Source organism: Lissotriton vulgaris, chromosome 12, assembly GCF_964263255.1.
Source record: "Lissotriton vulgaris chromosome 12, aLisVul1.2, whole genome shotgun sequence".
NCBI classification, from domain to species: Eukaryota; Metazoa; Chordata; class Amphibia; order Caudata; family Salamandridae; genus Lissotriton; species Lissotriton vulgaris.
In genome coordinates this window covers 82,815,715-82,876,662 of record NC_141700.1, presented here as the reverse complement: position 1 = coordinate 82,876,662, position 60,948 = coordinate 82,815,715, and the positions used below count along the sequence as shown (strand labels likewise).

Here is a 60,948-nt window from a genome sequence, read left to right as displayed (position 1 = left end):
CATTAAGACATTTTGGAAGTCAATCCTCTTCCCCCCCCCCCCCTACTTTTCCCTCCTCCCCATTGCTTAAATCACATAGTGGGTGCAGTTGACAAATTCCATGCCATATGACACTGAGATTGTTGCATATGTACCAGCCGGGACGGGCCCTACTCAACCCCACCCGGCCGTTGTCGGCCCTGTGTATCTTTTTCTAGGGTCGCTCTTCATCTCAGCAGGCATGTATATCCTTTTTAATTTATGTAGGTAATTTATCCGGTGGTGTTAATAATTCGGTGAGCATCGCTGCCCATACCCTAGTATCCTCTTCCAGCTTCTCATTCCTGTGTGTTAATTTCATATGGCATCCCTCAGCAGTTATCCATTCAGCCAGTTTTCCACTTTCGGGCCCCTGAGGGATAGCCCCCTATCACATTTTTATGTTTAGCCAGTAGCAATCCTAGGATTAGAAATTTCCTGCGTGGCCTCAAGGAGTTTTGCAGTTGTCTGTATGATCAGCGCCTGAACATACCACTCGATGCATCTTTTACAAGCAGCTTGGAGTTTGCTAATAGTTACCATCAGCCCATGAGAGACCTTAATCATGGCATGCTTTGCGACTGCAGAACTAGCTGCAAAGCATTTGTGCATCGAATTGCGATTCGCAAACTCAGGATTCGTGCACGGCCATCCAATTGTCCCTCTGCCAATAACCATGGTTCCCAATGCAAATTAAGACTGCATATGCCAAGTCAGTGAAACTTGTTTGATTTCACATTCAGGATAAACAAAAACTTGCCATCCATTGGAATGTGATGTCCATTGCTACAGTGGGATGGTGCCGGCATTCCAACTGAAAACAGTGACTTGATCGAGAGGGACGCATCCTGCAGCGATGAAGAGCAGTTGGAAAGTCCTGCTTTAAGTGCATGTGTGGAATGGAATCCATATTGTTGCCACCCACCTTAATACGCAAAACAAAGGTGCCGCTTACCTGGCATTTAGAAATTCACAAACAATATTTCTCTAAAAAATGATGGAAATGAGTTCAGGATGCCACGGTACTCCTATTGAAAATGGAACTGTTAGTGAAGACCATCCGCTCATTGGTGGGGGACCCTTAGAGTTTTCCTTTCATGGTGGAAAATGTCTACTTTGCTCTTCAGATCCAGTGTGCAGTCAGACGATTGGCTATCTAGGCCTAGAAAACTCTGAACCTTGTGGGTAAAAAATTTGCGTAAGATTGGGGATCTCTTCTTAAGCTGGTCAGACTCCGACAGAATTGTGCTGAAGTTCCCATGAGGCATAGGGTCAAGACTGATTTGCATATGGTCAGCAGGGGCGGTCTTGGGCATGTGCAAGCTGTGCACCTGCACAGGGCCAGCAAACCTCAGGGGCCAACACGCCAATATATGTCCTTAATATCATAATCCTCTAAGGATCGATACATATTTGTGTGGCGGCCCCTCGCAGGGATTTGGCGGCCTCCGCTCTGTTCCACTTCCAAAACCTTGACCCCCCCCACTCTTCACTGGTCTCTGCTCTGCCCGAACCCCCCTCTTCCAGGGCCCCCTTCCTACGCTCCCTGCCCAGGGCCGCCATGAGCCTAGAGCCTCCCTTGAGGTCCGGTCTAAACTGGGGTGGCATGGTGAGCAAAAGAAAGATTGGTGGATTTTACCGAGATCTCTTGACTGGGTGTGAATGTTTTGATTTGTTCTGCATTCCGTCCATCAATTCTGTGTCTTTTGCTTTATCGCCCTAAGTGCACCAGGTATGCCCAGACGTGGGTCCTGGGCTCACTGTGCCACTGGAATCAAGCTACCCTGCCTGAAACCGGTCCCAGGATGCTTGTTACCGGTCCAGGGAGGACATGGCTTGGCAGTTCGGGCTGGACTGTTCCCATGAGGCACAGGGTCAAGACTGATTTGCATTTGGCCAGGTCTAAACTGGGGTGGCGGAGTGAGCTAAAGAATGATCAATTTAACCCAGATCTCTTGCCTGGGGGTGAATGTTTTGATTTGTTCTGCATTCCGTCCATCAATTGTGTGTCTTTTACAGATGACTGGGGATATATTTCAGGCTCAAGATGACTAGATCCCTACCACTCTTCAGGCTTCCCAGCAGAACGGTTGATACCATTTAATCTTGACAATGATTCTACCTTGAACATCAAAGTATGCCGGATGTGACGCTTTAGTACTTTTTTTTTTCTCTGCTCTGTAAATTCCAAATTTGCATCCTACTTTCTTGGTCCCTCTCCAAACCAAAGCTCCCTTTATTTTGATTTATTTTTTGAAGCATTTTGTTTTATATAAACACAGCTGTACTAACAAAGCAGTAAGTGTCAAGTAGCCTGAAATAAAGTTGCCGTTTGTTTCAATTCTAGTGTAGCTGACACTGAGGCAACCAAAACCTGATAAACCTTGTCTCCTTCATACATTGTAGCGTGGTTTAGAAAAACAAGGATTATAGCAGACGACTATATAAGCACCGAGGGGCGGAAAAGAAGGTAAGGGGATAGGTAAGCACACTTCCTCAGTAATTCCCTAGTGAGTGGGGTTTGTATACAAATATGGCTGCCACATCCCTTGACTAGGGCTGAATCATTCACTCGTAAGAGGTCAACGAGTTGATCATTGTCCTTTGGTGTTCACATGTTCAGACCAGTTTGTCATCTTCACTTTGGGGCTAGTCCCCCTACCCAGGGGCGGCTCTAAGCTCATGGTGGCCCTGGGCAGGGAGCGTAGGTAGAGGCCCCGGCGGGGCCCCTGCACCATTTCTTAAGATCCTCAAGGGCCCCAGCCAGTGCCCGTGTACGGTATGCGACGTTTATAACAAAAGCGTTACAACGCTGTACCATTACCACGCAGTCATAACAACGAAAGTTGTTACAACGAATTGCGCTGGGTGGCGCTCAAGGATAGTAAATCATTTAATTTACTATCCCAAAACCTTCCCTACTATCCAAGGGGACTGGTGTTGAAATAGTAAATTAAATTTTTTTAATTTGCGCCCCCCCAACGCAAGTCGTTGTAACGACTTGCGTTGTTACAACCGCGTTGTAATGGAACGCGTTGTAAAAGTGTGCGTGGTAATGACGTACATCCCCCCCGTGTACCATTTATAAGTGCCTCAGGCCTGGCGTGGTGGCCCCTGTGGTTTGGTGGCCCTGTGCAGGTGCACAGCTTGCACATGCCTAAGGCCGCCTTGCTTCTATTAGTTGATTCTCCAATCTTGAGTTGACCTTTCGAACCACATGCTTATACCGGTCACCCCAACATGCTTAGTCTGCCAGTGTCATTCTGGATGTCGCTTGTGTCCCATCTGACCATCGGCATCTTTAAGCCGTGCAATGGTTGGGTGGGGCTAGTTGAAAGGGAGGTGGGGCCACCTTCTGGAAACAATAAGGTTAAGACACATGCCGCAGAGATCTGTTTATCCAGCTAGTTTCCGGGTAGAGGTGTAGCAGTTCACTATGGTAGCTAACGTGCCTGCTCAGATGTTTTTAGACATGAACAAAGTGGGCAATTGCCTGGGGTCCCACCTTCCAAGGGTCCCCCTATAAAAGTGAACTTTTTCTCTATTTGAAAGATCTCAATTCTATGTTTCTCTCTTTAAACCTCTCTCTCTCTCTGTCCCTACCTCCTCTACCCTGACTTGTCTCTCGACAGTGTCATTTTAAGGATTTTTTGGGGCCCAGGGAAAGCCCCTTTTCAACTGTTGTGTGAGACTGTTAAAGGTTAGTATTGCTTGGCATCACGAAGGGAATGAAGTATCAGGAAAGCCGTAACAAAATTTAAATTTGTTCCATACAGGGCCCCCCTTAAGATGTCTTGCCGGGGGCCCCAAATACCTTAAAATGATGCTGCACTTGCAGAAGAGACGTGTGTGTTCTCTAGTAACTGGTTAGAAGATCATAAACTAGTGTGGATGGTTGATGTGCTTGTTTCAGACTGCAATGGGTAAGTCACAGTTGTATTTTATATGCAGGATAGCTCGATGGGTTAACACTTCTGTTGCAGAGGTCTTTTTGTCACCTACCATTCATGAGGTACCGTCCCAGTGTTTTCCTTCTGTGACGAGCACTATTCCCATCAATGAGCTGCATGTAGATTGCGAGGCATAATTTGTTTTTTAAATTTGAGTTCTAACCAATTATAAGGATATTAGTGGAATTACACATACTGACACATCTTGCATGGTGTGATAACTTCTAACACGCCGAGTGACAAAAGTACAAGTTGAAGTGACTCTGCCTGGATGTTTGATCGTGTTCAACAATCCTTGCCGGGTCTGAGATCTATCTGGATATTCCAGAACTACCGTTTCCTTCGAACAGTAGACTGGTTCTAATTGTGGGAGACCATAGAACTACACTAGATGTGGACTTCAGTTATGCCATACAGCTTTTGACCCCCCCCCCCTCTTTTTAAGTGATATTCACTCCTTCCTCCCTTAGTCCAACATTACTGAATTGATCCCATGAAGCGCACCACACTGGGGCTGCTTTTCATTGGTGTGCCCTTCAACGAGGTAAGGGTCCACAATGCCTACTAGAACAAGTCCTGAAGAAGGCTCCTGAGGATGTAGCCGCTCAGCGCCGAAACTTGGTGACTTGGAGGAAGGTTGCGTGAACGGTCTGCTCCTTTTTAACCTTCTGTGGTGAACACTATCTTAAGATAAGTTTTGCTAAAAAAGAGCCCTCGGATGCATCCTTTGTAGCTAAAGTGATTGCCCCAAAAGTCAGACATATCGTCTAGAATATGTTGTATGCAACACATCAGCATTTCATCTATATAGCATTGGTGACTGGCACAACCATAGGGTTAACATGGAAAGACTCAAAGACGTTACAGTGATTAATTGAAATTAATTGTGTGCGCTTATAGCGCTGGAATCACTCCCGAAGGGGTACCTCCGCGCTTCGACCGCTGCGAAACCCTTCCTGGCTTCCCTGAGAGATGGTCCCTTAATGGGTATTTCCAGGGTGCGACCAGGCATCCCCGGCGGTCTGGTGGGGCCGTTAGTGAAGATGAGGCAAGCTAGTGCCCAGAGTTGCCGAGTGTGATCGCTGATCAGAGTGGGCACCGAGGCGAGAGAATTATCGAGTCCGTTGACCCTGGTCCAGAAACCTGCAGCGTCGGGAATCGAACCCTGGTCCCGGGCCGTCCTCTGCTCTCGGGTCTGCCGCCTCTAACCAGTGAGCCACACTACTTCACTTATGATTGGGGAATAACCACTAATTCAACTAACAGTGGTCGTGGGTCTTCCTTGTTTTGAACATTGACGACCCTCCAGAGATGGAGTAGGCTGCATACATATGGCGGGTACTTTTATGGAAACGCTCTGGTTTTTGGGAAGTATTTTGAAGGACATTGCCTCAATGTCTTAATAACATCTTGATTCTTCCTGTGGGAAGTTTCCAAAACAGGTTTAATGTATAAGAAGCACAATCTTCTCACAAGGAACTCTGATTGCTGTCTGAGCAATTAAATCGGGGGATTTGCAATAAAAATGGGAGCACATTTTGCATAATATCTGGGAGTCACGCTTAAAAAAATTAAATAAAATCTGGATTTCATAAATGTAGTGTGCAAACTTGAACACACCCAATCTTTCGAAGGAACCAAGATAAGACCTGTGTACCCACAAACCCGCTGATGAGAAGTGGTCTGATATTGCTCGGGGGCCAAGCAGGTGTGCAATGCAGAAGCAGCATTTAGCAGAAACCTGTTACATCTGAAGAAAGTCAAATACTGATGCCCCCACCCCACCACCACCACCATATATGGTGCCAAGAAGGCCCAGAAAGGGTCAGGGTGCTTTACAACAGCAGATGAATGCAAACATAAAATATCTAATATCTTTAGGAAACTAAATCAATTCAGACAGAAGTAAGTGTGAAATATTTACTTTAAGAAAGTGTACTATTATTTGGGATATGCAGTCTCCCCTCTGAAGGAATGATGATGCCAACCTGTCCGGTTGAACCCCAAAGTTACTAAATTAACCAGAACTGAAACCTCTGGTAGTTACAGCACAGAGCAGACTGGCTTAACTTCGGGCAATGTGTAAAGTATTTATGCTGTATCAAACCAGTAATAAAATCCCAAACCGAATAAACTTAAAAAAAACAAAATTACACCATAATAATAAAAATATAATAAGTCGGATGTCAATTTTAAAGATTTAAGTGGAAGTAGTGCTAAATGCTAATGAGTCTGAGAGTGCAGACTAGGGGCTTCAGCATATTTTCAGGACCGCTATGATGAAGCGTGGGTCGCATACACCAAGCAGGTTCTTTGCGTGCAAAGAATTTACCTTCTGACCGTTTATTTTTTTATGGTGCTGCTGTTGAGATAGTAAAATGCAGCAGTTATCAAGGTTCAATGGGCCGTGGTGCCACTCCACCTGCGACACCAATGGTCGCTTCGCTGCTGCGTGTCGGCTCACATTCTGAAGCGATTCATGTTGCATGCAACATCTCGCATGCCTAGAAAACTGGAGCAGCTCGCTTTCCAGACCCCTCATAGTCTAACGACAAATTCTAGATTGCTTTGTGGCTTGTAACAACTTAAATTCAGGACTCCCCAGAGGCTTGCAGCAAGGCATATTACAGATAGCCCACAGGTCTAAAACAGCACACAATCCAGGAAGTTCGGAACTCTCTTGCAACATACTGTTGGACCCGGCCTCGTGGCGTGGTCCTCACTGATCTCCGCAACCCCAGAACTACGGGTGGAACTGATTCCCCTCCACCCAGAACTGTACATGACACCCCTACACCGGACCTGAGATGATCTCCAGACCGTGTGCCTGCACCCGTGCACTTGACCATCAGACGCCATGTTTGGCCACCCCAGCCGGCCAGCCGCCTTCTTCCCTTTCGGCAGCACCTGGCCGCTACAGCTAGGCGTGCGCGTACGGCGCGCCCAGACCGGCCCGGGGGGTGAACGACTCACCAAGTACCCGAAACCAAGACTTCCATCACACCTCCGGCCCCCTTCCGAGGAACTGGTTCCCCTCACACCTCTGAACTATCCCTGGGGGCTGGTTTCGATCGCACCTTTGGCCTCCTAGCGAGCTGGCTCCAGACCTTGATGGGCCTCTGGGATCCCCTGGACGCACGGTCCAAAGCATCAAAGAACCAGCCGCCCAGACAATTGGCCGCCTGGCCCGCGGACCACAGGGCTCCTGCCTCTAAGAGTCCGGACATCAAAGGGCTCCTGGACTATAAGACAGCCTGCCTCCCATCTAGCCGGCTGTTGTATCCTGGACAAGAAAGCCCTGCTGATCTGATCACGGCTGACCTTGAGGAGAACAGACTCTGACCCACCGAGCCCTGCTGACGTCGTTGCGACTCATCCTCGAAGCTACGGAACTGAACCACTGAGCCCTGCTGACGCTGTCGCGGCTCCCTCTCGAAGAGTAAGACCTGAAACCATCGGAGCCCTGCTGACCTCGTCGCGGCCCACTCTCGAGAACGAAAGACTCTTGCTACCATCCTGAGCCCTGCGGACGCTGTCGCGGCTTCCCCCTGCCTACGAGTACTGCGGAGTACTCCCGATCAAGCCCTGCTGACCTAGTCACGGCTTAAAGAACCCTCTGGTCCGGCTGGACCATCGACGCTACCCTCACGACAATCTTGAACCGAAGTGAGTAGGACAGCAAGTATCATCGCCAGCCCCCGTACCCCCCAGTTTGAGGATTGAGAACTGTGCGCAGGGTACGCGGTGTACCGACTGGCCCTCTAAGACTGTCTTGCTTCCCCGTTCCCTCGTTCACGAGACTTTCGAGATCCCTCGATTGCTGTGTATTGCTACCTATTTTACTTTGATAAAGTTCATACTTGATAAAGATTAACGGTGTGGTGTCCGTTCGTAAGTGTGGTGTGTCGACAGTGTGTACGATCAGTCCTCCCCGGCGAGGACCTTCCCTCGATAAGACTCGGCAGGAATTGTGGGAGAGGAGGGTCTCTGGTGGTTAAGAGAGCAGTCTTGACCGCCTTCCAACTTTGGTGGCAGCGACGCGATACGAACCTACGTCTAGAGATCGTACCACTGACACACTACCTGAACCCACACGCAGCAAGCGCACTAGAAAGAAAGAGCAATCATGTCGTCCACAGAATCCGGTGAGAAAACGACATTCGATAAAGACCTATTGGAAGACTACACCCATAGAGAGCTAAAGCAGTTCTGCAAAGAACTAAGTATCGCGAGTACCGGACTAAGTACTAAGGAGGATTTCCAAAAAGCGCTAACGGCTTGGGTAGAGTCCGGAGCATCCCTTCCCCTGCCTGAAGACAACGGGGGAGGGAGACCAGAGACCAAACCCAGTACACCGACCGGTGGAAGAAACCAGCAACCAACCCGGAGCCCAGCAACCGGGAGGGATCAGTTGTCAGAAGAGATGGCCGACCGAGAACGTGACCGAAGCCATGAACTAGAACTGGTGCGCCTCAAATTGGAGGGAGAACTCAAACTGGCAGAGAAAAAGCTGGCAGTCGAACAATTACTGCTCCAGGGGGAGCTGGAAGAGAAGAAGCTCCAAAGGGAGCATGAAGGCTGGAAACTCCAGCTCGAGCACGAGCGCAGCCTCAAAGAACTAGAGTTGAAACCCAGAGCAGAGGCCCCCGTACCACCGGGACTCGGAGAGCCGGTGATCCCCCGAGAAACGAAGTTACACATCCCCAAAGACGTTGTGAAGGAGTTTTACAAAGGAGACGACATCCAGCAGTGGTTCAAGGCCTACGTGGTCGCCATGTCTGCCCACCGGGTCCCCGAGAAGGACTGGGGGGCCGGCCTGTGGAGCCGCTTCCTCAGCGAGGGAAGAGACACCCTGCTGGACCTACCGACCGCACACATGAACGCCTACCCCCACATGAAAGACGCTCTCCTATTCCGCTACGGCCTAACACCAGAAATGTATCGCCAGCGGTTTAGGGAGTGCAAGAAGATTCCTGGCACCACATGGGTGGACTATGTGAACTACTACACCCGGGCCTTAGATGGGTGGATCAAGGGCAGCAATGTGACCACCTTCGAAGGCCTGGTCGACCTAGTCGCTTACGAGCACCTGTCCGCGAATTGCTTTGTAGAACTGAGGCAGCATCTCCTGGACAGCAAGCTTGCTAATCCACGAAAACTGGCTGTTGAAGCCGATCGCTGGGTGGCCACCCGAGTCCAGAAGGGGCCCGGGCAGACCCCCCAAGGAACGACCAAGGATCTTCCCGCCAGAGGGGTGGGGGAGGTCGAGGTAAACAGCAAGGATCTCAGTCAGGGCCCCAGCGTAGCCCCCCCCTCCCCCCCCCCAGTAACCAGACCCCCTGTTCTCCCCCCTCGACGAGAGCAGCCCCGAGCGTAGGTCCCCCAGGGCTCCGCCCCAGCACAGCGTGCTTTAAGTGTCAGCAACCCGGGCACTATGCCGGTGATCCCCCCATGTCCCAGAAATCCACTCCCACTGGCTCCCCCACCAGACAGATATCCTCGGTAGCCCTAGAAGAGGAAGAAAGAGAAGAGCAGGGGGAGTGGGAGCCCGAAGCCATGGTCCTAGCCTCCCTGGGGGATAGCGAGATGGTCCCGGGAGATTACCTGCACGACAACACAGAAAAGTATCGTCAGACAGTTAAGGTTAATGGGCGCAGCATAGGAGCCAGCATCACGGCCGTCAGATACACGCTAGTCCCTGAGTCCCTGATCATCCCTCACGCCTTTTGCAGAGTGATAGCAGCTGACAATTCCGTCTGCACCTGCAGGATAGCACAGGTTCCGTTTGAGTGGGAGGGAGTCTCGGGCGACCTACGAGTAGCGGTCCGCACGGACATGCCCGTGGACTGCCTCCTGGGAAATTACCTAGAGAGCTCAAAGTGGAAAGCTGTAGAAAGGAGGACCCATCTAGAGATGTTGGGTCTGCCCCACTGGGCCTGTGTGAGCACCCGAGCCATGACCGCCAGAAGGACCAACCACGGGAACGAAGAGTACGAGTTCCCCAGTGCAGCCCCTGAGGCCCCGGAGGGAGGCGAGGGCCCCACGGTCCTCGACCAGCCCTCCAACGAAGACAGCGAATCTGACGAAGGTCCCCTCAGACCCGTCGTCAATCCGGTCCCCACCCTAGCAGATATCCCCGAGTTGGCCCAGTGGCGCCAAGAAGGAGGACCATCCCGAGAAGAGTTCTGCCAGGAGCAGACCTCCTGCCCTGCCCTTGAGGGGCTCCGGCAACAGGCCGCGGCCCAGGCCGCCAGAGACCAGTCCGGCTCCCACTACCTTTACTGGGAAAACGGCCTACTCTACAGCGAACAGAAGACCGCCGAACTAGGGTCAGCCCGAGTGCTGGTGGTACCCCAACGTTTCCGCTGCATCCTCCTCAACCTGGCCCACGATGTGCCCCTGGCGGGACACTTGGGCCAAGATAAAACCTACCAACGACTAGTGACCCATTTCTACTGGTACCGCATGCGGGCCGATGTGGAACACCACTGTAGGTCCTGCCCCACGTGTCAGGCTAGCGGCAAAAGCGGAGGTAAACGCAAGGCTCCCCTCCAGCCCTTCCCAGTTGTCAGTACCCCCTTTGAGAGGGTGGGAATCGACATTGTCGGACCCCTGGACCCCCGGACCTCCCTGGGTCACAGGTTCATTCTTGTCTTGGTAGATCACGCCACTCGATACCCCGAAGCCATCCCCCTCCGGACAGTGACGGCCCCAGTCGTGGGCCGGGCCCTCATGGGGATCTTCTCCCGGGTGGGATTCCCGCGGGAAGTGGTGAGCGACCGAGGCACAAACTTTATTTCCCGGTACATGAAGTCCCTTTGGCAACAGTGTGGGGTGTCGTACAGGTTCACCACCCCATACCATCCCCAGGGTAACTGCCTGGTTGAGCGGTTCAACCGTACCCTGAAAGGAAAGATCATGGGTCTCGAGGAGGCCTTGCGACGCAAGTGGGACGTCCTCCTGCCCTGCCTCCTGTTCGCATACCGAGAAGTTCCCCAGAAATCCTTGGGGTTCACCCCTTTCGAGCTGCTCTATGGGCACCCCGTCCGGGGTCCCCTCATTCTGGTCAAGGAAGGCTGGGAGACAGCCCCCCGAGCACATTCTCCTACGTCCTGGCCCTCCGGAACCAGACGCGGAGATTTTGCGAACTGGCCGAGGCTAACCTGGAGGCCAGCCAACAGGAAATGAAACGCTGGTACGACCAGAATGCCACTCTGGTCGAGTTTCAGCCCGGCCAACAGGTTTGGGTCATGTCCCCAGTGGAACCTTGTGCCCTTCAGGACAAGTGGACTGGACCCTTTAAGGTGATAGAGCGCAAGAGCCAGGTCACCTACCTCGTCGATACGAAATCGGCCAGGAATGCCCTGAAGGTTCTCCACGTGATCCGGCTCAAACCCCACTTTGTGCGTTCTGAGTTAGGATTACTCTTTGCCACTGACGACGGAGAGGAAGAGGAAACGGACCCTCTACCGGATCTGCTGTGTGCGAAGGACCAAGATGGCTCCGTAGAGGGAGTGAGTCTCTCCTCCTCCCTCACCCCCGTGCAGCGTGAAGAATGTCACCAGTTGTTGTGACAGTTCTCAGACCTCTTCTCCCTCACCCCCGGCGTCACCCGTTGGTGCGTCCAGGACATGGACATCAGGGACAGCCCTCCGGTACGGCACAGAGCCTACCGAGTCCCTGACCGAGTTAGAGCCTGCATCAAGGCCGAAGTTGACAAGATGTTGGGCCTGGGAGTAGTAGAAGCCTCCGACAGCCCATGGGCTAGCCCCGTGGTCCTGGTTCCGAAGGTGGCCGCCCCGTTCCTGAGCTGAGGTTCTGCGTAGACTACCGCGGACTCAACGCAGTCACCCGAACCGACGCACACCCCATCCCCCGAGCTGACGAACTCATTGACCGCCTAGGGTCGGCTCAGTACCTTCGATCTCACCAGTGGCTACTGGCAGATCGGCCTCACGGAGAGGGCCCGAGAAAGGTCTGCTTTCTCCACTCCGGATGGCCACTTCCACTTCCGCGTAATGCCCTTCGGCATGAAAAACGCCCCCGCCACCTTCCAGAGACTGGTCAACCAGGTCCTGGCAGGGTTGGAAAGTAAGTTTCAGCGCAGCCTATCTCGACGACATTGCAGTGTTCAGTGCCCACTGGCCCGAGCACTTGCAACACCTCTGGGAGGTGTTGGACGCCCTGCGCCGCGCCGGGCTCACCATTAAAGCTAGCAAGTGCCAGATAGGACAAAGCTCCGTGGTATACCTCGGGCACCAGGTCGGAAGCGGCCTTGTAGCCCCCCTCCAACACAAGATAGACGCTATCAATGCCTGGGAGACCACCACGACCCAGACCGAGGTGCGGGCCTTCCTAGGACTCACAGGGTACTACCGTAGATTTATCAAGGGTTACGGGAGTATTGTAGGCCCCCTCACTGAGTTGACAGCCAAGGCAAACCTCAAGAAGGTTAGTTGGACCCCCGCCTGCCAGAAGGCGTTTGAGGAATTGAAACAGGCCATGTGCACCGCTCCAGTACTACAGGCCCCTGATTACTCCAGAGAGTTCGTGGTCCAGTCCGACGCCTCCGAACATGGCGTCGGAGCTGTGCTCTCCCAGGTGGACGACCAGGGGATTGATCACCCAGTAGCCTTTATCAGCCCGAGGCTACTACCCAGGGAGCAGAGATGGAGCACCATCGAGCGAGAGGCCTTCGCAGTAGTCTGGGCCTTGAAGAAGCTGAGGCCCTACCTGTTCGGTACCCACTTCCTGGTCCAGACCGATCACCGGCCTCTCCAGTGGCTCATGCATATGAGAGGAGAGAACCCTAAACTGCTACGCTGGTCCATCTCCCTCCAAGGGATGGATTTTACTGTGGAACACAGGCCTGGTGCCGACCACGCCAACGCCCTGTTCCGCTACTTCCGCCTCAACGAAGAAAACCCCCAAGAGAATGGGTAGTTCTCCTCGTCTTTCAGCTGGAGGGGACGCATGTTGGACCCGGCCTCGTGGCGTGGTCCTCACTGATCTCCGCAACCCCAGAACTATGGGTGGAACTGATTCCCCTCCACCCAGAACTGTACATGACACCCCTACACCGGACCTGAGACGATCTCCAGACAGTGTGCCTGCACCCGTGCACGTGACCATCAGACGCCATGTTTGGCCACCCCAGCCGGCCGGCCGCCTTCTTCCCTTTCGGCAGCCCCTGGCCACTCCTGGCTACAGCTAGGCATGCGCGTCCGGCGCGCCCAGACCCGCCCGGGGGATGAACGACTCACCAAGTACCCGAAACCAAGACTTCCATCACACCTCCGGCCCCCTTCCGAGGAACTGGTTCCCCTCACACCTCTGAACTATCCCTGGGGGCTGGTTTTGATCGCACCTTTGGCCTCCTAGCAAGCTGGCTCCAGACCTTGATGGGCGTCTGGGATCCCCTGGACGCACGGTCCAAAGCATCAAAGAACCAGCCGCCCAGACAATCGGCCGCCTGGCCCTCGGACCACCGGCCTCCTGCCTCTGAGAGTTCGGACATGAAAGGGCTCCTGGACTATAAGACAGCCTGCCTCCCATCTAGCCGGCAGTTGTATCCTGGACAAGAAAGCCCTGCTGATCTGATCGTGGCTGACCTTGAGGAGAACAGACTCTGACCCACCGAGCCCTGCTGACGTCGTCGCGGCTCATCCTCGAAGCTACGGAACTGAACCACCGAGCCCTGCTGACGCTGTCGCGGCTCCCTCTCGAAGAGTAAGACCTGAACCATCGGAGCCCTGCTGACCTCGTCGCGGCCCACTCTCGAGAACGAAAAACTCTTGCTACCATCCTGAGCCCTGCGGACGCTGTCGCGGCTCCCCCTGCCTACGAGTACTGCGGAGTACTCCCGATCAAGCCCTGCTGACCTCGTCGCGGCTTAAAGAACCCTCTGGTCCGGCTGGACCATCGACGCTACTCTCGCGACAATCTTGAACTGAAGTGAGTAGGACAGCAAGTATCCTCGCCAGCCCCTGTACCCCCCAGTTTGAGGATTGAGAACTGTGCGCAGGGTACGCGGCGTACCGACTGGCCCACTTCCCCGTTCCCTCGTTCACGAGACTTTCGAGATCCCTCGATCGCTGTGTATTCCTACCTGTTTTACTTTGATAAAGTTCATACTTGATAAAGATTCACGGTGTGGTGTCCGTTCGTAAGTGTGGTGTGTCGACAGTGTGTACGATTAGTCCTCCCCTGCGAGGACCTTCCCTCGATAAGACTCGGCAGGAATTGTGGGAGAGGAGGGTCTCGGGTGGTTAAGAGCGCTGTCTTGGCCCCTCGGGTCACCGCCTTCCAACACATACATTATAGACAGCCTTGAGACCTGCAGCCTTCCGGTGAGACCAGAGACCAACGGTAACGCACACTCAAGAAAATTCTTATTTCTTCCCACCAGCATGCGCAGAAGGTCACCCCACCCCTCATCACCAGCAAGTTAGACTCTGGTAACTTATGCTTGGCTGGAATCCACGCTCAACTGACCAGAAGACTCTAAAGCATGCAAAATACAACAACCAGGCTCACGCCTCAACCAGATCACCGCGCACGTCAAAGAGCTCCATTGTCTCCCAATCCACAAACAAGAACTCTTCAAACTCAAGCACACACATGAAGCCTTATACAACACTGGCCGCATGTTCCTCAACAATGGTATAAACTTCTGCAAACCTACTAGATGACTCCACTCGGACTGAATCTTACCCGCACACACCCTGCATATACTGAACTAGATCTGGTAAGCGTACCTTATCCTACCTCGCTCCCAAAGCCTGAAATGACCTTCACGTCATGGTTGTCTCCACATTTCATGAATTGTGCAAGAAACTAAAGACCGGGTTCGGTCCATACAGCTCCTACTTCGGTGCCTGGATATCCTCTTGCGTGAGTTGTGTGCTGTACAAACACACATAACATCTGAAAGAAGAGGCTGTACAAACAGTTGACGTGTTATTCAAGATGGAGTCGCGCAACAGTTAGAGATGAATCTAATGTGTAGGCGAAATTAACTGTAATTTACAATTCTTGATTATTATATTGGCTGGACAATACTTTGTCTTTGATAAAGGCACTGTCTCCTTATTTGGACTTCGTGGGATCATTTTCAATGTACTAAAGAGAATGACGTTATTCTCCCTGTCTCAACATTTATTTATTTTTTGCATCTGACCGGTGAATGCATTTGATGTAGTGGCATAGCATAGAGGCCCTGTCTTCATGAGTACAATGAAAAGGAAATATTCTATAAGATGGCAGGAATATAGATTGGGAGTCAAATTTGTAATGACATCTTCTCATTATTTGTCACCATGGTCCAGCCCGTCTAGGCAGCAGTGGCAGTTGTGGTAACAGTAACTATTAAAGCACAGCTGGCAGTTAACACCATGTAATGCATGATGCCTTCAGTCAGTCACTTTTTATGCTGGGATTTGTAGTCTGGTTTTCCCTTGTGAACGTTGGCTTCTAACACTCAGTGTTCACAGTACTGTTGGCTAAAAAAGCCAAGACTGACCTAAAGTGTCACACTTGATATATGGCCACAGGGGCTGCCATGGGAGTTGTACACAAACTATCATTGGATTGAGAAATGTCTGATATATATATATCGGCGTAGTCTTCCCAATTTAGTCCATCCAAAATACCTCCAATTCCCTGTGGATACCTAATTCCCCCAAGACATATCACTCTCTCACATCCTCTTATGCCACTCATGTGTCGGTATGCCTTTCGAGATGCAGCCGTCCCGTCTAACTTTTTTCAGCTACTCCTGGAATATGTTCGCTGGTACCCTCCTTACCTCATCTTGCTTTGGGGTACGGGCATGGTTCAGAGAGAGCAGAATGAGTCAGTCAGAGGAGAGTCTGGCACTTCTAAGAGTCTAGCTAGAGGGGTGGGGGGGGGGGTATAAGAGCATTGGGCCTTGCATCGTAGTCTCTTAGTCAAGTCGCCAAAGATTTTTCCCCATTGGTCGAATGGACCTTTGTTAGCTGACATGAAGCATTGAAAGGGAGGAGACGTTAACAATACACTCTAACTTGTGAAGCCAGTGTGACTCCACAATAAGAACCAGGAATCTCTGAATATAGTTAAAGGGTTTTATTTTTTCGATTTCCAATCAATCCAGTATCTATGCAAGCCAAAAGTAAGTTCAATAAATGTAGCAATACAATAGGTAAGGTAAAATATCTCAGTAGGTTAAAGCACAATAGAATGAAGTATCGAATTGCGATAACCACAAATCTATAGATACAGATTAAAGCAAACGTGTTCCACAAAGAGACTTACCTTCTCTTTTCTAAATATAGGGTCATACATCAATGGTCTCTAATTCTGGAGCATAGAAGTTGTCCGCATGATGAAACTTCACTAGAAGTCTTGGAAAAAGAACATAAGCGTTTAGCTTAAAGCTTCACACTTGCAAGAATAGGACAAGCAGAGAGGTCTATACTAACCCTGGGAGAAGCAATACGCTATGCTCGCGTAGTTTGCGCAACATCGCACTATGCCAACTGCACGTAGCACATTGCGAACAGGTGTAGCGTAGTGCCGCGGTCATTTTTTGCTTGCTCGCGGCCCTCTTGTCATGTTGGTGACCGCGAGCAAGCAAAATGACATCCCGGCGAGACTTTTTCCTCGTTCGCGATCAGCAACATCAAGTTGCCGATCGCGATCGTGGAAAATAAACCTCCCGGCGAGATTCTCAATGCGGGGAGGTCAGGTTTCTCATTGCGAGTGGTCGCGTATGCTCGTGACCGCTCGCGATGAGAAACTACCAGTCTGCGTTGAGAAAGCTGCTGCTCGAGTAAAAATCAACTCGAGCGGCAGAAAACTACAGCTCGCACTGTGCAAGATGCCGTTTTCAATGATTGTACAGTGCCGGATGTTTGTCCGCACTGTGCAATCATTGAAAACGGCATCTTGCACAGTGCGAATATGCTACTACGCAGTTCGTGTAGTGCTCTTTGCACAGCTACGCGTAGCGCTACTTCGCGAACTACGCCCACCCTTAGTCTATACCCCTTGAAGTCTAAAAGGAATCTCGGGTGACTCTAACTGGGCGAATACCAATTTAAAAGTAATGGGAGATTCAGAAACCTCCTTATCTCCTTTCACACCACCAGGAGCCAATCAAGTCACTACTTGTATGCATCTGCAGCATCCCTTCAGTGCCTCAGCGGATTGAACTGAGACTCTGGTTCTCAACCTTGAACATCTTGCCATCCCGGTACATGATGAACAGAAGGCCTTTTTGACCATTATTTCTCCACATACACTACCAAGTTTTCCCTCCAGGCCTCACTATCATCAGTCTAATACAGACAATAAGCCTTCCTCTAACTAATGAAAATCATGATAATAAACCTGCAAAGAAAACATGCTGCCAAAGGAAAATGCATTTCAATTAAGGCCTGATGTTAGGCTAACTTCAGTTAAGCGTATGGGATCCACTTCGAATACATTGTTATGCATGTGCATCTTAAGGAATAAATATATAAAACATGAGTAAAAGAATACATGTTTACATATGCAACTACAACTTGAAGTGTAAGTGTAAAACGCAAATAGAGAATAAATGCGAGCATCTTTCAAAGGAACATTAGTGGGCACATGTATATATCTTTAGTCACTACAGTGAATACATTTCATTGACCCGTTTAAATGTTGTCACACACATTATTAACGTTAAGGCACATGTGAATATATTGTTAAATGGTGGTACATAAATTGCATTTCTGTGACGTGTGAGAGTGGAGTCTAAATTGTGCTGCTCCAGGGGTGTAGGAGGTGTTTTCACCATTGAGAACGAGTTGTCCACCATCACCCAAGCAGATCCAGCACAGCGACCACATCACCTTCCCTTGACCGAATATGGATTGGGCCTGAGGGGAGGCCTGCTCCGCTGCCGCCTGCTCGGTCAGGGCCATTGTGGCACCGAGGACGGTGCGGAGATCACGGAGCCCACTGGGAGGGCCGTGGACACAGGGACCTCACCCTGGCACCAACCGAGCTGTCACGCCACCATCGGATATTTAAAGAGGGAGGAATCTGCATGCTTGGAATGGGAGATTTGGAAATTCTGATTGACGCAGCGAGGACGCGGCCTGCTGAGAAGCAGGGGAGGGTGACCAGCAGCAGCCAGAGTTGGAGTTTCAACCAGTAGCGTAGCAAGGATGTCATGCAAGGGACTGTCACTTTCATCCTTGTAAAGTTTGTAAAATACAGCAATTATCTGGGTTCAATGGGCCCTTCGGAGTTCTGGGGCGTGGTGCCACTGTCCCAGCTGCACCAATAGCAGCTACACCCTGGATTGCCCTGAAGATCCACAGCCAATCATTTGGAACCCCCTGAAAGATTCCAGCACCCTAAATGGTAGGCCTAGTTGGCCTGTAGTATGGTTGACAAAGATGCTGTGATGATGGACGTGCAGATGGGCTGTAGTATGAAGCCTTTCCAACCTTGAGAGCAAGGAAGGCGAGTGCACATGCTGCACTGCCCTCTGGCATCTTTGGGTTTGTGGCCCCTTAGGGAAGCCCATGGAGGTCCAGTGTATTTAGTTCATTTGTCTTATTTGTCACAGCAGCAAGTGCTTGTTTGCCAACAGGTAAAGTGCAAACAGTATTAGCAGCCAAATGCACCTTTCACGTGGTACCGACTAATGCAAGGTGCGTCCTCTAGGCCCTTTAAAATGAGTCCCGATACTCGGGACCGGTGAAATCCACTCTAAGCGAGCAACATAGGTCTAGGAAAGCTGGGACCTTGATTGGCGTTTAGGATATCACAAATTATATATATTTACATATATTAAAATGGGAATCATTTACATGAAGAAACACTAAAAACAAATGAATTTGTAAAAAAAAAAAGTGCCCGGGCCCTCATCAGGAGGCCACCTCAGTTTATACCACACTAAGGGCCCGATGTAGGTAAATTCCATTTACCGATTTTGAAATACCGAATCCTACCGATTCGGTATTTCAAAATCGGTAAATGGTATGTAGGTCCCAACATCTGGATTCTTTACCGAATCCTTAGCAATTCTTTAATTACCGATTCGGTAAATACCGAATCGGTAATGCCCATTCATTCCTATGGGCTTCAAAGCCTATAGGAATGAATGGGCATTAACGATTCGGTATTTACCGAATTGGTAATTAAAGAATTCACAAGGGTGCAGGGGGTGTCACTTTGACACCCTCTGGCACCCCCAAAACAGGCACAGGTGCCATGTGGCAGGCATACCTGCCCTAAGGGCAGGTCTGCCTGTCACATGACATAGGTGTGCATGCACACATGTGCATGCACACCGGAATCGGTATTTTACCATGGATTTGTATTCCATGGTAAAATACCGATTCTGTAAGCCATGTGCAGAAGGTACATTGCCTACCTACATAGCATTTTCAGTAATTTTACCGAATCGGTAAATATTACCGAATCGGTAAATGTGCCCCTACATCTCGGTAGCCCTTTACCGATCGGAAACGGCCGAAAATCGGTATTTTCGGCTGTTTCGGATCGGTAAAGGGCTACCTACATCGGGCCCTAAGCCACTGTACTAACACAACTACTAACCATCACACTGAAGAATGACAATTCAGACTGTTTTAGGCCGCCAAAGCTTTAAGAATTGCTTGGGTGGCAGGTATTAGTTGTTTTTAAAGTATATTGCATTAACAAACAGCAGTTTTTTTGTTTCTGTTAAAATGTCACAAACTGCGCCACCATGTGGCAACTGACATAAGTGCAGGTTCAGGCAATTGACTGCCAGTGCAGGCACCGGAAACCACCGGCTCAAATTAAGCACTGAACGTGCCCCTTCTGTGGGTTCCTGTTGTATGGTAAATAACCAACATAGGATGATCCAGAAGTCCCAGGGCCTGGAGGGTATTTATAAAAATATACAGGATGACCTTTCAATTTACATATATTAATCAAAGTGGGAATCATTTACATAGCCAGGTATGTGGTTATTCTGAAAATCCAAATTGCTTCTGGCACTTCTAAATCTGTGAGGGCCCCCTTCACTATATTCAGGACCACTGGAATTATGCAGCAGGGAAGGGCCACATTATGCAGTAGGGTTGATTAGATTATTCAGCAAGAAAAGGCAAATTATAATGTGAGAAGTTAGCCTGGCATATGTTGTCCACTATTCTAGTGGCCACCGTGCACCAGTCTAAACGACCCTTATGATGGTGGTTGTTAAGTCAACCTTATAGATCAGCTATCCTAATGGTGGCATGGACCAGCAGTCTTAGGCTAAAACTTCGGAGAGCATGTGAAGCCAGCTGTTTTACCAATTATAATCCCTTGAATACCAAATGAAAGGACACCACACAAGGTATATATCAAATATATATGTATTTATTTCTAACACAACCTTTCTGCACTCTTTATGAGGTCAGAGTTTGAGATGTGTTACAAGTTACTCATTTAGCATACTATAAGTTGCACAAATACAATTCTGCCCTAGGGGCCTCACGAACCATATACTAAGTAAGTGGTACAAGAACCACTTCAGGAATAGTGAATAGGCCTAGGGAATCGCTGGGGCTACACTGAACAACCAAAGGTTAGGAAGTAGGAGGCCCACAGGAGGCGTGTGCAGTGTCTAGACACACGCGATTTACCATAGAGTTAGAATGGGAACGTAAAAGTTACAAAGTAGTAGATTCAGGACACTTCCGGATGGACTAAGGTAAAACCCTTTTAAACTAGGACACTTCGAGAGTCATCACCCACGGGAGCACCGGAGTACTCGAGTTACCTCACCTAGGGAAGCCATGTGCATAGGTGTCTTTTCATGTCTGGTTTTGTCGCTGTTTCCTATGGAGAGCTGCAAAGAAGTGCTGCAGGCGACCAGGAGAAGAGTGTCCTGGTGGATCCAAGGGTGGATCAAAGATGAGAAGAACCTGAAAGCAGAGGGGACAGAGTCTGGGTCACTAGCCAGTGACCAGGAAGGAACCAGGCGATGTCGAGATGCAATCAGGTGAAGAGGTGAAGCTTGTCTCTGCAGCCACGAGGACCAGGAGGCGTCGACGACAACCAGGAGCTGGATCCGAGCTGTCCCACAGAGGATCTAGTTGACTGCGGTGTCGGTATCTGGATTGGACCCAACAAACCTTGGCAAATGTAATCCACGCAGGAAGGGAAGATTGGTTTCAGGTCAGATCAGCAAGGTCTGGGGAGCTTCTCCTTCGCAGGAAAACTGGAGCAAGCCCGGAGCAACCATACAAGTGGAATAGTTTCACAAGAAAGTCTTCGGAGGGCTAACTAGCCAACGGGCTAGCAACTGGGAAGACACGTCAAGCTGAAATGCAGGAGCAGGCACCACGCGGCACTTGTGGAATGTGGAGGTTTGTGCTTCGGGTCTGGGGCTTCTTAAACCCCACTGCACAACTTCGAGGGTACTTCGGCCGTTGCACTGTTAGCAAAGTGCAGGTAGTCAAGGGTGTCCGGTCCCACATCTCTCGTGTCCGCCACAGGTATCCGCTTTGCTGTGGATGTAGATCGGAGTCGGAGAAGTGTGGAAGTCTAGTTCCTGAGTAGCTGAGTCTTCGGGTTCTGGCAGGAGTGTCAACAAAGCAAACCGGCAAGTTACTGGTGGTGCCTGTTTGCGCAGGGTGGTGACTCCTTGACCACAAGGGAGATGTCTTCTAGTCGATATAGAATGTCGAAGGTCCAAGAGTTCTGTTTCAGAGTTTCAGTCCAGGATAATCTAATGTCTCTAGACACAGCTCCTATCTTTATACTAATCTAAGGGGCTGGATTACCTGCTAGGTCCCTCCTATGGGTGGACCCTGAGAAGGGGGTGGTTACACCCCTTTCTCTTTGTCTAGGTTCGTGCCAGAGTGGGGCTGGAGTGCCCCAGCAACTGGAGTGAACCGGGCTATGCATGGAGCACCTTGTGTGCCCCAGGCAGTGTCTCATTTTGCAGCCCTCCCTGCCCCAATACAATAAAAGCCTGTCTGGGGAGGTGCTAGCTCCTCCCAAGGCAGGAAACCTATTGTCCAGGCCTCCCCTGCTGGAGTTTCGTCCAGCTGCAGGAGGATCTGAATCGTGTCTGTGGCAGCAGCATCCATTTTGTGATGCTGAGGCTCTGTTTAACTTTAACTGCTTACATGTCTTCTCCCTCTAGAAGGGTGGAAAGCTACCCCCGCTGCCAGAACTGGTAGGGTGGTAGTATTCCAAAGTGTTTGACACCTTACACAACATGTTTTGATAAGGCCAAACCAAAGTTAGCATTAACCATGAGGATTATAATGCACTTAAGAGTATATGGTATGGCTATATCATAGAACAGCTATAAGGACATGGTTCCGAAAGCTGCAGAAGGGCTCAGCTCATGCTAGAGCACCCTCTCACATAAAACCAAGCACTCTGCCTTCAGGATTGTCAAGGCCTGCCATAGGAGTGACTTATAGGTTACTATGTGTCTATATATAGGGGAACAGCCATTACAAGGCGGGTTTTACCACGCGTTGCTTAACGCATGCGATGTTACAACGCGTGGTAAAACCACGCATACCATTACCTCGCATGCGCTTTTACAACGCATGCGATGTAATGTGTAATGGCGACCATATTTAATTTGCATAAAGAATGTTTTTGACTTACCTGGCATTCCAGGCTGTGGTGGTCATCTGTTAAATTTGCATGATCCACTGTCAGACACTATTAGAGAGCAATTCATTAGATCAAGATTCTTTTTGTCTGTTTTTGATAAATCAGACATGCCTGGAAAGTCCGAGGTAGAGGTGGTCGGGATGTTTCATTTCGCCTGCGGAATTGGTGACTCCGCATTAGTCTTGTTTCGCGGAGTTCCAGCCAAATTTCGCAAATCGCTGCATGACGGAATATTTTTCTAGCATCGAGCGCAAGAAAGATTTAGTATCCCCTAGCGGGGTTTTCTAACGTGGATGGTCGCCGGCGGTCAGAGGACTGCTTCTCGAGTACATTTTGTACTTGAGCAGCAGTAAAATCAGTTCGAACAATCGCGCGCTTCTGCACACCGCATGGTGCCGTTCGCGCTGATTTCTCAGCATACGTGTGCTATCGGTGTTAAATTGCAATACGTACAGCGCAACATGCATATTTTCTGCCCATTGACGGAACTCCACGGAATATGATTGAGTTTTTATGTAACTCCTCAGAATTCCACAAGTTCCACCTACCCCTAGTCCGTAGGAAGATTATTTTTCGCCTCGGAGGTCAAGCAAGGATACTCTGACACTTTGCACACATTATTTAGAGTCACCCGCATTAACAGGACAGGGATTCAAAGGTGTAATGAGACAGTTAATGCATGCCCCAGGATCAAACTTGACATTTGTTGGGGGAGTTTTTGAGTTTCATGAGAAAATGTGAGGCCTTTTTCGGGTAGCCAGGGTTTTATCTCTAAGAGGCGAAATGTTTCCTGGATCAATTGTTTAAACTGAATTTGGCTTTAATGCAGTACATAAACCTAAGATTAATTGTATTTTGATTTTTTCAAAAGAGGGATCTTTTGTCACTTTATATTACATTCCTATTTTCCTCCTTATGTTTTCATTCTATTTCATTGTTATCATTTTAAATACTTGCCAATGAAAAGATACTGATCTGTTATTGATTTTATGAAATGTTTTCTATGAGTTATGAAGAAAATCACATACATTTTCTGATGACAAAATAAAATCCAGTTTTATGCAATGGTAAATGCACACATTGAGAACTATTAATATTTTAAAGGCCAACAGGTATTTTAGAGAAATAGCTTTATTGATGCAAGAAGCAAATCAGTGAAGGATAACGGAATTCATAAAACTATTTCAAAGTATGCTTCCGACAAATAATTCCAGAGCGCTGCAACAAAAATATCTACTCATACCAATGATTATTTTGCTTTTGTGTACAAAAATATCTATAAACCCTCTCTTTCTTTACTGTTTCTTTTTTTTTTTTATCAGTCCTCCATTTCTTCTGGACAACCCTGAATTCCTGTTTGACACCTACTTGGGGATATGTTTGACTTCAGACCACTGCAAGGCTGAGCTGAAGTCTTGACTATACTAACTTTCATCTTCTTAACAAAAGGGAGGTTTTGTTTAGTTAATTGAGTTTCTGCAAGATCAGGGTCCATTTCATCCTCGGATTGAACGTCATCATCTAATTCTTTGATGTTATAAAAATAATCCATGCTGCCCACTGTGTCAGAAATCTCTGGGACACTGTAATCTGGAGATAGTAATTCATCTGGCAGATTAAGTGAATTGATATCACTCAAGGAGTCCTTACATGGCGATATGCTACCCGGAATAGACTCGTCCACTTCTTCTACGTGGGGTTTATGACCTCGGTATCGTGTTCTCTCAACCCTGGACTCCTCAATGAGCGAATTCATGTCTATATTGCCTGGGATGCAATCGAACATCTTCATCGCGTCTTCGAGCAGAACTTCCTCTGGCAAACTGCGAGAGGCCGGCACATTTAATGCTTTTCTTTCGGCTAGATGATGCTTGATACTGGGCTGAGGATCACTTAGTTGTGTACAATTATGTGACTCATAAGGACCGCTGATGGGGGACATCCCATTCCCAATGCATATGTTCATGACCGCAGGATCCAGAACGAGCGAGTCCAATAGGCTATAATCAGGAGACTCCGTTTCCTTGTCAAGATAGTTGTCGTACATCTGAAACTCTTGTTGACTCTTGTCAAGCCCGGACAGTCGGAGCTGGTCATCGGGTGAAAACCTTTCTCTGAGACACGTGTAGACACTAGTTGGGAGACTATTCCCATCCTGCTTTAGACCAGGGACTGTGATAACCAGCGGAGGTACTTTGACTTCCTTCCGATGTGTTGATCCTTGTTTTTGGGGGGTTTGAATTTTAGCTTGTGGTGTTTCTCTCTGTTGCTCCGTCGCATTCTCTTGCCTCGTCAAATGAATAGGATCTTCCTGATGGTAGTGGGATACACTGGACTGGTTACTTTTTGGGAGGTGTTGGTTATGTCTATATTTAAATGATTGAACTGGATCCTTGACCAGTCTCTGGTTTTCTGGTGGGTTGGTATTAAGTACATTTTGCTGTCTTGGTGCTTCCAGAAGTTTGTAAACCGGTGCATTAGGGAACTCGTTTGTAATCCATTCTATGTGATATATTCTTGGATCAAAAAAACACCCACATGGAGCCATTTGAAGACCTAAAAAAGAAAAAATACATTAATATTGACAATGTAGTTATGTTGTGGGTGGTCCTTACTACCAGTCATTCTTTAATTTCTCTTCTATTGCTCTCTAAAATCTGCTGATATCCTGCCATCCATCCCACTCTGTGCCTTATTGCTTTACTGTCTGTTCTCTCCTTCTTGTACCTTACTATGACTCCTCCTCACATGAATGACAAGTTATGTGGCTTCACTAGTTAACTTATTACTATGCAGCTAGCTGCCGGAAACTTTGTTTCAATGCAACACTAGATTATGCAAGTGATCTATGACTGCAGCAAACAAGGTCAAACGAATTTCCTTACTGCATAACAACGAATTTACTTGGTGCCTGATAACGAGGACTGCCGAACCTGTGGTGTCGGTGTGGTGGCGGTCGTGGACCGCTACACCAGTGGTCTGACTGTCTCATTATGAATGCAGCGGTTGGAAAGTGAGGGAACAATCGCAAGGGCCGGAGTTCCACGATCACCGGCACTGGCGTGGCGGTCCTGAGACCATAATATGCTTGGGGGTGCCACTGCTGCACCGCCAAGCATATTACGAGTTTTCTTCCTGCGTCACTTAAAACGAGGTGGGGAGGAAACAAAGGGGGCCCTACCGGGCCTTCTTGTGCCTCTGGGCCTGGACATACATGCAGGGGGGCACATGTGCCCACCCTGTGCGCATGCACCCCCTGTTCCTGCACGGCATGGATTTAACGGCCCTTGCTGTGCAGGAATGACCTTTGGCATTCCCATTGCAGTGCCCTTTTGAAAGACACCGCTGTGGGAACGCCAAAGAACCACCCGCCAGACTACAAAAATACTTGTTATCTGGTGTATGGCTGGCAGTGCGCTTTGGCAGTGCAGGAGTGGGGCGAAGGCGTCGCGGCCGCTCCAATACCACCAAAGTCATAATCAGGCCCTTCGTCCTTAGGTTGTAGCTTACATTGCTGGTTCTCAATGGTGTTAATAGGGAAATCTTGAACATTGATTATCTCAGTTATTTCTTACTACTGTTTCTATGGTCTACTAATTCTGGGTGAGTCCAATATATCTTATACATATGGTAAGAAACCAGTACGTTGGTTCTATTCACTAACTTATTGACGCAGAGCCTATGGTAAAGAAGGCAAACATAGAGACCAGTTTAACCTCTATGTAAATAGCACATTAAGCTTACCCTCATCACGGTCCTTGAGATTGCTTGTAAACACTGCAACAGATTCCAATATTGTTATCAACCCATCTGATCCTAATTTGTAAAAAAAAATATGTGCCGGGGCCTCATCAAGAGACCACTGCAGCCTGCACTACTCATTGCCCCTATGCGTGCCACCAGTGACCGAATCAACACAACTACTAATTAACACACCCTACAAGTATGACATTTCAGACTATGCCAAACCCCAAAGCTACAATAATGGCTTGGGCCGTAGATATTAGTCACTTTTAATGTTCATTGAAATAATAAACAACTGCTGTTGTGTTCATCTCTAATTTAGATAAACAGTGCCAGCTGTCATAAGTGCTGGTGCTGACAATTAAGTTACGGTACTGAGTACTGGAAACCACTGTCTCAAATTAAGCACTGATCTAATCAGCTCTAACGAACAGGCCACTGTACGGGTAATTTATAAACTACAATATGTACCACACACAACTGGTCCTGTGTTGATTCCACACAGCTTCTTTCCAAAAGATGAGTTTAGCTGATGGTCCTCACATGTACGGAGAGCCTCTAGGGAGAAATTCCCATGTTATATTCAAGATAAGTTCATAAGATATATTCCTGACAGGACCGCTCACTTCACATACCTCTCAACACATAAATCTATGGAGTTGATGCTTCTCAGTTCATGACCGCACACCAACACACTTTCCCAAAATGATTTCCTGCCATTGAGGTCCACCTTCTGTTGATGCTCAAAACACTACTCTTCCCCTGGATTGGATTATCTTTTTAGGACTCCGCTTCACGCTCTATGATCTTTGCTGTCAGCCAGACATCATGGGGCACCCAAATGCCTCATGTGAAACTACCTAAACACAAAAAGAATCTAATAGTAATTGTAACAGTAGCAACAATAACAAGCATTGGAAATGCAATAGGTCTCGCATTAGGAAAGTTTGAGCTATTGGTATTGTAAATGACACTTTTTTTTATTTATGTGTTGGTTTTGAAAGTAGCAAAATTAATAGCTTTGTCAGTTACAATGTCAATAGTTTTAACTTTTGCAAATGTGACACCTATAGCATTTGTAATGCAATGTGTGTTGTATTTACGTGACTTAGATGTATTGATATTACAAATAACAATGGCTTTTAATTTTGTAAATAATTAATACTTAAATAAAAGTTATTGTAATTTATGATGGCAATAGCTTAAACGTTTGTAAATAACTTTTGTGAAGATTATGTTCAGTGTATTTTATTGTGACGACAATCCAAGAACATTGCACTTGCACCTACACACACAGAGCCACACACATGTAGATGTGGTGGTGGTGGATCTGGGGGATATGGTGGTGGTGGATGTGGTGGTGGTGGATGTGGTGGTGGATGTGGTGGTGGTGGATGTGGTGGTGGTGGATGTGGGGGTGGTGGTGGTGGTGGATGTGGTGGTGGTGGTGGAGGTGGTCGATGTGGTGTTGATGTGGTGGATGTGGTGGTGGTGGATGTGGTGGTTGTGGATGTGGTGAAAGTGGTGGTGGGTGTGGTGGATGCGGTGGTGGTGGATGAGGTGGTGGATGAGGTGGTGGTGGATGCGGTGATGGATGTGGTGGCGGTGGTGGATGTGGTGGTGGTGTTGAATGTGGTGGTGGTGGTGGATGTGGTGGTGGTGGTGGATGTGGTGGTGGTGGTGGATGTGGTGGTGGTGGTGGATGCGGTGGTGGTGGATGCGGTGGTGGTGGATGCAGTGGAAGTGGTGGACGTGGTGGTGGATGTCATGGTGGATGTGAAGGTGATGGATGTGATGGTGGATGTGGTGGATGTGATGGTGGATGTGGTGGATGTGATGGTGGATGTGATGGTGGATGTGGTGGTGATGGTGGATGTGGTGGTGTTGTGGTGGATGTGGTGGTGGTGGATGTGGTGGTTGTGGTGGATGCGTTGGTGGATGCGTTGGTGGATGAGGTGGTGGATGAGGTGGTGGATGAGGTGGTGGATGAGGTGGTGGATGAGGTGGTGGATGTGGTGGTGGTGGATGTGGTGGTGGTGGATGCAGTGGAAGTGGTGGATGTGGTGGTGGATGTGGTGGTGGATGTGGTGGTGGTGGTGGATGTGGTGGTGAAGTGGTGGTGGATGTGGTGGTGGTGGATGTGGTGGTGGATGTGGTGGTGGTGGATGTCATGGTGGATGTGAAGGTGGATGTGAAGGTGGATGTGATGGTGGATGTGGTGGTGGATTTGATGGTGGATGTGATGGTGGATGTGATGGTGGATGTGGTAATGATGGTGGATGAGGTGGTGGTGGATGTGGTGGATGTGGCGGTGGTGGTGGTAGTGGTGGATGGGGTGGATGTGGCGGTGGTGGTGGTAGTGGTGGATGGGGTGGTGGTTGTAGTGGATGTGGTGGTGGGTGTGGTGGTGGTGGGTGTGGTGGTGGTGGTGGTGGATGCGGTGGTGGTGGATGCGGTGGTGGTGCATGTGTTGGTGGTGGATGTGGTGGTGGTGGATGTGGTGGTGGCTGTGGCGGTGGCTGTGGCGGTGGTGGATGTGGAGGTGATGGTGGAAGTGTTGGTGGATGTGGTGGTGGTGGTGGATGTGATGGTGGATGTGGTGTTGATGGTGGATGTGGTGGTGGGTGCGGTGGTGGTGGATGTGGTGGATGGGGTGGTGGTTGTAGTGGATGTGGTGGTGGATGTAGTGGTGGTGGTGGATGTGGTGGTCATTTGCACCTACACACAGAGCCACACACATGTAGATGTGGTGGTGGTGGATCTGGGGGATATGGTGGTGGTGGATGTGGTGGTGGTGGATGTGGTGGTGGTGGATGTGGTGGTGGTGGATGTGGTGGTGGATGTGGTGGTGGATGTGGTGGTGGTGGATGTGGTGGTGGTGGATGTGGGGGTGGATGTGGGGGTGGTGGTGGAGGTGGTGGTGGTGGTGGTGGTGGTGGTGGTGGTGGAGGTGGTGGTGGAGGCGGTCGATGTGGTGTTGATGTGGTGGATGTGGTGGTTGTGGATGTGGTGAAAGTGGTGGTGGGTGTGGTGGATGCGGTGGTGGATGCGGTGGTGGTGGATGAGGTGGTGGTGGATGGGGTGGTGGTGGATGTGGTGGTGGTGTTGGATGTGGTGGTGGTGGTGGATGTGGTGGATGTGATGGTGGATGTGGTGGATGTGGTGGTGGATGTGATGGTGGATGTGATGGTGATGGTGGATGTGGTGGTGTTGTGGTGGATGTGGTGGTGGTGGATGTGGTGGTTGTGGTGGATGCGTTGGTGGATGCGTTGGTGGATGAGGTGGTGGATGAGGTGGTGGATGAGGTGGTGGATGTGGTGGTGGTGGATGTGGTGGTGGTGGATGCGGTGGTGGTGGATGCGGTGGTGGTGGATAAGGTGGTGGTGGATGTGGTGGTGGTGGATGTGGTGGTGGTGGATGCGGTGGAAGTGGTGGATGTGGTGGTGGTGGTGGATGTGGTGGTGAAGTGGTGGTGGATGTGGTGGTGGTGGATGTGGTGGTGGATGTGGTGGTGGTGGATGTGATGGTGGATGTGATGGTGGATGTGATGGTGGATGTGGTGGGGGATGTGGTGGTGGATGTGGTGGTGGATTTGATGGTGGATGTGATGGTGGATGTGGTAATGATGGTGGATGTGGTGGATGCGGCGGTGGTGGTGGATGCGGTGGTGGTGGTGGTGGTAGTGGTGGATGGGGTGGTGGTTGTAGTGGATGTGGTGGTGGGTGTGGTGGTGGTGGGTGTGGTGGTGGTGGGTGTGGTGGTGGTGGGTGTGGTGGTGGTGGGTGTGGTGGTAGTGGATGTGTTGGTGGTGGATGTGTTGGTGGTGGATGTGGTGGTGGTGGATGTGGTGGTGGCTGTGGCGGTGGATGTCATGGTGGATGTGGAGGTGATGGTGGAAGTGTTGGTGGATGTGGTGGTGGTGGTGGTGGATGTGATGTTGGATGTGGTGTTGATGGTGGATGTGGTGGTGGGTGCGGTGGTGGTGGATGTGGTGGATGAGGTGGTGGTTGTAGTGGTGGTGGTGGATGTGGTGGTGGTGGATGCGGTGGTGGTGGATGCGGTGGTGGTGGATGCGGTGGTGGTGGATGCGGTGGTGGTGGATGCGGTGGTGGTGGATGTGGTGGTGGCTGTGGCGGTGGATGTCATGGTGGATGTGGAGGTGATGGTGGATGTGTTGGTGGATGTGGTGGTGGTGGTGGATGTGGTGGTGGTGGTGGTGGTGGATGTGATGGTGGATGTGGTGGTGGATGCGGTGGTGGTGGATGCGGTGGTGGTGGTAGTGGTGGATGGGGTAGTGGTTGTAGTGGATGTGGTGGTGGATGTAGTGGTGGTGGGTGTGGTGGTGGTGGATGCGGTGGTGGTGGATGAGGTGGTGGATGGGGTGGTGGATGTGGTGGTGGATGTGGTGGTGGATGTGGTGGTGGATGCAGTGGTGGATGTGGTGGTGGTGGTGGATATGGTGGTGGTGGATGTGGTGGTGGTGGAAGTGGTGGATGTGGTGGTGGATGTGGTGGTGGATGTGGTGGTGGTGGTGGATGTGATGGTGGATGTGGTGGTGGATTTGATGGTGGATGTGGTGGTGATGGTGGATGTGGTGGTGGATGTGGTGGTGGTGGATGTGGTGGATGCGGCGGTGGTGGTGGATGCGGCGGTGGTGGTGGATGCGGTGGTGGTGGTAGTGGTGGATGGGGTGGTGGTTGTAGTGGATGTGGTGGTGGATGTAGTGGTGGTGGGTGTGGTGGTGGTGGTGGGTGTGGTGGTGGTGGTGGATGCGGTGGTGGTGGATGTGGTGGTGGTGGATGTCATGGTGGATGTGGAGGTGATGGTGGATGTGGTGGTGGATGTGGTGGTGGATGTGGTGTTGATGTAAGATTGGTATAATGTAGGCATTTAAGAGAGTGGGGTTACATCATGGTGCCCGCGGAGGCAGCACACACAGCCTGGTGACACGAGAGACAAGGAGAAACACGGCCGTCAAAGTGAAAGTACAGCCGGCCGGCTGAGGGCATTGCTGTGGGGAGGGGGGGATGAGAAATGCGACACGGCGGGCAGGGGAGGGGGCGGAGCGGGGAGAGCGGCTAAAGTTGGGCACTGTAGTGCGACGGCCTCCCGTCCTGTTTGTCCAGCAGCAATGAGGATTTAGCAGTCTTTCACGGACGTAGACATGAACATGTGCATTAGGAAATGTGTTAATGAAAACTAAAAGTGATAAAGCTAGACTACTGGAAACGTTCACCCACGCCATTTTGACAATTATTTTTCTTCACGACAAAAACAGAAAGTCTGCAACTTAACTTCTAGGTCAACAAGCACACGTGTGACTAGTTTCTAGATGCAAAATCACCTTTTTCATTTGCAGACTTAATGCAAACCATGATTCAGGTACAACAGATCATATAGAGTGAGGGGCTTCTTTTCCAATTCAAACGCTTCTTGTCAACTGTGCACGTAAAGCACTGTTTGGGTTACACTGCCAAGACTCCAGCATGATGGCAACATCTTTACTACTGCTGGAGAAAAATTAACTATGAAGAAAAACGATTACCAGATCACATATGTGTCCCGCTGCCAATTTCAAAATAAATCTAAAGTTAGTACCCACTCTGTGACGGGAACATTGTCCCAGTATGAGAGTCTATCTGCCACCATCTGGACACGGTGCTACAAATTATGTTTGGAGCCTCCGATGAGCCATGACCATAAATGTCACCATAAATGCGTGTAACGACAAAATGGCACAGGCATACAAGCCGGCCGGCTGAGGGCATTGCTGTGGGGAGGGGGGATGAGAAATGCGACACGGCGGGGAGGGGGCGGAGCGGGGAGAGCGGCATGAGGGTGTGAAGCAGCAGGGGAGGAGTGCTGCTGACGATTGACTGGCGATTTGATGATGTGCACGCGCATTTTAGGTCAATGCGCTTGCGCATTGACCTAAAAGCCACGGGCACAGCATCAAATCGCCAGTCAATCGCCAGTCTAGGTAAAGCTTATTTAAGCCCCTATAGAGCTTCGCCAGCTATGCGCATGCGCACAGCAGGCGAGCCCTAAAAATAAAATACATTGAATGTGTCTTGTATAGCAACATCCAATTTGCTCTATTTTTGTTTTTATGAATTCTTCACTAATAAAGGCGTAATTTCTAAAAACATTTAAGCCTTTTACGTAAACTCCCTTATTGAGATAAAAATCCATTAGAAACTATACGCATACTATACCTGCTGGAGGTACCTTGAACCTTCCTTTCTCTTGGCTCACGTTGATCGTATCATTTGAGTGTCCTGAAAAAAGTTGTAAAATATCATGCAAGTAAAAGAAAATTATTTCCCCATCCTAATAACATACTTTAATTCAAAATAAAGAGGTCCCTATTAACATGTTGTCAAAGGCAATGAAGAGGTCATATAGAGCATGTAAGAAGCCTACACATGATCTCAGGATGAGAATGATTTCTCTTCTTTGTTTTTTAGAGGGTGGTTTCTGTGCCATAATGGGACAGATGTGTTACAGCAAACAAATGATGGATGGAATGCTAACAATGCAAACATGAAACCCGTCCGAGGATGCTTGTTTCCGGTCCAGGGAGGACCTGGCCTGGCATTTCGGTCTGGACTGTTCCCATGAGGCACAGGGTCAAGACTGATTTGCATATTGCTGGGTCCAAACTGGGGTGTGTAGTGGGCAAAAGAACAATGGATTTAACCCAGATCTTTTGACTGGGGAGAATGTTTGCATTGTCAGCATTCAGTCCCATCATTTGTTTGCTGTAACACTTTTTGCCCTAAGTGGGATGGGTATGCCCAGACGTGGGTCCCTTGTTCACTGTGCCACTGGATTCAAGCTAGCCTGGCTGAAGAAGGGTGACATACCCTGAAACCGGTCCCAGGATGCTTGTTTTCGGTCCAGGAACGACCTAGCCTGGCAGATCGGTCTGGACTGTTCCCATGCGGCACATGGTCAAGACTGATTTGCATATGGCTGGGTCCAAACTGGGGTGGTGCAGTGGGCAAAAGAACGATGGATTTAACCCAAATCTTTTGACTGGGGGAGAATGTTTGCATTGTCAGCATTCCGTTCATCATTTGTTTGCTGTATCACGTAATGGGACAGATGGCAGACAGAATTGCAAGTATGCTTAAAGATAAAGCAAAACAATAGATACTAGAATCATATTGGCAAACTGAAGTCCTGCTATGGACCAGTTAATGACTCCGACCACATGACTAGAATTTACTATTTTTTGGGACAATTGTTATAATGGCATGCTTGAGTTTCTGGTGATGTTGCTATAAGTTATAGAAATATTTGTTGAAAATGTGAAATGAGGTCTTATGCCCAGAAGGCAGAGTTTCAGGACTTTTGCCTTTGAGTTATGTCTTGGAGCAAGGTTTTTGTTAAAAGAGGGCAATACTATTGTGCCCTTTGAGTTATCTCTTTGCAAGAAGGTTTAGTTGAATGAGGACAATACGATTGTGGTTATGTATCGAAAGACCATTGCAAACTCGCACTGATTTGTACGACAGGGTTGAGTCTTTTGGGTGAGCAGTCTTCCCCGATACTTGAATGTTGTGTGAGGATTTCATCCCTTTGAAAGTAAATTAGATTGGCACAAATTGTACTCACAAAGGGTAGTGGTCAGGAGTTGATAGTTCTCTACAGGTGTAACATTTTATTTTGTCTGCAACTGTCACGTGGAGCCAAGCGTGTTTAGCCCTGACTGGTATTTTGAATGAAAATTGAGAGAAACAATATGTCTGCTAAATAATTTGGAATCCATTCATTCAAAACTGTGCATTTTATGATAGGAAGTGGAAAGCTAGAAAACAATTTCAAATTCTCCAAATATAAATGGGTACATTTGAACACTTTGTAATGGATATTCATGATTAAAGAAATTCAAGGTCTAAAGCATAAAATATTTTTATTTTAAACAAAATGCCAATGCTTGCTGCGTAGACCCTAATATTGAATACAATTGGCATGCACATATAGATTTGCAGATCAATTTGGAACATTATCTTGGGTACCCTCTTTATCCCACGAGGCCATCAGAATCTCTCACTCTCCTATAGTCCTGAAACAACTATTTATTCTTTCCAAACCAGGGGATAGCCCCAACCGCGTCCAAAATGTGCCCTAATTCTTCTCCCTATTAGTAATGATAATGTTATGCACACATACCTCTGGGGCAGCCCCTTCTCACCAAACAGCCCTGAGTGAAGCCACTGAATGGTTCTTTAATTCCATTCAGCTGTATAATGATAAAACCTTTTTATTTACAATCCTTAGAAAAGGCAAATTTTGTTTTATATTGTTGCAAGGTGCTCCTCTTTTGTATTTGTTCATATCAGTGTTATTATAATCTTTAATATTACCATTATCAGTATTATAATGATGGAGTGTTTGGTGGTCTTGTGTATGGTTGATTGAAGGTAGTTGTGTGATATTATAACATTATAAGAAGGCAACAAGATGTACGGATATTTTTCTTGGTAAACTCCAGTCAATCTGCGGCAAAACTCATGTCTTGCCTTTCTTTTTAAATCATCTCTGATATGTATACCCCAATCCTTTTCCACATATAACATGTTCATAGCAATTCATAATAGCAGGCCAGAGAGCAGCAAAACTCACAAAATGTACAATTTTCATTGTCTCTATTTTACTCATTACTGTGTTCATGTTTGTTGATCTTGTATTCTGGCAAAATCTTAAATGTTGCACATCTAGTATAAGGGATTGTATAATAAGCCAAACAGCTATACTGTTGTTACAGGTAGTATTGCTTTTCTCACTCTTCTTTGAAAATATTGCGCCTGAGAACGTTGAACCTTGATGGCTCAGAACAAAGTATATTTGCCCCTGGTCTGTCCACAGTTTTTCCACTATTGCTACTAAGCTCTGAGCCATTGGTTTGGAATTAATGGAGGACAAGGGGCTGGACTTGTTTGCTTTGAATGGTGTTCCTTGGTTAAATTCTGCGATGACTGTATTGTTGATAAAAGTCAAAAATGCAGAATGCGGCTCTGCAACTGTGGACCAATTGTAGGAAGAACCTCAAAAAGTAATGGATGTTGGTGGGGTTCCTGAGTCTAGACAAAGGACCAGTGGCTTTCATGTGTTTGGATGGTGCTGCAGTGATATATTATGCGAAGGTTATGGAGCTCCATTGCAGATGCAGAGAAAGGCACGCTGTCCACATGGCGAGATGTTACTCGCAATAGACATGTGAACTTCTTCTACGTGAACAGAACGTGTAAGTAGATCAGTTATGGTTGGTGTACGTCACTGTATCGATAACAACGACCTATAATAATATGCCTCCAATACATCTCCTAAAGCTACAACATATATATTTACTGTTCATAACTACATGTCTACCTATTTAGATTTACCATGTGTATTTATGTATTTATGATACTTGTAGTGTGAATGGTTACAAAAACAGTGTCCTTCACTGAGAACAAACGCTAGGTGAACTAGTTTCGTGTAGAAGTTAGCTGGAAGCACTGGATGCAAAATTGTTGTAGTGTGATATATTGTATGCGGTGCAGTGAGAGTATACCTTGGATAAATCTTGGTCATGTGCTGGACCGTGGAAGTTTTAGATGAAACTAAGATTTTCCATATATTTCATTATACCTTATACATAGGCACACTAAATGAGTCAATACGCTTAGGTAATGAAAACGAGCAGTGAATTGCTTAAACGCATCTAAGAACACAAAGATGTTTATGAAAGTTGCACTAAGATAGTGGCAGTGTTGAAGTGTTCCTATAATTTTGAGATGTTTTGCCTTTTTGTATAACCGTGGGTGCTGGGGGCGGGATGTGGGTGGGGATAGAGGTTTAATAAAAGAATATCTGGTTACTTACCAACAGCAGGAAGGTTTTTTATTTTGATCCTCGGTGGATTATATGCAGCCCTGTGAGTTTGTGCAGGTTTATTACATTGTTTAATATGTACCGGGTTAGATTTTTTTCTTGCAACACTTCTTCAATGGACCTTTGGATTGAGGACATTTTGATCGTTAAATCTTCTTGAGACACATTTCAATATACATAAGTCGCTCTCTTCCTCGTAGGAACAAAAACATGACCCAAATGTCGAAACGCAAAATATATTAATACAAAGTCTTACCCAACAATATAGGGTTTTCTGGTAGTACAAATCCTTGACTTTGCAGGTTGAGATGTTGCATTTCTTTTAATCTGATCCTAAGTGTATCATGGTTAGTCCAATGTCCTCCTGTTCACTTGTACATCAATGCTCCTCCTTGTGTCTTTATCAAAATTCTTTACAAGAGAACCTCCAGGTGGTTCTGTTTCTATTGGTTACTATGAAGAGAATTCTGAAAAACAATTGAGATTCTACAAGTCTTCACAAACTTTCCAGTGAGTGGAGGAGGCGGGACTCTTAGCGGGTTGCTGTAGATTGATCTTACCTGTATGGAGTAACATCTTTTGGAACTAAGCTGGGGACTGGGTTATTCAGAATTCTACATATTTGAAACAACGGGGAACCTGCCATAACATCTACCAAGTAATTTAGAAGCAGGAATGCCTATTGTAAACCCATTTGTATTGGTCCTCCTGTGGTATTATAAAAGAATGGTCATTTGCTATATATAATACTGCTGATGACACAGCAAAAGGATTTTGGGATGGTCAATGTGAAGCACAGCCAACCTTGCGTCTAGATAAGTCAACTACAATCGATCTGTAGACCCGGTTCATGTATTTTCAAAGGTGTGCGATGCAAAGGTCAAGAACTGTGTTGTATCTTAACACAGGTAGCCGTATTCTCTTTTAAGTATTTCCTTATTAGTCTTATCTGCTCGTCCATCTAGTAGTCCTGATACACCAGCCCCACCAGGAGCTGCATCTCTGCTGTTCAGACAATCTTCCAGCTGTCACAACTCATCCACACAGGCACCCAGGCATTCCAAGCATCACAGTCACACCAACATTCCACTGTAAACACTTACACTTGCTGAGCAGCTAGGAGATAGGTAACCAGGATACATATACCAATATAAGCAGGTTATAACAAACTGGTTGAGTTTAAGACCGGTGGAAGGCCAACTAGGAACATAGGTAGGAACTCGTCAACATTCCCGATATCTATAAACAACTAATACGATTTTACTGCGTTGATCTTGGATTGGGTAGTGATTCGAATGAAAAATCTTGGGGTTAAGTAGGAAAATGCTAGTACAGTAAACCGATTTAAAACAGAGATTACATGATTTTTTTAGGGCAACCTTTACATTATTTACCTCTGAGACTTTGGCAATGATTCTCTGCTGGGCTAGACCAACGCATTAGTGAGGATTTAAGTAGCTGTATGTTTGCATTACGTTCTCTGTGAAGGTGACAAGGAGGGAGGTACCCAACAAATGGCCCAATGATGTGCATATTCTTGAGTAAGGCAGGTGTAATAGTATGTTATAGAATGTTATTGTTGTTGATATTCTAGTGATGCCTTTCTGTATCCTTTTGAATGGTTCTAGAGTTCCTGGCTCGAGGTTCACTATGCCAGATTCGTGAGTAATTATGCACAGATGGTGGAACCTCTTAGAGTGTTGCTAAAAAAAGGTCAGAAATGTGTGTGGTCAGAGGATCTGGAAATTGTCTTTGATAAGGTGAAAGAGTTGATTGTGGCAGCTCATCCCCTTCACACATTTCGTGATAATTGTATTTCTACTATTGCTGTGGATGCAAGTATGAGTGGTTTAGGTGCGGTGTTAAGCCAGGAGGTGGATGGTGTAGAAAAAACAGTAGCTTTTGCTTCTAGATCTTTAAAGGAGTATGAGAAATGGTACAGCACCATCGAGCAAGAGGCTTTGGCCTGTGTATGGGCAGCTCAAAAATTTAAAATGTATGTCTGGGGGAGAAGATTTTTGATGTTATCGGATCACAAGCCGTTTTCTTTCATTTTTAGTAGAGTTTCAGGGAATAATAATGTATCTCCTAGGTTGACAAGACTGGTTTCGAAGTTGCAGGAGTACAATTTTGAGTTGAGGCATATTCCGGGGGGTAGGAACTTCCGGGCTGATTGTCTGTCTAGGATGTCACTGGACAAGGAGGAAGGGGATGACTTAGTGGATGACGATGTGGAATGTGTGACTTTTGTAGATGCCATTGAAGATTTCAATCTTCCTGTTGCAGAAAAGGATTGGATGAGAGCTAATGAGAAGGATTTGGTACTGTCCAAGGCTATGGAGTTTGCTTCGGGGAAATTGCCGGACGTAAGGAATTTATCTGGCAATCTAAGAGTCATGGCGCAGGTGTCTGAGGAGTTGTCGGTTAAGGGCAATGTCTTATTGCGGGGGGATAAGGTGGTTCCACCTTGTGGTAAATGAATTTAGGAGGCTTCTGAATATGAAATAGGAAGTTTATTCCGTATGATAAACTCCACCCGATCACGGAGCGTCCGGTCCCAGTCAAGCCAACGGTTACAATGCCTAACCGTAGACCAGGCGTCCATGCACGGGTGACAAGACATTCGTATAATAACATGTTTACACAGTTGGACACGAGAAGTGGCTCGTGGAGATCACGAGCTGAGATCGGTCATACTCCGCGTGAAGCATCACGCGGTGTATGACACGTAAGTATACATTACACACCTGCAGAGCTACGGAAGGAAATTATTAGGTTGGCTCATAAGGGGCACTTAGGGGTGTCAAAGACTTGCATGCGAATAAGGGCGTATTATTGGTGGCCCGGTTTGGATTCGCAGGTTAGATCTGTGGTAAATGATTGTGAGGAGTGTTTATTCTCAGATAAACACTGGAAGTTACCTGCGGTACCTTTGCATCCTACAGTTTTTCCTGATTCAGCTTGGGAGAAAGTAGGTTTAGATTTCCCAGGTCCATGTAATATCTTACCAGAAGGGATGAGATTTTTGATTTTGGCTGTGGACTACTTTTCAAAGTGGTTATATTATAAGTTTGTGGATGCTCCTAATTCGGACAACACTGTAAAATTCTTAGGGAAACTTTTCATGTTGGAAGGGGCACCCACATTTTTGGTAACAGATAATGGGACACACTTTGTCTCTGAAATGATTTGTAAGTTCTTAAATGCTCAGGATGTGGAACATCTCAGAGTGGCGCTCTATTCGCCGGCCTCTAATGGTTTAGTGGAGCGTGGCAACAAAGTTGTGAAGGAGGGTATACAAACGGCTATAGCCTCTGGGATGGACCTTGGTTCTTTTATTGAGGAAAAGTTTTGGAATTACAATAAGTCTCCCCATTGCACTTCGGAGGTTACGCCATTTGAGTTACTAAGGGATAGAAAAGTGCATTCAGCTCTGTTCCCGGCTTGGTTAGGAAAAAAATGCCCAGGATCTAGTAGGGTAAATAAGAATGGTAATTTAGCTGAGGTGGTCAGAAATAAACAAGAAACTATGAAAAAGAATTTTGATGGAAAGAAATGTTCGGATTCCCAGGGTTTTGGGGTAGGAGACTGGGTGATGATTAGGAAACCTTTCAGGGTTTTAAAAGGGCGTTCTGTATTTTCTAATTTTGTGCAGGTTGTTAAAGTTGGTAAAGGAGCAGTTTTCCTAGGGGAAAAAGGTTTGTGGAACATGAGGCAGTTGGTGAAGATGTCAAGCTCTGGTGGTCAACAGAGCCAAAAGCAGAGGGTCCACGGATCATTGTGGGTGGACTCATTGGTTATCGCCTGATGCGTCTGTTTCAAATCAACCTGCCAGTTGGCTGAATTTGGAAACGTCGTCTTCCTGTCAACCTTCTTCTTCTGTCAACAGGAAGGGGAGGCTGACAAAGGCTCCTGCTAGATTTGATGATTTTGTTAGGTATTAGGGGTAACATGTTATTGAAGTTTTTGGGGTGTTTTATTGTATTTTTTTTTTGGTTTGTTGTTTTATGTAGATAAGGGAGAAGGTGATGTTAGAATGTTATTGTTGTATATCGTACGGCATAAGATTAGTATCTTATGCCGACGATACCCAACTCCTCATCTCCCTATCCCAGGCACCCACCTTGGCTGCTGCTAATTTCAAAACATGCATGCAGGAGCTTGCAGGCTGGATGAACCAACACTGCCTGAAGCTCAATGGCTCTAAAACAGAGGTGCTTGTGATAGGGGGTAACTCGGCTAGTTGGACCCTGGACTGGTGGCCTCCTTGTTTAGGTCCTATGCCTTCTCCTTGCAAGGAAGCAAAGAACCTGGGTGTATGGGTTGATCCCAGACTCTCCTTTGACAGCCACGTCCAGAAGCTAGCAGGGAAATGCTTTGGTGTACTGAAGACCTTAAACCGCACCCTGGACCTCCTTCCGTTAGAGGCCAGACGCACGATGACCCAAGCTTTAGTCACCTCCCGTATCGATTACGGTAATGTTCTACTCTTAGGGACTACCGAGAAGAACATTAAAAAACTACAGGTTCTCCAGAACACGGCGGCCCGATTGGTCCTTAGGCTTCCCAGAAGAGCTGCCTCCAAGCCCACACTGGAGGCCCTTCACTGGCTCCCTATAAAAAAGAGGATCTTGTTCAAAGCGCTCCTAATATGCTACAGGATTACCTCTCAGGTAGCCCCTGAATACCTGAAGGATCTTGCGATCCCTTACATGCCCAACAGAGAATTGCGCTCCAAGGGTACCGGGCTTTGAGTGCCCCCCGGATAAACAAAGCCAGAATGGGAGGGCGCTCCTTTCGTGCGTTGGCGGCCAAAAATTGGAACCTTCTTCCTCTGCACATTAGATTGGCAGAGACAGAGACCTTATTTAGGAGACTTTTAAAAACCCACCTCTTTACCCTTTAGGTCGCTCACTTTTCTCCTGCTACTCTCTCCACAGCGCGGGGACACGCCGAGATGGCGTCACCAGGCGCTTTATAAAATCCTTTATTATTATTATTATTATATATTCTAGTGATGCCTTTCTGTATCCTTTTGAATGGTTCTAGAGTTCCTGGCTCGAGGTTCACTTGGGGCTCTCAGTTACTGAGTGAACTCCGAGAGACAGGACGCTTGTGTAATGTGGGTGAATTGACTTGGAATAAACTTCTTCCTAGTCAAGAAATTACAGCAGGTTGGGGTTATCGGGGGACTGACCGAAAGTATCCTGGTGCAGTAAGACGTACTTCACTAAACTGCCCTTTCCATGTACCACAGATGGGACAGTGGAACCCGTCCATCGGTCTCTGGCAGACTTGCGGCTCCTTAGCCGAAGAACCAAGTGCTCTGTCCACTGTGTACAGAGGAGTAGTGAGGGACATACTGTTCTGTAGTAATCTCCATTAGCAGCCGGGTTGAAACACTGAGAGCAGGCCAGCCAATTAAAATACTTGTATTGCAGTCTGCAGCCATTGTTACCCAGCTGCCAAGGGAGCATGCTGTACTGCCAGCGCCTTTCATCCATCAGGTATGCTGTGGGTTTTGTGAGAGCTGTGAGGGGACGAGCTGCCTCTTAACTTAATGACAGGTTGTACAAAATGGCTCCATTCTTCTGTGGTGCCCCTTGAGCCGCTTCTCAGGAAGCCACTGGTTCACATACGGCTATTTAGGCTCCTTCTCTCTGTGACAGAAGCCCAATAAGTCGAAAAACAAAAATGTTCCTACTTGTTTAGATTTTTTTAAGTACAAGACTCTGGGCCTAATTACGAGTGGGTCAGTTAATTCCGACCCATGCGTAAGCCCCCGTTTACTAATGGATCAGAAGTATGTTTCGAAAGGTAAGATATCCGATAATTATCGGATGTGTTAAATTTCTCAAGATTTGTTACATTTCGGCAGGTCAAATCTGCCGAAATTGAACAAGAGAAATGTGGACAGTATTACCAAGTGGATTTTGATGCATTAAACACCAAAATTTACATGTTATTCCCCACAAACTCGAAGTAGGCGCTGTTTAGCGTACCCACTAAATAACATACTTGTTGGAAAGAAGGAATCTTGAGACAGAAGAAGGTAAGAACCGTCTTTATTCTGTCACCCACTCTCCACAACTCCAGAGAGAAGCCAACATTCTAAGGCAAACTCTGGTGGGACCTACCAACAGTGGAAGGGTAGAGGGAGGGCAAGAGGAATGTACCATCTTAATATGTAATCAGGAAAGATGATTACAACAATACTCTGTGGTATTCTTATGCATCAGGTGCACTTTGATGGCTTTTAGTTTCCCTCCACTAAGAATAGGCTGTTGCACATAAATAACAAGGAGGAAATATAACATAGTACAGGCAATGATGCTTAAGTAATCAATTAGGGACCACCCTGTTCCATGGTTCGATTATTCAGTCCATGTTGTGGCCCTTCGTACTCATTACAACGTATTGCGCCAATCAACAATGCTACAGTGAGTTTAATGTAGAATTCGCGGAATTCTGTACTGGTGGCTTAAATAGCACAAGGGATTATTTGTTTTTTGTTAGTTGATAATTTCCTGACCTATACTGGACTGAACCAGGAGAAGAACAAAAACTAGGATCTCTGGTGTCGCACCAGTGTAAGGTGCAAACATGCAAACGAGCCATCAAAATCAGGCTGTGGTCATTTTTGCAATCTGGACAATTCTAGTAGGCAATTTCAAGAGCAAGGTGTGTAAATTCTAGACTAAGTTGAGAATTTTCAGAAATGTGGCAGGCATTTGCTATAAAATACTGGGTAAGTTTAAGAAAATGGTGTGGATTTTCAAGAACATGATGTGGATGTTTAAGGACCAAGTGTGGAAGCTGAGATGGACTAAAAGGAATACAAAGACGTGAGCATCCTTAATAAGTTGTGAAATATTAAGAATAAAGGTTGGCAATTTCCATAAACGTTTGGAGTATTATCAAAAGCAAAGTGAGACATGTCAAGAACTAAAGTGCCCATGTACAAGCCATATGAATATATTTCTATGTGCTAGCCAAAGTGACATTTTAATTCCTTGGACGGTCTGTAAAGTACTCTGTGAAGATGTTGTTGTGTCACACTTATTGAACATCAAACTAATTCCAACAAACTTCTTTCAACTAATTCATTTACAACCAAAATAGATGCGTTGGTTGAGGAAAAGGCTGGACCTTCTGGGAGCATCTACAAAAAACTTCTCTAATAGTTACAATTCCTTTTGCTGGAAAAAAATGAAGGAAAGCCTGAGATGGATTGAGTTGAGTTCTACCACAGGACTCTGGTCCTGCTTCTATCGTGCATCAGCATCTGGAATGCATTTGCCAGCGCCTGGATACCCTCACAGGTGACAAGTAGCGCTCTACAAATCTACTGATTGATTCAATTGTCCTGTGTTCACCGAAACCTTAGTAATATGTCCATTGCTTCAGCAATGGCTCTAGCTAGGGTCATGGTGCATTTGATGGCACATTTGAAAAAGCCATGTCCTGATCCAATAATATATGGAGTATATTTCATCTAAATTCTAGGATCCATGCTACACTAATTTGGTGTTAAAAAGTACGCCATCGCACACGCAGCTATATTTCCCTTCCCCCTGCAGTATTGGATCAAAGAAAGCTAAAGTACGGAAGAGCAGGAGAGTGGGCGGTTGTTGGGGAGTTGTTTTATTTCTGTTATACATTTTCTTGACTTTCGCTGCCGGTCCCAGGGTTGTAGTCAAACAGCTGTGTTCCATATGTTCCTTATCTCTTATCACTGCTGGCCACTGGTTGTAGGCGTATGGCTGTGTATCTAGATTTACAGGCTTTCATAAACAGAATTGTTCCATTAAAAGCAGTGCTTTAAATGGGAAAAAATAAGTGCAGGTACTCTTAAAATGAGCTATGAGTGTAGCAAGTGGGCGGGGCTAGGGGTGGGGTTAAGGACAAGACATATAAGGCACTTCTACTGTGTGGCGGAATACTTCTATATTCTTGATTGCGCACTTACAGCAACTAGCAGCAGTGCTCACACAAAGCATATCAGAATGTCCTTTAAAATCCCTCCCTAATGTCTGGATTCTCTCCCTCTTTCACTCGCTTTTCTCTTACACACACACAAACATGCGCACACAAGCAGGCAAACACCCAGACACTCAGGTGGGATAAAGAGCATTTACAACCCTTATCTCCGGTGGCTTTCTTAATTGCGGCTATCGCTGTTGTCAGCCGGATGCCTGCATTCAGTGTGCACAAATACACACCATGGCGTGAATGTGATTGACAGCGCAGGGCCTGAATAGACCCTGCTCTGTCAAACACAGCCTGGTTGTGAACACCGGACATCATGCAGATGAGCCCTGCTGAATAGTTTGAAGATGGCCAGGGCTTTAAGTGGGCCGGGTCTCAAGGGGTCTGAGCACCGGCAGTTTTTTTCAGGGGGCCTCGAAACGGGTCTCTATCGGGCTCTGTTTTGAGCCCTGACACAGGCAGCCCGTTTTTTTTCCCGGACTGCAATGACCGCTGTTTGCTGTCACTGCAGTCTGGAAAAAAGTGCCATGGCTCAAAACAAAGCCTGATAGAGACCAGTTTCGAGACAGCACCAGGCACATGGATGTGTGCTGCTCACACTGCTCACTTCTCAGTAGTAGAGAAGTTACAGCATGACGTCATGCCAGGGGAGCGTTGTGGGGGAAGGGAAATCCTTTAAGAGTCATTTTCTTTCTGGATTTCCCTTCTCTTTTTGAAACTCCGGAGCAGCAACATTGTGCTAGGGTCACCAAGGATTTAATTGGAAGCTTTGTCAATATTATATACAAGTTATAGTTGCAGCTTATTTATCTTATGCAACTAATAACCATTGACAAAGCCAATATTACTTACTTATTGTAGGTATGATGGTACTTGTATCAAATATCTGGATGCAATGACGGAAACCGCAACATACAAGTCGGGCAGCACACTACTAAGTACAGATTTTTTGCGTAAGTGATTTAAAGCCACGCCCCTAATTACACAGGCCACGCCCCTTTGAGAGACCCCCCAGTTTTTTCATCCCACTTAAAGCCCTGAAGATGGCTCCGCTTGGGCTACAGAGGCGCTTTGGCTGTCAGACAGCCTCGTTTGTGCGCGTGAACCAAAGCAATAATGAGCCTACCTTTGATGAGTACCGGTACTCTCCTTGGCAGCGGAGAAGTGCTGGTACTCAGAGCGGTAAAAAATAGAAGTGCCAGTGAGTACCGGCCCATTTAAAGCACTGATTAAAAGAATCTATCTGCCCCCCCACCCCCCTGCTGTCTGTTAATTCCTTCTATACAAGGCCTTCCCCCGCCCGCTGTGGGTGTTGGCCACGGAGCCTTGCCTGGGCCAAGCCCTGTACCCTCCACCCTGCTTGTAGAATACCTCTGCGCCGCACAGCCTTCCGGCTTATGCATGGATGGGTTAGGGTAGAGGGTTTAGTCTTTGGATGTGGTCACTCTTGATTCAGAAAGGATTCGAGTGCCATGAAACTCAGGATTCAGAATTGATTTGAGAGTTCACCTCAAAAAAGTAGATGATTCTGGAACTAAAAATGGCTATTCTCGAGTTTTTTACGACTATCGAGGGTCACAACCCGATTTTTGTGTTTTTCTGCTATGGGGCTTGAAGTTTGAAGAGCTTTTAACAACTGTGCATCTTCACGGCTGTGCAATTTTTTCCCACAGCACAAAACTCTTTAGGCACAGCCGACTCAAGAGTTTCAAGATGGCCCACTCCAAAACAATATCAATCCAATCACACTTCTGAAAAAATTCGAAATGTGATTAAGAGGATCTCTCGAGGTCAAATGGCAGAGGTATTTGTGGTAATGGTGTCCTTCCTTTATCTCTAGCATATTCTTTATCTCTAGCATAGCATTTAGAGTATTACTATGTCGTTTAGAATTGTGGTCTGCAATGTTTAGAATGTATTGGTGTAATCGTAGAATGGGATGTGTTGGTAGAAATGGTTTTATTTTGATTCTGCTGGAAGCTTTCTTCTTGGCTCCAGAGGGTCATATATTTCAGCACTTAATAAAATCATTTATTTTTATAATATATTCCTGCTGCACTTCTTTACAGTATGCAAAAGTATTAACTCATTAAAACCAGCTTGCTAACCTTTTTACAAGCTAATATCTCAAAAACTATTAACAGTTTTACACCATCCCAACAATAGCACAGTTTTTGAGTAAAGTTCTACTTTCATGCCCAGTTTCGTGTGAATCCTTCCAACAGTTTGGGCTGTAAACGTCCTATGGGTCCTAAAATGGAAAATCAGTACTTTTGATTTCCAGTCTTTTTTTTTCTCTTACATGTATCTGCACATAAAATGCCTGCTGGACTTTAGCTGACTGACCAGGGATTTGCCAAATGTCGGGCAAGTCAGTCAAAAGTTATATAGAAATCAAAAAATGCCTTTTCAGTGAAAAGAACTGCTGACCATGACTACACATCGGCACCCCTAAAGAGAGTTGAAGCAGGACTGGCTCGGGTCTATAAGGATAGTAACCAACTAAGCGTTGCCATCGCAACAGAGAAGGACCCGCATCACAGCTGTGACCTGAACACCATCTCATATTTATAAAGTTTTACAGTTTAACAAAATCAGATGAAAAAACGCAGATCCATCTATACCAGCTGTGTGATCTCACTGATGTATGCCAAGGAACAGCTGGTTAAAATAAATCTGGATGGAATAAAATGTGATTGCTCCGTTCCATAATAGACAATTAGTCCTATAAATGTACCCCGTAATTTGCACCTGTACAAAGTTTGTGAAACATGTCCATTGATAATCCAATTGAACTAAAAGCCTTGTGCTGACATCCTTTGCAGAGCAGCTGATGTCAAAATGACTTTGGCTGATGTAATTAACATAATGACCACTAGATGGCAACCGAATGCTATTTTTTAAATGCATGTAAGTTTCTTCAAGGAAAAATTGAGTGACGTTGGTTTAACGACACTCTTTTTTTGAACCAAAATATTTCCCACACACCTCCTTATGATTGTTATTCGGAGCTTCATGTGTAAAAATTAGGTTTATAAAACTATTAAGACATGTATCAATCCGCTACATTCATATAGCAGGTCATGATTCTATATGGAGGCGAGGATGGCTTTAAAATGGATCAAAGCAAGTCATACATATGCATATGTCTAAAAAAATGTAGCCTGGAACGATATTTACGTGATCAGCTCTTGGCGGATACGTTCACAGGTGCAGTCAATGACGTCAATCATTATCACTATGTTATCACTTCGCAGCCCCACTTTTGAATTTCCCTAATAATAAAGCATATTCTTGTTTTAAACCTCCCTTGCTTCGTAAGTTTTGCTGTTATATATAGCGCTGTTCGTAAAAGGTGTGTCTGTTGATAACTCAGTGGTACTCCGTGTATCCACCTCAGAAGGATGAAGGTCGGATTCAGTCCTGACGGGGTTTACATTTATGGCCTCAAGGTTGTACATCGATGTCAGCCCTCAGTACTTATCTAAAGAATGCTAACTAGTGTGTCAGTTACGGTTTCTTTTCAAATAGTCTATATATGCTTTTTCCAATATGGCCGAAAGTGTTTTCACGTCCTTTGGTTTGATTTACAAAGGAGTTTTTAAGACTTATGCCAGATGAAACTTGAAAGTAATCGCCGAAGAAACGCATTAAAAATGGTACGGGAACTGTGATGCTGCATGCAATGGGGGCGGGGTCAGTAGCGTGGGGGCGGGGTCAATGAGCGTGGGAGCGGGGTCAAAGGTGTGGCTAAACTCCCCAAAATATTTGTTACTTTTTTGGGTCTTTCACCTTTAGGCAGCTACCTTTAAAATAGTGTGCAGTTTAAAAGAGAAATAGATTTTTAAAGAGTTGCGTTAATTAGTGGGACATGCACCATAGTATATTATGAAACCTATTAGTTAATGCACTGCAGAGGTCTGTGTGTAAGCAAAGAGCCACAGAATGAAACCTTGGTAGGTGCAGTGGAGAAAAGTGACGTGTATTTTTAGTGATACAAGCTCACAGCCTGTGACAGAAAGCACTGTGAATGTGTAAGTCATTATTTTAAACTTGCATTATGCAAAGTATAAGAATGCTACAAAATGCACAACATATTTTAAGATAAAATAGTAATTCCAAAATATAGATTTTTGTAATTCCCAGACTGTAGTTAATGTAATTTTTTAAATATAACTGTTCCTTAAAAGCAAGCACTTCACAGCTCAGCTGGTAACTCTCACGCACTACCATTCAAAGAGAAAATCTTTCTCATCGCAAACTTTCAAGTGGTTCCATCAATTGAAGCCAGTATCGGTCTCTAAGCACCTTTTAGATTTGCAGATTAACCAGTTGTGCACATTTGCATTTCTTTCAGACAGCAGGTACCCTTGTTTATTGTTTAGCAGTCTGCCCAGATTCGGTTTCACAGCACAGGAGACTCACTGAATTACATTTCAGCTGAAGCATTTTAACTATCAGAATTAACTGTCCCGGAACGATTGCCTTTTCACAAAAAGTAGGGCAACTTTTTTTTATAAATTATAAAAGCATTGTGCCGCTCCGAGCCCTCTCACTTCGACCTTTGGGAATTATTTATGTTTAAGCACACTGTTTGTACTAAAATGTTAGAACTAGAGTGAGCCAATGACATATGAGTGTGTAACCTGGATACGACTGGTATGTTACACAAGTGTTCGGTTCTCTTTGATGTCCTTGTAGGGTTTCTACAAGAGGATATACTACCGGAATATCGGATTTCCAATATCGTCCTACAAAACTATCCAATATCCAGTATATAGATTACTCAATATTGTGAAGATACATATATAGATGTAAGGATCGATTTGCCCTTCTTACCTACACATGTATCATCATTATATGCATATCTTCGGGGTTTTTAAGATTTGGCGTAACAAGAATACATTTACACTTGCCGTCATGGTATTCTGATGGTTAGTATTCAGGATACAATATTTTTGTAGTACAATACTTTGTTGTTGATTTTCTGATTTTTTTTAAAATCCAAAATTGTTAGCAAGGGGGTGAGATTGCCAAATGTTTTAAACAACTGAGCAGAAGAGTTAATGTCTTACAGGGTAACCCTTGATCCTGCAGTCCCCCAACGTCTGATATTAATTTTTTTTTAAGTTCAAAAAGTTTTATTAGAATTTAAGGCAGTAAATAAATAGTAAAACATAATAAAAAGTGATACAGGTGATGAGTATCGATAAAGAGTAATATAACAATGGGGGCCAGGTTACAAATAATTAATTGGATAAATTGCATATAATTATTGTAGAAAACAAGGAATTAGTGACCAGAATAAAAAAAAAAGCATCAACAGTATCACTATGCAATAGAAAAAGGAGAAATAGCAAGAGAAAGGAGAAAAGGAGAAAGAGAAGATAAAGGAAAAGAGGAAGAGAGCGGGGAAGGAAGAGAGAGGGAAGAAAAGATAGAGAAACAAACTCCTCTGGGGTTCTACAAACAAACACACAAGACACACTCAATCAGGTAACACAAAGGGATATTGAGCAACCAAACCTTTCGAGGCTAACTCCATATATGCATCCACAGCTCTCCAAACACCACTAGAAATCGAAGGAGAGAGATGGGCCTCATCAACCGAGGTGTGTGCACTTCTCAAAAAAGAAACCCATGCCCACCAAGTATGATATGAGACTGAGGAAAAAGACTTCCATTCCATAAGAATCACTTTGACAGCAACAGTTAATAGAAGATCCATTAGTTGTAGGTCTAAGGAATCTAGAGGCAACGGGATTGGAGAGGCCAAAGGACCCAACATAATCATGGGAAAGGAGAGCTGGAATTGAACATCAAATATTAACATAAGATGCTTATGTACCATATCCCAAAAGGATTGCAGAAGAGAACATTCAAAAAACATATGTGGAAAATTACCAGCCGATAAACCACAACTCCAAGATAGGTCATCCTCCTTCAGAGACAGGGAATGCAAGCGAACTGGAGTCCAATGAAGGAGATTGATCGAAAAGAACTTAGACTGAATTAAAGAAGGGGCAATTTTATTACGCAGAGATAACCTCCCAATTAACTGCCAGGAATCTGGTGAAATATGTTGTGTAAGATCATGAGCAAAATGACGCAACCATTTTGTTGGGTAACAGTATGCTGAACAGAAGTGTTGGAAGATAGAAATTTATAAATTTTAGAAGCTACATGACCAGTTCTAAGCCAAAATTGAAATAAGGTAACGGTAGGAGAATTGGGAACCAATCGTAGTTTAGCAAGAGCAACTTTAATTTTTAGAAATGTGTAAAAGTCTAAGTTAGTGAGAGAAGATTGTTAAGCTAAGGAGGAGAAGGGTAACGTATCATTATTTGAGTCATAAAGATGTCGCACAAGCGAAATCCCTTTAGTAGCCCAATAAGACATCAACTTGTGATCAATAACAATGTTAATCTTAGAATTACGCCAAATTGAGGACCATCGTGATTTGTGAAGAGGAATAGCGACTCTCTTGTCTACCAACCGGACTGCTGCAATGGTATCTAAAATGATCGAACGAGAAAATGGAATAGATAAAGTAGAAGTGGTTAAAAACGAAAAAGGTGGCAAAGGGCCAGAGAGCTCTTGTTCAATTAACATCCAGGAAGGCATATGAGCAGGAACCAAAGAAAACCAAAGCGCTCCTTGAGAAGCTAAAAAGGCAACTTGGTATTTCTCCCAATCAGGAAAGTTACAACCCCCCATATCATAAGGCTTTCTCAAAAACTTGTAAGCAATTCTAGCTCTCTTGTCATTCCAGAGAAATTTGGAGGTAATGACATCCATCTCATGAAAGAAAGAAGAGGATAATTTCACCGGGAGCATGGATGATACAAAATTAATGATAGGTGTTATCATCATTTTCAAAGTCTGTAGACGACCCCACCACAAAATATGTTTCGGAGACCAGGTGTCTAAAAGACGACGAACTTTGGTTATAGTTTGGGCTTCATTATACGCTACAGTATCATAAAGGGTACCACAAAACCAGATCCCTAAATATTTAAGCTGTTTACATTGCCACTTAAAGCCTGCAGAGCCCATATGCGCTGGTTAACAATAAGCATTCAAGGGGAACATCTCTGTTTTGTCTCTATTAAGGGTATAACCCGAAATCTTAGAAAAAAGAGAAATGGTGTCAGTAATGGCGGGAATGGCAAATACTATGTCCTCAGAGAAAATGAGAACATCGTCCGCATAAGCAGCTGACTTCATACGATGGGAACCGAAATTAAAACCTTTAATGTCTGGGTGGAGATCAATCAATCGGAGGAGCGGGTCGATAGATAGTAAGAACAAAAGCGGGGATAAAGGACAGCCTTGTCTGGTGCCTTGGCAAAGGTTAAAAAAAGACGACGTAGCCCCATTTACTCTAATGTTGGCTCTAGGTTGAGCATAGAGGGACATAACCATATGAACAAAAGAGTCCCCAAGGTTATGCGCATATAGAACAGCACGTAGACAGGGGCGTAACACAGGCCCCCGCAGTCCCCGCGGTGCGGGGGAGCCACATGCTCCAGGGGGGCCCGGCCCCCCTCACTCCCAGCAGAGGAAGACTGTTGCGCACATGCCATGTAAGTTACGGTGACAGAGAGCCTCTATTTAAATGTTTAAATTACAGGGGCGTAGTAACACAGGCCCCCGCAGGGGCCCCCCACGCTCCAGGGGCCCCCTCAACGGGGCCCCCATGCTCCAGCACCCCCCCCCCCACTCTCGGCAGAGCCAGGCCTATAAACTGTGCTGCGCGCGCACACCACGGATGGTGACGACGTGACCTCTTCTCAGACTCTATTTCACCATTAATTATAGGGGGTATTAACACAGGCCCCCGGAGTGGGCCCCAACGCTCCAGGGGCCCCCTCACCAGTCTCAGCAGAGGCAGAGGCAAGCAAGCCTACAAACAGTGAGCACACACCACGGACAGTGTGATGTGCCTCGGGCTCGGTGGCCTCTATTTTACAAATTAATTATGGTGCCGTGCGCTGTGGGCACGCCCTGCCGGCCTGCCTGCCAGAGCCTTTTTTTATTAATTAAATATTTGGTGCGCACTACGCAGTAGCTCTCTGGCATGCACGCAACATATATAGCACACAATTAGTTACACAGGAACATAGTGATGAGTTTGTTACATAGCGCTTGCAACCTCCTAACTTCATAGCGCTACAGAGTTTAGTTTCTTTCATTGTGCTTACAATCAGAACATCTTAGAATCGTAGCGCTACAAATGTAAACTTTTACTATGACCCAATGCAACATAACTTGTTTTATTGAGTGCAGGCAAAAGCAATGTAAGCACTTGGGAATTGCACTTGGGTAGGCACGCATAAGCATTAACCCAACAGGCTAGCTCTGCAGCTACGTCACGTCAGACACTGCATTTGTCCTCTGCGCAAGTGGTCAAAACTGGAGCAACAGAAAGGAAGAATCCGCGCACCCAGAATCCATCATCTCATATTCAAAGAGGGCGCTGCATTAATGAGGCCCTGGGAGGATGAATGTTGGGGCGGCGGGTGATGAATGCGCCGCACATACGTTTTCAAGTGTAATGACACTCATTCCTATTAGCCCTCGCCGCTGAAGGTCCGCGCGTTATGAAGTGCGCACTCCATCCATTTCCTGCCGCCTTTACAGGGCGCTATGCGTGCAGGCAGCAGCCGGCCACCCATTCCCGCACAATGGGGCTGGCCTCCTATAAACTGAGAGAAGTCACCAAACCAATCGACAAAAATGAGCAGCATGCATCAGAAACACGTTTTCACACTGTCCACATTCAGCAGGGCCTTATCTCTCTAATGCATTTACTAATTCGTCAAATTTGTGCCCCACCAGTATATGGTCCATATACTATGGACTACACTACTTCACTGGCGTGATCCGCCATACCTTCGTCTACCAAAGGGAAAATATTAATTAAAAAGTACTGAAAATGACACAGAACATATTCAGCACTCCAAAATTATAAAAGGGGGCAATGAAAGTGTCTTGGTGCGAACCAATTGGTTTGAAACACGCTGCCTCATTTTCTTTATGATACACAAAGCCTAGAATATTTCCTAATAAAATGTGTCATTTCTGTGCCTTTGCAGCCATAGGAGACCACTAATATCAGATGCTTTTGCTATTTTGTCAAGATGGCATTTCGTGAAAGAGAGTCTATCATGAAAAAGAAACAAATCCAGCGATTATGGATAAAATATGCTCAGCTGAAAACTGCCACAGCGGCGGCGTGGGGGCATTTAGGGCACGCCGCTGGGTGGGAAGGGCTGGAGTTCTCGTTATGTGGAGGATGTGTGGGTGGGGCATGGCGGGCCACAAGCACTGGGACAATCTCGGTCTATGGTTTTTGAGACGTCAGTGAGCCCAGATCAGGAAGTAAGGTAATTTCCTCTAGAAGGTCACTGGGGCTAGAGTAGAGTTGGCTCTGTCCGCCTTTCAGGGGCGTGGGTCTCCTTGGCACATCTTCCAAATTCCTTACTTTAGGCAGGCCGCTGGTAGAATCCGATTTTGTGACAGTGACTTTTTACTACATCATTGTGGATTGGTATTTGCCACATATTGCATCAACTGCAGCCTAATCTGCCGATTTTGAAAACATTTGTTTCTAGCTCGGACAGATCAAAAGTTAATGAAACTGCGTAGATGTTTCAGCGCAGCGCAAGGCCTTTCACACATTTGGGTAGCGCTCTTTCAGTTGCTTATTGCTATATTGAAGTATTAACTGACGGTAGTCTTGTTGTTGTCTCCGTAATGGTCCGTGGGCGTGGCGACAAGCTACACATCATTTCTAAAATAAACCTACACCTGAAGGAAATTTCTCCGCATATACTATAAAATCAAGAGATCAATTTACAAGCAAAATGAAAGCCTTTCCAAACTATATATTTTATTATTTCTATTATTAGTTGTCTAATCTCACATCAGGGCTCTAATGGAGTCAGTATATATTGAGGAAAATCATGATCCCTGTAATAGGCAATGTTTCCTTAATTCGCTTACCGCTTTAACTTGTTTATCCACTTTAGTTGATCATTGTCGTACTAAATCCTATTTTACGTTTTCAGTGACATACTAAAGTCTTTAATGTGGATTTAAGTTTGGCTCATATAATATTTTCTGTGCCCTCATTTCTCACGTATGTCTCAGTCATGTATTAGTTATTCCTGAAAGACATTCCAGCAGTTTGGCCATATACCCCCCTCCAAAACTTAGAGCTGCCTTTATCAAATGCCTCAGAGCATTCTTCGAGGAGCAATGTGTATATATACCTATCTGTGATAAAAGGGGTAGTTCTACCACTTGTGAGTTTAACCTGAGGAATTCCTGGACTGAGATGTCGAGATGATCTACTGTAGGTGGTGGGCTGGGTCGCCAGGGGGGCTCCCTCCTTGTGCTTTGCAGGGGGACCCCCTCAAGTTTCGTTACGCCACTGCACGTAGAAAAGGCCAAGAGACCTTGTCAAAGGCCTTTTCGGCATCAAGGGCCAAAGCTGCAGCCGGGAGATTAGAACGTTTAGCTGAACCCAGAATATGCCAAAAGATACGAATGTTATCCCTGGCAAGTCTACCCTTGACAAACCCTGTCTGAGATGGGTGGACAAGCTTAGGAATATAAGACTCTAAGCGCCTGGCCAGAATCTTTGCAAAAATCTTAGCCTCCATATTAAGAAGGGAAATAGGGCAGAAATTCTTGGGATCAGAATGATCCTTACCCTCTTTTGGAATCACCACAATAGTGGCGTCAGCTGCTGAACCCGAAACCGACCCCCCTTGAATAAAGGCCTCAAAAACTGACTTAAGGCGAGGAAACCGTCAGGACCGGGAGCTTTCCCAGACCGGGTAGCTTTGATTGCAGCTATAATTTCCTCAGAAGTAATCGAGCCACTCAATTTGCTACTATCCTCCACCGACACAGATTGTATAGGAATTGTCTTCAAGAATTCTTGACATTGGGAAAAAGATGCCTGATTAGTGGGAGTATAGAGCTTACTGTAAAAATCTCGGAATACATCAAGAATCTCTGTGGCTTGAAATGTTTTGATACCAAAGCTATTAGTGATAAAGGAAATCTGAGAGGATTGAAAAGAATATTCCTGAAACTTCAACGTAGCCGCCAAAATGTTACCTGCTCGGTTCTTTAAAAGTAGCTGTTTAGATTTCTGAGCCTGTACCCCTATATGAGCTCTCTTGGCAACAATAGTGTTGTAGGAATACTTTAAATTCTTAATAGTCTGTAAGCATTTGTTGTCCTTAGAATTGCGATAAAGAGATTCTTGCTTTTTGATTTCATCCGCTAAATCAGCAAGTTCCTTTTTGATGGCAGCATTTCTTGTCGCCATACGCTTAATAATGTGACCACGAAGAGTGCATTTAAAAGCATCCCACAAGACTATTGGAGAAGAAACGTAGCCTTCATTATCAGCAAAAAAGGTATCAATGTCTTTGGAAATGTCCACAATTTGAGACTCATCATGCAAAAGCTCGGTATTTAATTTTCAAGAGTGAGGACGCGATTTAGGAGCAAAGGACAAAAGAGTAAAGGAAACAGCCGCGTGATCAGAGACAAGAATAGGATGAATGTACGGGGAAGAGGAAGACTACACAAGAGACGAATGGACCAAAAGATAGTCAATACGAGAGAAACTACAATGGGGAGAAGAAAAAAAGGAAAAGCCACTACGTGTAGGATTATGAAGACGCCAAATATCTTGGAGATGAGTCAAGGAACATATATTCGTCATCTGCTTATGAGCTTTAGGGGGACGAAAGTGAAATGCAGAACTTCTATCTAACAGATGATCCATTGGTAAATTAAAATCTCCACCCACAATTAGATTACCTTTATGCGGTGTGTCAGCTAATGTTTTAGTAATTGTTCGCCAAAATGAGGGGTCATCAATGTTTGGAGCATAGATAGTCAGAACATAAAGATCATCCGTACCATCAGAGAACTTGGATAGTAACCATCTGCCCTCCGAATCATGTTCAGTAGAGATCACAGATAGACCAGAATTCTTAGAAATTAACGTTATCACACCATTCTTTTTGCCCAAGGCCTCCGAACAAACAACGTCAAGAACCCAATCCTTCTTCAAAAACAAGGCCTCCTTGGAGGAGACTTTCGTTTCTTGTAAAAGTATCAAATCTGAAGATAAGGATTTACAGTAATCCAGAATTTTTGATCTTTTCACCGGATGATTCAATCCTCTAACATTAAGGGACAACACATTCAAGCCCGGCATATTCCTACCAGAAAAGATACATCATAATGCGTAGATAACAAAAAAGAGAAACAAACTACAACAGAAGACCACCAACGTCGTATTACAAACAAGACATGAGGAGAAGCCCAACAAGAAATTCGTGAAGAGAAGAAAGAAGGGAAAAAGGAGAAAAATGAAAGAACTATGCGAAAAGAGAAAGAAAAGCATAGAAGAAGAGAGAAAAAGAGACACGCTAGGGTAGGTCTATGAGGGACCAAACTCAGACCAGGGGGAACATGGGAAGGGAAACATAGGACTGTCGGGAAGAGCAGTCGATAAAATTATAGATCCCAGACTGAAGAAAAGGAAGAAACAAGCAAGGCATCCAAAAGCGAGAAAAGTAGGCCTTAAAATAGAATGTAAGCCAGGGGAAGAAGAAGTACAAGAAACAGGTATAGAATAAACGAGCCCGGTCAATGACCGAATAAATGCAAGAAAGTACCATATAAGGCATATCAAAGAACAAGCTTATAAATAGAGGTTAAAATGAACTAGAAGAATCTTATCTATGAGTCAAATAAAACAATGGTGATAAATATAAAATCCATACAAAGAACAGAGAAGTAGGCATGAAAAGCATAAAGTGTTGAGAACTACAAGCTAGCAAATATAAAAATGGAAGGGATGGAGTACATGGTAAATATTGAAATAAAAGGGAGAAACCGATGTTAGCAATAAGTGTGAAAATTGCAATAAGTGACTAATATATTAACGAGCAATAACATACATGAGCAGGAAAAAAACCTGCAACTTGAAAAACAATACGGAAATAGAAACAGAACATAATCAATTGACAAGAAGAAAGTACTAGGAAAGGAGCCATAAAATAGTATCAATACAAGCAAATATAAAAGAGGCAAACGAAAGGAGTGAGCACAAAGAGAAAAATCTGACTAGAACGGAACGATCGGCTGACAAAAACAAACAGAGAAGCATACACAATAAAAGGAAGAAACAAATATCGGAGAATATGAGAGGCAGAAACAAGGAGCCAGGAACCACCAACATCAAGGAAGGTTACCAAAAAAGACAAAATAAACACGTACAAACAGCGGATACATCAAACAAAGAGCATAAGTTGTTCCAAAAGAGGAAACTAAGCGGATAATAACAAGAACGAGTCAACATGAAAGCTGACAAGTTACGGACAAATCAGATGGAAAAACGAATATCGAATCAACGACCAACATATGAAGCGAAAAAACAGCGACACATGTGAAACAGCAAGACACACTAACCATGTAAGTCAACAAAAACAGAAAATCAAGACCCAGAGGGCCCAGAAGCTGGAGAAGAATCCATCTGTAACGGAGAATATAAGAGGCAGAAACAAGGAACCAGGAACCACCAACATCAAGGAAGATTACCAAAAAAGACTAAATAAAAACGTACAAACAGCGGATACATCAAACAAAAAAAAAACATAAGTTGTTCCAAAAGAGGAAACCAGGCGGATAAATAACAAGAACGAGTCAACATAACAGCTGACAAGTTACGGGCAAATCATCCGAATATCGAACCAACGACCAACATATGAAGCGAAAAAACAGCGAGACATGTCAAACAGCAAGAACCACGTGAGTCAACACGGAACAGAAATTCAAGACCCAGAGGGCCCAGGAGCTGGAGAAGAGTCCATCTGTGATTCAGATTGGTTATCCAGAAAAAAGGAAAGGTCAGCAGGTTCATCAAAAATCCGATAACGTCCCTTGAAAGTTATGCGAAACTTGGAAGGACCAGCAAAGGAAAAGGGGATATTCATGTCTAACAGACATTTTCGCAGATTGAGAAATCCTTTCCTTCGAATGACAGTGTCTCTGGCAAAATCCTGGGAGATAGCAATCCGATGACCTTCCCAGGACACCGACTTAACTTTCCTCATGTGAGCCAAAATTTGTTCCGAATGCTGATGACGCAACGGTTTAAAGATGACTGCCCTCGGATAGGTGGAGGATTTGGGTTTGAACGTAGGCCCTCGATGAGCTCTCTCAATTTCAAATTCTCTCTGAAAGGAAATTTGTAGGGTAGAAGGAAGCCACTTGGATAGGAAGTCAATCATTGAGGAGGCTGACTTCTCTGCATATTCAGGAAGACCAAAAATACGCAGGTTACTCCTCTGATTACGGTCCTCCTGCTCTGTAAGGTCTCTGCGCAAAGCCACCATCGAACGTTCCATCTGTTGAAGAGATTTCGAGTGTTGGTGTGTAGTATCCTCCACCCCACTGATACGGGATTCAGCATTCGTAACCCTGACAGATAAGGCTTTAAAGTCATTTCTGATAGCAGCCACCTCAACTTGCAATAGGTCGGTATTTGTCTTAGTAGACTGCGCAATATCATGAACAACATTTAAACGCGCCAAAATAGCCTCCAAAGTGGTGTTAGTATCTTTCTGAGAAGACTCAGGAGTGGGGGACTGTTGTTTAGATCTTTTTAAAGCCCCTTTAGAGTCTTTAGCAGTGGGAGAAGGCCCCATGGTGTCCGCCATATGAACAAAGCACAATAGACCGCTCCAAAAAATTCACCACAAGAAATATGTGACGTAAGATAAATAGTAAGGATCAAAAAAATGCCATAAAAAAGAAAAAATACGTCACCAAATGTCACGGATATTAAACTCTTTAAGCACAAAGTAAGCCCATGAACGTCAGCTCACAAAATGGCGAACAGGAGTAATTGAGGGAAAATAAGAAGCCATGAAAACACCACCAGAGCGCAAAAAACACCTTTTCCGAATACAAGTAACCTAGAAGTCAGGTTACTCAGCACAAATCCCTCAGGTGAAGCAAGGAATTGCCATTAGCGAGCAGAGGGAGGTGAACACTGGCAGTCAGAGAGCAACATAAGGCAGTAATCACATAATGCACCTGAACGCAGGAAAATCACTCCAGAGGACCACCAAAATATAAAGATAATAATTGTCACCTCAGGTCATCCTTTCGTACTCGCTGCGCTCTAGAACAGTGCTCTTGTGTCAAAGAAACGAGCGATGCCACCGCAAAGACAAAATGGCGGCCGCTCACAGAAATGCCGGTACCAAGGTTCCAGACAAGAAGAAGGACAGTTCCTGTCGTTGTCCGCTGTTGCAGCTTAGATGAAAACACTCACGGCACCTTCCGACACCTCATGCTGGATCTGTGCAAGAAACAGCCTCGAGCGGGATCCTTAAATCCTCCCGACAGCCAGTGTCTCCCTGGAGCTCAAGCGCGACCCGCCATCTCGTAGCGGCGCGCAAGCCATGCCCCCAACATCTGATATTAATAAGAGTCACTTGGCTTGGAAGATTTGAATTCATAAAACGGCTTATCCCGATGGCTAATCCCACATTAACCCAATGAGGATGCTGGCTATCTGTGTGCTGTTTTAATTAAAACAAGAGTGAGGCAGGGGGTCCAGCTACCCAGGACCGGAAAGAACTCAAATACTTGGAAAGTACTAAGATTTCCAGAAATATCACGTCTTAGAAGGAAGATTTAAAGCTCCCTCCATTAAGTGCACCTTTAAAAGGGATTTGGAGTAGACCAATTTATATGTTGTATGATGAATTATATGTTGTAAAATTGTGTTGAGATGTTTGATAATGTACATATATGTTTTTATATGATATTTAAGAATCATTCATTACAAGTATATATATATATATATATACAACATACATACACACACACAAACCTGTGACAAAAGCGAATAGTTCACCGAAACGCATATAGGTTGTCTGCACTTCCCGTGCACTTTTCCATGGTGTCTATCAATGCATTAAAACTGTTGGCGAGCAATTTGGAGTGCGTCTTTCCTTGCCATTTGGAACCCTTTGATGTGGATATATATATATATGTATATATTCTTTATGTTCTAACAGTTTACTGTTTGAACTTGGTTCATGCAGTTGATTGATAAGCATTGATGAATGTGTGATGAGTGGTTGGGTTTTTATTGATTGAGAGTTTTGAAGAATACCTGGGGGAACATATACTTGTAACTGATCTTCCGACATACACCGCAGGGCATGCCACAGAGAAGTCACTCAATTGTCATACAGATATAGAGAATACTCACTCAGGCGTAACTCAAAGGCCACTGACGGACACTTGTAAATAGAGTTCCACACTGTCTGCACATGTCCGTCACCACAGAAAGGTGCAGATGTAAGTGCTGAAGAAAGCAGAATGGCACGCATAATGTGGCGGAGAAGGAATGACAAAGTCAGGCTAAGTGAGAGTAGAAAGAATTTCTAAAGTTCATTTAAAAGTGGGCTCAAGCAAGTGCACTTTGTGCAATGCATAAAACACAGGACGAGGGGCTAGGAACAGGCAGAATTGTGTGTAAGTAATTAAACACACTTTTGCATATTTTCTTGCAATAATCACAAGTTAGACCTCTTTGCTTTGGAATGTTTAGAAAAATACCAAAGTAAGCTGTAACTTACCATCAGTTGTAAGACATAACTTACAATTATTG

General features: G+C 46.0%; 1 protein-coding gene across 1 annotated transcript; it reads right to left on the bottom strand.

The window, feature by feature from the left end:
• Positions 1–23,922: 23,922 nt before the first annotated feature.
• Positions 23,923–36,806, bottom strand: PRR22 (proline rich 22). The gene is made up of 3 exons (XM_086945496.1): positions 36,791–36,806; positions 32,564–32,626; positions 23,923–25,160 (listed from the first exon to the last, which is right to left on the bottom strand). Exons 1-3 carry the CDS (start codon positions 36,804–36,806, stop codon positions 23,923–23,925), a joined length of 1,317 nt encoding a protein of 438 aa, XP_086801622.1.
• Positions 36,807–60,948: the final 24,142 nt, after the last annotated feature.

What these genes read in the sequence shown, in the direction of transcription:
- PRR22 (XM_086945496.1), bottom strand. An exon ending in GTTCAAGGTACCTCCAGCAG is followed by an intron (nt 25,161 to 32,563) that starts GTATAGTATGCG and finishes TTTCTTTTTTAG; the next exon opens with GTCTTCAAATGGCTCCATGT.